The sequence below is a fragment of the Bombus pascuorum genome, unplaced genomic scaffold (genome assembly GCF_905332965.1).
Source record: "Bombus pascuorum unplaced genomic scaffold, iyBomPasc1.1, whole genome shotgun sequence".
Taxonomy (NCBI): domain Eukaryota; kingdom Metazoa; phylum Arthropoda; class Insecta; order Hymenoptera; family Apidae; genus Bombus; species Bombus pascuorum.
Genome location: NW_026869730.1, coordinates 903,307 through 975,395, shown reverse-complemented (window position 1 = coordinate 975,395; position 72,089 = coordinate 903,307). Strand labels below are relative to the sequence as shown.

Sequence of the window (72,089 nt, the reverse complement as noted above, 5' to 3'; positions counted from 1 at the left end):
AATTACGCCTAGAGCTCGGAAGTGTATCGAAAACAAGAAAACAAAATAAAGGTTTCTTTTTTTCTAAAATTTCTTTTTATTTACGTGACACTCTTTTGTTTTGGCGTCCGCCACGTGTTAATTATCTGAGTGTATCCGGTGTGTTCATATGGCTATACATGGTGGTGAAATACAGAATATAAAAACTGAATCTGTGTGAATCAATTAAATATCGAACTCCAAAACCTATTCAATGACAGTTCGTCCGAATACGCATATAACATACGCACACGTTATAAGATATAATGTTTGTATTAGTCAGTGCCGTTTCATTACGTATTTCATACGTAAGATGCCACGTATTGTACATACGACGAGTATTGTACATTCTCAAGCTTTTTATTAGCAATAAAATGACATAAAGTGACAAGAGGGCATTATATATGTTGTCCTCTTTCCACAATGAAAAGTTTGTTAACACGAAACGTCTTTATCGCACGCAAAAAATAATTAAAAGACCGAAGTGTGTTGTCGATTGTAATCGATTGATGAGAACTGTGGAGCGAATCGCGATACCAGTGCCAGATTTATGATATTGGCCTGTGTGTAACACCATGTTTCGAAAAATACCACACGCAATACCATTATTAAAAGCTATTCGTATCATACAATTATATTATATTATATTATTATATTCTATAATGTTATTTGTTTCCAAATTGTAATTAAAAGTGTGTGTGTTAAAAGGTTGTAAATACCCTGTTTTGAGGAAAGTTTTTTTCTTCGAAGAACACCACCACAGCAGCTTGGTTTGCAGTGAGGTGTAAACGTGGCCGCTGATGACCTTTCTCGCGCAGCTTGCACTGTTTTGGCGCGGTGGCTCGTTCAGTGGGAGTACCGCGCCGGAGAAGTCGTCCGTAGCGAAGGGGTTAGTACACTTTGCCAATGATCTTCCGGAAATGCTCGCGTTTGTAACACGCTCGACTATTGAGCACACGATAATGGATAATAAATATCATAAAATTTGTTCGAACCTTTTTTATTTTTTTATCTTTGTTATTTTTTATTTTTTATTTCTATCACACTTTACACAAATTAGAATTTATATACGATTACGTTAAGCTTCTTGAGAAGCATGTACCTATAGATATAACTATGATCTTCATATGTATGATATTTCAAGAAAAATACGACAAGTTAATAAATATAGTTAGCTAAGAGTAAATCAAAATAATCGAAAACAGAATAAGCAGGAACAGTTAATCTAACATGATTATATTGGTTATTGATTGTTATCCAAAATTCAAGTGTTATAAATGTATATTCTGTATATTTTTCCACTTAAGATTCTACACGTGTAAATGCATAAATATCCGCAATCGTTGAACAATTATAACGTAGTATTTCACCATTTTAATATTTTAGCAAATTTTCACGCGGCTATATTCAATTTCGATGAAATAGGAAAACTATATTTTCGAAACCATCTTAAGAAAATGCAAAGTTAATTTTTCTGCTAATACGAAAATATCCTTTTTACGTTATAGAACAGTATTGATATAAAATATTCATTTTACTTGTAAGAAGCAAAACACGTTACCAGATATCGGTTTACTGCGTTGCGATAACAAACCGGAGTAAGTAAGCATTCCTTTTCCTTGCATATTTGGCTCCTCCTGTGCCTACTATTGTATCATTCGTATTCAAACACGACTGTGAATGAAATGATTATCTTCGTAGCAATATCGAACGTACCTATAGTACGAGGGTGAATCAAATATAAACGAGACTTTTGTTTCTGAGCGCGTAAATTTAAAGGGAGCGAGCGGCCGCTTCTAGTGTGCATTGGTTGGGATGTCAGGAGTGGGGAGAGCAGGCCGTTGTCCAGTTCAGACACGTTTGGCGGTAGTATTCAAGATGTCAGAGCAACAAGTACACCTCTCAGTTGCGCAACGCATTATTATTAAATTTCTCACACATGAAGGCGTCAAACCAATAGAAATTCTGCAAAGATTGACTGCACAGTTCGGGGATCAGACACTGTCAAGGGCTCGCGTGTTTGCCTGGCATAAGAAGTTCAAGGAAGGACGTGAACTGGTTGAAAATGTGGAACATGATCGTCGTCCTCGAACCAGCATTACGGAGGAGAACATTCGCACAATAAATGCTGCTTATTACTGTGAGCTTTTGAGGGAGGCAAAGGTTGCTTATCGTTCGAAAAGGCGTAACCAACCGATTCGAGACGTCATTCTCCTCCACGACAACGCCAGGCCTCATACAGCAGCTCTAACCTGCACAACATTAGAGGAAATAAGGTGGACTCCACTTGATCATCCTCTCTACAGTCCTGACCTATCGCCCTGCGATTTCCATCTCTTCGGACCGCTTAAAGAAGCACTAGGAGGACAACGATTCCAAGACGACGCGGCGGTGGAGGCCTTTGTGCGCAATTGGCTTCTGACACAGCACTCTTCTTTTTACGATGCTGGGATCAAAAATCTCCCAATCCGCTGGGAAAAATGCATTTCCAAAGCAGGAGACTATGTTGAAAAATAATATGTGCTTGGCTATGTTATTTCACTGAATAAAATTATTTTAAAAATAAAGTCTCGTTTATATTTGAGTCACCCTCGTATATATTATATGTGCAAGCATATAGCATATGTAGCATACATAAACTCGCGTTTTGGAAGCAAATGATAACGAGTATGTCTTTATTACGATGGTCTCCTTACTCATAGAGGGACCGAAGAATTTATATGACTTTCATTACGAATGCCGAACAAAATTTACAAACTTTCTTTCTATCTAGGCTATTTACAATTCTAATGAAAGCAAACCTGCTAAAACTTTGGGAAGAAAGTTGTCATTAAAATATCGAATATTAGTCGAGAGTAAAATATATTATACCATAAGTTTTCATTTATCTCTAAATAATACGATTTTCATAATAATTTTTAGATAATAAATAGTGATTTAATACATGATTCAGTGTATTACAATACCATGTTAACTTGTTTTGCACAGTTAAGACCATTAATTTAAAAAAACATAAAATGGCACGCAAATACATCTAAAAAATTATCTAATGAAGTTGGAAAAAAATGTAAAAATCTTCGCTAACAAGATCGAAATTAAAAGAAAATTCCTTGACTGAAAGGATATCTATACGTGACATACATAAATGCATAATAACATAATATGTTTCCTTTATGATTAGAACTTCAGTAAACCTGTTTTGGCGCTCGAGAAGTTTATACCAGATAAATGAAAGGCTAACTAAGTATTTTTTATCAACACGGTAACATTTTTCAAGCTATTTTGGATACTGCTCTATTATATATTAGTTTATTACTGAAATAGAGAGAATTAAAAAAATTTGAATGAGTCAACCATTGAAAGTTATGAATTATATATCGTAGAATCACATTGTGAGAATTATGCTATAATTATAAGTTAAACGTATGATTCTCATTGAAAAATGGACAGTGAATAAATGCTTGTCTGTTACGAGTTACGGAATACGTAGGTAAATAAAACGGTTCCCGGAGAAACGCAAAAGAAATATTTAGAAATATTTTATCACACACACACTCACAAAACTCTGTCTTAATATAAGATTATGTTAAAGTATTGTTTTATTTTAATTATTAATTTAATTACTTACATTATTTGTTTTATAACGTCTGTAATTTGTATTTAATATAGATAGAAGTCCGTTTATTTGAACCTGCCGTGTTCTTATATAGTGATCTTTCTACATATAGTCTTTCTTATAGTCTATATAATAGATTTTATGTTCGGATAAATGAATTCAATGGCCTGAATTAAAGGTTATTTAATCCAGCGTCAACTAAAATTTTGCTATTATTCAAGCGGACTTATGACTAAAATCGTCCCGAGGGGGTGGTATAGATCGTAAAGAGCGTGAGAAGCATTCCGATTTTTCTCGAATTCGATATTTCAGAACATGACATACAAAGTCCCGCATAATGTCACGCCTATCCTATCGCGAATCAGTGCTACTGCTATACTGAATCGATAACATCGCGTGCGATACGAAAATGATATGAGGGGGGGGGCAAGTGACCATCAAAATGTGGAACACGAATGTTACATTCTATTTAGTCGCCGACGAGAAGGTAGCGTCAACTGACGTTTAATGCAACTGGCAATGAGCTCCACTTTTGACTAATTTGTCAAGTGCGGGAATACTGACACGGAAGAGGATTAAAGTTGTTCGAAAGTATATTATCAATATAAAATGATTTATTGAAATCTTACTCAATTTCGATATTGACAATTGACTGACGGATATGAAATTCTTCGGTTGACAAAATGGATGATTCTTCGGTTGACAACTGATGATTCTTCGATAGACAAAATGATAACTAACTCTTCGATAAACAAAACGAGAACTGACTCTTCGATAGAATAATTAATCGAATGAATAATTAATCTATAATATTCGATAGACGAACGGTAATTAATTTACTGACTTCTCTGAGTCGCTACATTTATTTATGTCCGTCGGAGATGAAAAAGCGTCGGGGTCTTTCTTTTGAAAATGTTTGGGACTCAACTTTTGTTTGTTTGTTTGTTTGCGTTTGTTCAACTGCCGACTTTGTTTACAATTTAAATTGTCTTAATATCGTTATAAAAACATAATTAGGTAAATATAAAACATAGTTAGATGAGTTTTCGCAAGATATAGCTTTTAGCGGCTTTAATCGCCTTTCACTTCAAATACTGTAAACACGGTTTCGAATAAACGTTTTAAATTACCTCGGTTTAGGAGAATGTATCAATTTTACTTTCGCGCCACGGATCGCGCGGGTCGCGAGACGTGACAACGAAAAAGCATTCGATATCATGTTTACTATATCTCGGTGTAGGCACCGATTATTCTCGATAGGTAATAATGAGAATAAACCGTGATGTAAAAAACAGTCGGTATTGTAAGGAAACGCACTAGCGTATGTACACATGTCATATTTATTCGTCAATCTTAACCACTTCTAACCATCTAGGAATTATAAAATCAGCAGTTATCAAAGTGTCTTTTATCATTATACAGGATATATTTTGTCACTGAATACTGTTATTGAAAGACAGGCCTCAATTTAGTTAGACTCATAGGACCTGAATCAATCTTGATGACACACATTTTGTGAGATACAGCTTTGCCATGGCATAAAGCTGTGACATAACTACCATACCTAAATTGTTATTGTTGAGATATGTATAATTTTCTATGCTGGACTGGGTTAAATGCGTAGTAGAGATACTTTATGCGAATATCAGTGTGTGGATATATGTGGGTGTGCGCAGCGTTTCGAAACAAAGGAATGTAAACTGTTCAGTCGGTTAACAGTCGGGTATAGAAGAAAGTACTGAGACGCGAGCAAGTGTGTATCGATGAATATATGAGAAATCGTCCATGAAATAAATATATTATTATTTTTATATTAATCCTCAGTATAAATTTAGTGTTCCTATAACATTATTTCGGCTTCAAAGATCCACAATTTTCAACAGTTATCATTCTCTATTCATATCATTTCATCAACGTATTATATTAATCAATGTTTTAGTAATACTGGAACGCTATGCTGTCACATTGCCACATCATGTACATTATTGTAATCGAACGAATGGAGTTGAATGGAGAAATTTGTACAAAGATAATCCACGGTAAATTTATTTAAAACTCTTAATTAATGTATGCAGATATATCCTATACGTGTTGTAAATTTATCGTGCAAAAGATAAAATATCCGAAACAATTTCGACCTCTTTATGCACATTAAAACGTAATTATCGTTATACGATCAAAGCGCGCAGGAGATAACTCTCTATTAACATCTGATTTACAGTTATATGTGATTATCTTATCTATATCATACTTCCAGCGATCGATTCAAGTAGTCATACAGTTCCAGTTAACATTGTGCCCGGAGGTGTGAGATAATAGGATTTACAATAGGTAAGCACCCCAAGGATCAAATCAAATCCTAGAGTAGTATTTCGAGATTGGTATAGTATCGAGATTTAACTGTACGGTGTATAATATTAGGCGATGCCAGTGCAAGGCACAGAGTTTAATTCTGATATTTAGGTCTTTCGTTTGGTTTCTACAAAAAGCTTTTTTTAATTAACAATTATCAAAAACGGTAGCCACTAATTAAGCGTAAAATAAAAAAAGGATTATCTACTTAGTGACAACTTAAAAATTAGCATAACATAGGTGTACTGGTATATAAATGATCCCTCAAACAAAAGAATGCTAGATGAGCAGAAAAGAATGAGATTTCGCGGACGTGAGAGGTTGCCTTGTAAGAAATGCATAGCCTAACATAACTGACAAAGAATATTTCAATGGCATAATTGCGTCGTAATTGTAACACTTTTGCTAAGGAACAATTTTAAACTGATTTCTCCCTGCGATATCAGGAAGTTAGATGAAATCGTGTTAAGTAGTTTTAATTACTTACAAAACTTGGATATCTCCGGTAAGTTTTCACGTCGTTCAATGATGGAATGGATGCGCCTGAGAATGTAAACGTTGTTCCATCTCTTATCGTTTTCTTTTCGGTGAAAGGATCTACCAGCGGCACGGATAGTAGCCTTTCACTATATCAACTCCCCTATCGTTAAGGCAACCAATTATTCGCTCATTTTAGTTAACTAAAATGGTTTTTCCAATTAAACAACTTTCTGCATATAATTCAATCTACATTATTTCTACATTTCTGAATAAAATGTTCACTGCCAGAAACCGATTAAACATTTGTATACCTTGTATACCTTGATTGGTTTATAATAGGATTAACATATAAGCAAAAATTATTTATGTATATATATTATACATACATAATATATATACACGAATTTCTACACGACTAATAATGCAATAAGTACAGTCGTAATCAATTTTACATTGAGAACGAAATGGCGAGCAAAGAATCATTTTAACTGCTCTTGGAGATACAGTCACGATGATGGATGCGAAGACTCGTTCGTGAGATGTTTATGTTGCTGTACGTACAATATATACGGTCATTTGTAAAATTCAGGAAAGTTAATATCAACTCGGGTAACCGTAACACCATAGATACTAATCTTCTAGGACGGTAAGAGAATTTCTGATTGAAATAAAGAGTTCATCGCACTTATTTGTTGCATCTATTCAGATGAGAATGAGAAACCGGCGCTCGTGTAAAGTGGAATTGAATCTAATACCGATTGTAAATTCCTTATAAGAATGCCGATACGGCTCAGTTGAATCCCAGTAGATCCCTCTTCTCGAACTCCCTTCGACGCATACACACGCGCCCGCGCTTTTCCCTTTACTCTCAGCAAAAAAAAAAAAAAAAAAAAAAAAAAAAAAAAAAAAAAAAAAATATCCACGAAAATATTTGAGTATTGTTTTACACTGATTGCAGTCTATTCATATTGAACACTGTCAGTGTCTTTACAGTTATGCAACTACGGACTATTTGATATTAAATACAGAACCTTAAGATTAATTACAGACGATTGTGCAAGATAGATTTACGCTTTTTTAGGCACGCATTTGATGCACAACCTGTTTGCTTCCTCGATACCACAGGCTTGTTTTCATAAGGAACTTCTGAAATATTATGACTGTTCCTGGATAAATCCGAGTTACTTAAATTTAAATTACATAAACATTGGCAAAGAGTATCGTAAATTCTTCTTCGTGAATGAACTCTCTGTCGCTACACTGCCATGTTTCAGCCATTTTGAGGCAAGAGTCTAGAACAGTTTTGGAAGGACAGAATCATTCCGACAGTCGATGAGAAACTTTCACAGACCTGAATATATAAAGTTAGAGTGTCACTTGGGTGTATTGTGTGTGCAGTGCGCGTAGTGAGTGTTGTATGCAGTGTAGCATTGCTATTTGTCGTTCATTATTTAAATCACCATATCTGTTACAAAATATCGTATACATTTCGAAAACATTCGGACATGCCGACGTCCGTGACGATTTCATCAGACATCATCAGATCCCCTGCCCACACAAATAGGACTATATACCTAACACAAAGATATTTTGCAAAATAGATTATCGATTTCAGGATGTAGGTACATTAAAACCTGGCGGACGAATTCAGCACGATCTGGATTTAGGAGACGGAATATTGCACCGTATTGAAAAAATTTCAGGTTAAGTATGACTGTTATTGCTGCTGAAGAAGGTGTCAGCAGCAGCACCGTATAGTCTGTATTGAAGGGGAAGAATCTACACTTGTATAGCTTCCAGAAAGTTCACGGGTGAAAAACAGAAGAAAAACTCTTTCAAATGGATGATTCGGAAAGTCCAACGCAATTCCAATTTCCCCGCGAGGATATTATTTACTAATGAGGCAACGTTTAATAAATGTGACACTGGAATAACAAATACACGTAACGAACATTTTTAAGCATGTGAAAATCCACGCGCATTAATGGGATGTCCCGAATTAGAATGTTCTAAAACAGCGCTTTTTTGTGATATTTTTTTAAAAGGGAAAGAAAGAAATGAAGGTATTGAATTTTGAAGTTATTGAATTATGGTTGTATATATATTTAACGAATACAAAAAAATTATTTAAAGTAAAAAAAAAAAACAAATTATAACAGATTTCTAAGCCTATTTTATGGGCTGCAGTTTTCAATCAGCGTGGAAGATCCACTTCGTAATTCTTGACTGAAACGAAAAACCAAAAAATGATTAAATTATTTATTAAATTATTTTTCTTCTCCATGAACTAAGAAAAGGACAGAAAATAGTGTGAAATTAAAAATTTTGGCGGGTTTAAAGAAAAAATGTGTTTTTTAAAAAGAAAAAATAAACTCTAAGGTGCTATAACAATTATTTAAATAAACTTTTTGACGAACTTTTTTAGTCTTAAAGGTTCCCAAAGCCTCGAGACGTGCGACAAACGTGTTTATTCTACGACTGTATTCTGTACTTCGTTCCGTCTGTGTGAATGGATCTCAGATGAGATTACATAGAAATATGTTGTCGGTAATTTACCGACCGCAAATATTGTAGGTCCATCGGATTTAGATAATCATTGCTTTAATCACATTTTAATTTCTTAAACAATAAGATTCTCATCCTTAACGCTAGAATATAAAACAGATATTTTGACAGATATTTTAACAACCAGTGGTATTTCATAAGCCTTTGACGGAGCCAACAGTAAGTACAAGTGTGTGGGTGCGCATGTGTATGTATGCACATATTTGCCATGTTCGTATACTCAAATTTAAGAATTCCATTAGATTGGGTAAGTCTCCTACGGGTCAGAAAATATTTCTCCAGTAAGGGACTTCAATCGATTTGTTAGACTTCGCCGTGTAGCGCTTCTTGTGTCTGCAGCACGATCGTGTTTATAACTAAATTCTATTGTATTATGTAAAACTACATCTATTTAGACAACATTCTTTTGCATCACATGAAATACTATATGTCTGCTTTAAGTATATTGATGAAAATGATGAAAAGCACTTTAGTTTATATTCTTTACCTTCAGTGATAATGTCGACAAAGATGTTAACAAATCGATGCCAGTGCTGCGACTAACGGCCGATTTGTAAAGCACATTTCCGAATATTAAAAGCATTATCCTCTCTACTGGAGTTTCCAAACTTGTGTATATGAATGCGACGATACTTACAATACTTATGATGCAGGAATAATCAGATATTCATTGACGTGTATTGGTGTTGCTTCTTAGATGCACAAATGTGCATACATATATAATGTGAGTTTTTATAGAAACGTTTTTTTTTTTAGTTTATTTTGGTTTTTACAATTTGTCCTGAAGGACATTTGGTAAAGTATTATATCTTATTGGTAAAAAAAAAATAAAAATAAAATATCGCATGTGTGTGGTTACCCCCAGCGGGGTGCGTATTGGACATAACGTGAAGTTAGTCAGAAAAACTACTTAGTAACATGCGTGCGCTGTAGCTCCACGAATCAGTTTTTGATTTACCGTTATGTGTGAACGTACTATATGATACTGTTTCGTAATTAAAATGCAATTTATAAAATGGATTAGGTAAAATTAGATGAAACTAATATTAAACTAATAAAATAATATTAAACTGTTGAAGAATGGTGCATTATAAATAATATAAGATTCTTTATTGTACACTTTCCCTCCATAAATATATTTTCAAGGTTACTACCTTACCGATAATGATCTGAACCTGTCTGAACTAAGCGGAATGTTTGTTACTAGTGGAGGATTCCATTTTAATGCCCGTAGTGCTGCTCATGGTGGTGTCCGAGTTCGGACGGTACTTTCTCTCTCTCTCTCTGTGCATGTTTATATGTGTATAAATAAAATTTACATTCTATTTTGACGCAAATTATTAACAAAGGAAAACATTTTCTGGATGCAAGTGAATAATAAGAGAGTGTAAATAACTGTTAGGATCATGTATGACAAGTTAACCTGAAATATCTTCCATTGTCTTCTGCTTTTCATTGATTTCATGACTTTTTATCAAATAATTACAGTTGTGTTAAATATATTTGATAACCGTATTTCATGCAATTTCTACATTTATTTACAAGTTGCTACTGTTATTGGGCAGTTATGACATATTTTAAGAAAAACGTGAATTATTCTTTGAGGATATTATTAAAGTCTACTACTTACTAATCATAGATTTTCTCTATGCACAGATAAACAGTTTGTTTAATAGTAGTAATAATTTCATAAAGCAAATGGCTCGAGTGTTAGTTTATGTAAGTCCTATTGATGTAGTCTTCATGGATATAAAATTGGACAGCAAAATAGACGTAAGTACCTCTTGAAACATCATTTGATAAGAGAACTTTAACAGTACTGAATAATATATTTTGGTTATTATAACATATTAAGCTAATGTTTATGTACCACTTTCTCTAACTATTTCAATATGACAGAGTAAGATTTGCTTCTTTGTCCATTATAACGCAAACTTGTGATTTGTAATAGAAATGAAATTTAATTGTTGAATTAGAAGGAATTTCCACCATGGTACATAGAATTTAGTATAATGTATCTGTCAATTGTAAGATTACTTTGGCCAACGCCCTATGATGTCTTGTGTCTATGTTTTGTATATTATGGCTCAATAATAATACATGGATTGAAAATACTAAAGTAATGCAGAAAATATAGTATCGATGCAGCCTTGCTTCTTATTATTATCAATATAATATTTAATTGCTCCGTTGTAGAGTAATGAGTTTATAAGAAAGTGATTATTTTAGAGTTAAATTTCATTTGCATATTTTATTTTATAAAAATGGAAATATTGAATTATAAATGACTTTCATTAATATGTTAATATTTAGTATACTGATTATGTTTACCATTTGTGTTATTATTATTTGTTATTAATTTTCCTTGGTTTGCAGAATATGAAATTGATATTTATACATATATAAATATGTTTTATGTAATATTAATGTAAATCACTGGTGTATCGTGAAATGTTATCTATTTATTAGTATGATATCAAGTGAATTAATAAAAAGGATGCATGTTACAGATAAGATTTTTATGATATTAATGCGTTGAAGCATACGAGCGTTGAAACAACGTGTGTTGTAAAAAATATATTGCAGTATAATAGATTAAAACTCGCACATGTACCAGGCACGTTCATCACTGGCAACGTGCGTTACCTTTTCACTCATGTATTGATGTTAGTACGGGCATTGGATTCGTCTGAGGCATGTTCTGTATTGTATAACCTTAAATAGAGCAGGTCATACGAACGTATCGTTAGTTATTCGTTATCAGTTGGACGAGTACGTATTTTTTATGTATGTCCAGCGATTATTCTATAGGAAATAGTTGGATCGGAATGGAAACTTTTCTATTTTGTTCTTTTTTTTTATTTATTTTGGTTTTTTACAATTTCCCCTGAAGGACATTTGGTAAAATGTTATATCTTATTGCTGAAAAAAAAATAAAATAAAAATAAATATAGCATGTGGGTGGCTACCTCCAGCGGGGTGCCAGCTTCGTTTTTTCTAAGTTATATCTTTTATGAGGTCTATTGGGTGTTTCCTTTTCAGTCTTCTTGCGATGTTTGTTGTGTTGCACGTTTCAGCTGCCAGCTGGTTCGGGTGTGTCTCTGTTCTTACTGTGTATCTTGTTGCGAGTCTGGTAATCTCCTCCTTGACCGTTGGTATTCCCAAGTCTTTCCGTATGTCCTCGGGTCTAACGTACCACAGGGCGTTTACTATTGTTCTAAGGATTTTGGCTTGTGTTGTTTCGATTTTGTTTATATGGCTCATTGCTGCTGTTCCCCATAGTGGAATTCCGTATGTCCAGATTGGTTTTATGATTATTTTGTATATTTTTAGTTTGTTTTCTGTGTTTAGTTTGGATTTTCGGATTATTAACCAGTGTATTTGTCTCCTTGCTGTCTGTATTTTGTCTATTATTGATTTGATATGTTGTTTCCATGTGAAGTGTGTATCTATGTGAAGTCCAAGGTATTTGACTTGCCGTGTTTGTGTTGTTTGCGTGCCGTTCAGGAAGATGTTTGGTGTTATTTGTTTTCTCAGTGTGAATGTGATATGGTTGCATCTGTTAGGGTTAGCTTTAATTTGTTTGTCTTGTAGCAATTTTTCTATTTTTGTGATGTGCTCTTGTAGTATTGCGGCTGCTGTTACAGGGTTAGTGTGCCTGACTAGCACAGCTGTGTCGTCCGCAAATGTCAGTATTTTGCTATTGGTAGTTGTTGGAATGTTGGCCGTGTATAGTGTGTATAGTATGCGTCCTAGGAAGCTTCCTTGCGGAACTCCTGCTTTAATGTCTTTGACTTCGGAGTGTGCGTCCTTGATTTTTATTGTGAAGGTTCTGTTGCTTATGTATGATTTTATTATTTGGTATATTTGTTCCGGGAATTGTTTCTTGATTGTTTGTATTAGGCTTTCGTGGTTTATTTTGTCGAATGCTTTCTCTATGTCCATGAATAGGATTTGTTCATAGGTTTTTCGTTTCTTAGGATGTTACATTAGGTTTGTAATTTTTTTTTTTTTGCAGCCTTCTGAACATGCATTAAGAATAAAGCCAATCGATCCAGAGATCTACGATGATTCGTTCTCAGTTGATACGAATACAGGGAATGAAAATGAAACAGCGACGTTTGAAGGTGAATCTTCGGATGGCGTTTATCGTATAAATGGAGAATCCGCGTGTCCTCAAGAAAATACTTATTTAGAAAATAACAAATCGGAACCTGATAAACGAACAAGTAAGCATAAATTACCTTCAGACAACAGAATAAGTTGCAATGTTTGTTTGTTAAGTTTTCAAACTAAACATTTATTGGAACTGCATAATGAATTATATAACGGTGACTCATTTAAGTGTAATAATTGCACTGCAATCTTCACTATGCGTATTTCGTTGATACGTCATTTGAAGAAGCAATGTCGTACGAAGAAATGGCATGGATATAGATGTAATTTTTGTAACCGAATGTTTTCCTATAAAAAACATGTCCAATCTCACTTATTCCATGCGCATGAGAATGCAATATGTTCTGGTGAAAGCAAAATTACGAAAACATCTCCTGAATCGTTAGAAAAGTCGAAGAATTCGAATGGTATAGTAATGGCAGAATCAAATACTTCACACAGTCCCTCCCCCAAACATGTAAATAGCTCAATAAATATATCTTTGAAACCACCTAATAGTTCAAACGATACACCCACCAAGGGTTCGAGCAGCAAGATCAAGTCTACGCATCCGAAACGGTTAAACGATTCGCATGGTACACTTTCGAAAAGGATGACGCAGACCGTCCTTACAGACTTAATATCGCTGGACAAAGACAAACCGAATGACGAATGGGTTAGCCGGAAAAAAGTTATCGATACGGAGAATATACCTGGTACTGCGACTATTATTCCAACTTCGACGCTCGAGACATTTAGTAACAAGACATCAACGGCTTCAGAAGTTATTCAGATGTCCACTTCTGTTAAGCGAATCGAATCTCCTGTTAGGAAAAGACTGTTTGTTCAAACTCATGTGAATTTAGAAACAATGACATCTTTATTAAGCAACGAAATAAAAGCTGAATCTGAAAGCTCCAATACCTCGCACAATATGTCTTACAACCTTAGGCCAGTGAAAAGATGTTCTTCTCCTTCATATGATTTTTACGATTTATTGGAGTTTAAGACCTCTGAAAGATCAAGACCATCTTGTACAAAAAACAAGTCTCACTACATCTTTAATCAAAGTACAAGATCTGCGCCTGAGTCTAAGCGTAAAGAATGTGTAGTCCTTTTGGAGAACTGCGACAAATTCTTGGAGCCTACTAGTTTTGTGTCAAACGAAAACGAAGACGAAAACGAAGACGAAAACGAAGACGAAAACGAAGACAAAAACGAAGACGAAAACGAAGACGAAAACGAAGACGAAAACGAAAAGGAAAACGAAAAAGAACACAATGAAGCTTTCAAACAAGCAGTATTGAAAAATGTGAATGAGGAATTTGAAGGTTTTCGTGAAACAAGCTCGGCAGATAACTTGCCTTTGACAGCTGACACGATTGCGTCAAAGCGATTCAATGAATTTGCAAAATCTTTCGCTCATAGATTAATCGTACCTCAACAAGAATCGGTCGAGTTTAAGAAGAACTTTAAGGTCAATCGGCAGAAAAGATTTCAATGTCATATTTGTAAAAAATCGTTTTCTTTGAAGGAGAACCTGTGCGAGCACATGAAATTGTTCCATACGATTTACATGTCGAGCATATGCAACGCGCGTTACACGTCCATGAATAAGTTACTATCTCACTATCTACGTCAGCATATTGTGTTTAAACGAAGGGAATGTTGCGTGTGTTATGAGAAGTTTGACACGTCGGCATTGTTGAAGCGACACATGATTTTGCATTGTGTGGAGACCATAAGATCAAAAAAAGACTCTCTACCGGTCGATGTTGAAATAAATTGCAATGTATTGAAAAAACAACACAGATGCAAAGGTTGTCGCAAACGATTTTGGCTATACTCGTGTTTGAAACAACATGAGAATGTATGTCGTCGAATGAAGGTCTTAATACATAAACAACGTGTACGTCTTGTAAACCATTTGTCTCGGTCCTTGAAAGAACCAAGAACGAAAGGTTACTTAATGGGATTGCATGCGTAGAGGGTTACCAAGCGGACAAGATGAACGGAACAAAGTTTCCTTGCACTACTTGTGGGAGACAATTCCGAACATTTCGAATTCTGTGCAGACACCAGCGCACCTATTGCCAAACAGCCACAGAAAAGTGTAACGTTTGTAAGACGATGTTTTGCACTAAAAGATTATTACAGCTTCACATGCTTGCTACTCATACGCCTTCGTGCTCGGCTACTAAAAATTACAAGTTCTTTTTAAGTTCTGTAATCAAGGATTTATGAGGAAATCGAATTGTAAAATTCACGAACGAGACTTGCATACTGGGTAGAATCCTAGACTGGTGCTGAATTCCGATTGCGCCTTCAAAGATAATCCAATCTGTAATATATGCCATTTGTTATTCGAATCCTACGAACGTTTAGTTGAGCGTGACATGTATTATTACAAGGGCAATGATTTTTTGTGCGCAATATGTGGTAAGTTGTTTCAAGGAATATACAAGTTTTATCATCACAACAAGTTGGAGCATTATCCGGGCGAGCCATGAAAATTGTACTTTTACAAATGCGATACTTGTAACGAAGGCTTTAGCTACGAATCACATTTCCACGCACATAAGCTACACACGTTCATTCGTACGATTCGGCCGCTGACGAGGCGCGCGATCGCGATACATCGGATCAGAATTTTCGCATGTGTTCATGATTCTTTGGATAAATTAAGATAATCATAAGATAATAAGCATAGAGAATATTTAATACTTTGATTTATAGGTCGTTTCAAAATCGATTTTCACGGTATTTTGTATGAAATATATTGATATTTTTTTAAATATACTTTACAAGTCAAATCAACGCTTCTGACCTAGTACAAACTTCGCTCGACTCAAACTTCGAGCACTGAGTGAAGTGTGGATGTGAGCCCTAGGCGCTTCCTATTCACTGTTTGCGATGGTCTCAGTTTCTTGAACCAGAAGGTGTCAAGTATTCTAGGCTAGACCACCCGAAAAACCAGTGAAGTATATATTCTATACTGTCTCTAACTTTATTTAATATACATCGTTTTGTTCAAATAAGAGATAAAGAGATGTAACCGCGTTATCGTGTCGTTTACTAAGTGGCATTTGAAACAGCTTAATGAAAATTATAATAGATATATATGCATTAGATAGAGTAATAAATTAGTCTGCTTTTCTTTGACCGCATTATATTTATGTACTTTTATGTACGTATATGTTTCTGTGTGTGTGTGTTTGCGCGTGTGTCACGTCGAAGGCACAAAAGATCGCGGAATTAACGGATCGCCGGTAATCTCCTCGCGTTGCGGTTCGAACGAAACGATTCTTTCACAAACAAGGTGAAGAAAATAGACTTTGTATACAACAATGTATTTATTGTAGAAATCTGACGGAATGACGGTTACAACAGTGTAGTTCGGAATATTAAGACAGACTGATTCGAGATGCTAGAGCGGAGTTCAGGAAGGTCCTTCTGCCGAGAGTGTAGTCCCTTTGGAGGGGGCTCGTTTAGTTATTGTTTCAACAGGCGCGATATGCGGGGTGTTCGGCCTATCTGGTTACTGAGCGGATGGTCCTTTTAGGTGTGTGACATTCCCCCCTTCTTAGATTCGCTTTGCTCCGCTGAAGCGTATGGCTCTGGTGGGTCGCCTGATTTGGATGATCCTGTTATCTTTATCAACTGCAACGTTTTAGTAAGTAACCGTCCTTGGTGCGGTTGATGTTTGATCGATTCTGTTTATGCGAGCGGTAGGACAGAGTATCCTGATACATACATTTTTGGGAAGTGATCGGCGTAGACATTCGAAAACTTTAAATTTGTACATTACATATATTGTTCCTAGTCCTAGGGCTACGATTCCTAATATTTGTAGTGCGTATATGCCATATCTCTTCAGGGAATTTATGCGTCGCTCAAATCGCAGGGTACTGATTTGCATTTGCAACATATCGAGGTCGGCTTTATATTGATTAAAATTGTGAGTTACTCTTGGAGCTCTCTCTAATATTTTCTCTAATATTGGAACGTCTGTTCCTTCGAAGCTGTATACACTATTCTTAAATCTGGTTTCGTAAGAGATATTTTTATGTGATCCCCCTATCTTCATAATATTGTGATCGTATGTGATTATGCACCCGGCTTTACTGCTAATTAAACTTGGCTGCCTAATTTCTAGGATTTTGTGTGTCTTACATAATACGTCGATTTGCACATTTTTTGTAGGAATAATAATGTAATGGTTTTCTGTCTGTAAAGGTACGAACGTCAATCCTTCCAATTTGAAGACAGCAGTCGGGCAAGTCCTGACTGTCTGTTGATTATTAATTAATTCTGACCTGCATTCAGGTGAGTTCATTCTATTATGACTTGGTTGAGTTCTTTTACAAATGTGGATGATTGCTGTTCGTTTACAATATTTATCTAAGTAGTGACTATCGACAAAGGTGTATTGTTCTGAGTTGGTTAATATCGAGTCAGTTTCTATTACAGGCGCAATGAATACAGAGTTTTGTTTGGAAGGTATCGGATAAATCTTAGTCATTTTCCACTCGTTGTTTTCTAAAACCGGCACAGTTATAGTATATATAAGTTTGTTATCTCTTATCCATAAATTTAATTTACTTAGATCTAGGAGTAGTTGGAAGTTTTGAACTGAAGGTTCGATACGGTTAGTCATGAAGCTTTGTCTCGTTAGTTGGTCAAGTGTTTTTAAGAATTGTTCAGGTTCTATAACTTGTGGATTTATGATTCCTTGTTTTCCTAACGTGATAGTATTAAAAATTTCATTGATGTTAACATGGAGTTCCGATATGGTAAATTCAGTTTGAATTACTAGGGAGACTAATATTTCGTTTCTGTCATTGTGGTTTTCAATTTTGTGTGTATCGTTGGCAAGGTTTTCAAGTTGATCGAGATCTGTTTTGGTGTCGTCTAGCACGCGTTTGATAAGTGCGGTTTGGTCACTAAGGATTGTTTTCATTTTGTTGTTGGAGTCAAATAATGTGTCGATGTTTTCGTTAACGAGTTTTAGGTCATTTTCGTCGAGAGTTCCGAATAAAGTTTTGGATGCTGAACCTATGACATTGAGTAATCCGCGTTTGTTTCTATAATGCAATAATAATTTGAGTTGCCGAGTCAGGTTTTGAAGATTTCTATACTTAGATTTTAGGCTGCTTATTTCTGGTGTGTGAGCGCAAGGTGGTTTACATTGACGGTCTATTAAATCTATTACGCGTTGTAATCTATTAACTTGATCAATTGGGTCGTTAAGCCCTACTATAAGGGTGATATCTATTTGTTCGTTGTACAGATAGCAATCGTCGATGTGTTCCAAGAAAATGTTGGCGTAATTTAGTGGTTTTACCACTAGATCGCTTTTAATGTATTCAAGTGTTATAATGATCCATGTTATGGTCTTCTTCCTGAAAAATATGGTTTTAGCCTGTTACCGTGGACTCTTTGCGTGTGGCCGTTGGAATATTCGATAAGATAGGTGGGTGGATTGGAGGAGAGGATTTCTGCAGGTCCTAGTCATTCGTGATCTAGTTTGTTGGTTTTGTGATCGTTATGTACCCACACTTTGTCTTTCACTCGGAATATTGTTTGTGTTTTAATAATTTTTCGAATCTGTTCCCTTTGATACCGCCTCTTGTTTGATTCAGTGATTTCTCTTGCTTTCGTTATATAAGCGTTATGTCGGTTTCTCCAGAGTTTAAATAATTGATCTTTAGTTAGGGTGGGGGTGTTTGATATTGAGGAAGGCATGTTAGCTTGTCGTCCAAATGTTAGTTCGAATGGGGTATGTCCGGTCGTTTCGTGTACTGAAGTATTGTATCCCATGCATATTAGTTTTAAATTTTCGTCCCAGTCGTTTTGTCGGTCGGTTGTACAAGTTCGAATGAGATCTTTTACCACAGCATGTGTTCGTTCAAGAGATCCGTTAGATTGCGGGTGGAAGGAAGTGGTTTTCACGTGTCGAATCTTGAAAGCCTCTTCAAATGTATCCATCAGTTTACATACGAAATTTCGTCCCATGTCCGTGAGGATACTTTTCGGTGCAGAGAATATATATACATAGTGATCCAGGAGTTCGTTAATGATCGAATTGGCTGTTTGGTCTTTTAAAGGTATGAGGACGAGATATTTGGTTAATTGATCTTGGATAGATAGGATAAGTTGGTTGCCTCGTCTGGTTTTGGTTAGGGGTCCGAATATGTCCATTGCGATGTTATCATTGGGGTTAACGGGTGTTTCAGTTATTACGGGTTGCTCTTTGGCCCTAATACGGTTTAATTTTTCTCATTGGCAGGTTTCGCAATTTTGTATAAATTCTGTGACGTCTTGCTCTAGGTTTGTCCAGTGATGGTGTTCTTGTATTCGTTTCACGGTGCGGTGTATACCTAAGTGCCCTACTATTTCGTTATGATTTTCGCGCAGTATAGTTTGTTTTTGTTCGTTATCGTAGTCTACCGGCGGATCTTGTCCAAATACCAATTTAATTTGAGGGAATCTAGTCGTTAGAAACCTTAACATGAGTTGAATGTTCACTTTTTCTAGTGTGCTAAAGCTATTGTCATTTATCCCTATATGCAAGTGTCCAGTCTGGTTAATAAAGTGTTTAGTTAATTGATGCAACCAGTGCTGTTCGTTAAAGTCTCCTAATTCGGTCTTTGTAATCTGTTTACAGTGTGGTCTGTTAGTCTTTTGAGTTATTGGAGCTGGGGTGATGTTTGTTTTCCAATCGACATATTCGTCGTAATAGTTCGGGTTTTCTAAATCGGATTGAATTTCGTCATTGGTGATAGGATACAGTCGGGACAGAGCATCTGCAGCTGTGTTTTCCCTTCCCTTTTTGTATTCTATTTCATAATCATACTCCTCGAGTCTCCAGCGCCATCGCATGAGTCTCGATGAGGGATCCTTAACATTTCTTAGCCATTTCAAAGCTTGATGATCACTTTGAATCTTAAATTTTCTACCAAGTAAATATTGTCTCAGTCTTTTGATCGACCATACTATCGCCAATAACTCTTTTTCGGTTGTGGAATAGTTTTTCTCAGGAGGGTTCAAGGTTCGGGATATGTAGCGGCATGGGTGTCCATCTTGGGAGAGTATTGCTCCTAATCCTTCGTTACTTGCGTCTGTTACTAACGTGAATGTCTTTTCAAAGTCCGGGTATTGCAGTACAGGAGCTTCACAGAGTTTTTGTTTCAGCGTGTCAAATGCAAGCTGTTGTTTATCAGTCCAGTGGAATGGAGTGTCTTTCTTTATAAGGTCGGTCAGTGGTTTCGCGATTTTGGAAAAATTGCGTATAAATTTTCTATAGTACCCGATGAGTCCTAAGAATGATTTTATGTGAGTCGCGGTTTTTGGTATTTTAAAATCCTTCACGACCTGGATCTTTTCGGGGTTAGGCTTTACTCCTTCTTTTGTTACTACGTATCCTAAATATTCTAATTCTGGTTTTAAAAATTCGCATTTATCCGACTGTATCTTTAACCCTAAATTTTTTAATCTGTCTAATACAATAGCTAGATTTCGATTGTGTTCTTGGATGGTGCTTCCGAACATTATGATATCGTCTAAGTATACGAAACAGTTATTTCCTACTAATGTCTGTAGCGCGGTATCCATCATGCGTTGGAACGTTGCCGATCCGTTTTTGAATCCGAAGGGCATGCGATTATAGTGGAAGTGACCTTGTGGAGTTGAAAATGCAGTATATTTGTTAAAGTTTTCTTCCATGGGTATCTGATGAGAGGTCCAGGGCTGAGAAAAATTTAGCTTCGCCTAAGTGATCGAGTATCTCGTCTGAATTCGGTAAAGGATACGCGTCTTGGTCTGTTTGTTCGTTTAATTTCCTAAAATCTATAACAATCCTCCACTTTTGTTTACCTGATGCGTCTAATTTCTTTGGAACTACCCAAATTGGTGCGTTATATGGACTGTCCGACGGTTCTATGATGCGTTTGTTTAGCATGTCGTTGATTTGAGTCTCAATTTCTTTTTTATGACATTCGGGCGGTCTATAAGATTTGATGTTTATAGGTTTGTCTGTCTTGAGTGTGATCGTATGTTCGGTTAAGTTAGTGCATGATAGTGAGTCTGTTTCCAAGTTAAAAACGTCCAAATAGTTGATTAGGATTTTCTCAAGAGGTTCTCGAAGTTCTGGATCAATATGTTTAGTGCGTATTACTCGCGCGAATTTATTAATTTGTGTTAGTCTATCGGGTTTTTCTATTTCGTTTGTAATATGACAAATGCGCTTACCAGTGTTGATAAAGCATACTGTGGTGGGCTTTCCTTCGATGTATTGGGTTGAAGTTAATGTTTCGCCTGGTCCTATCTCGTTATCGGTGTTCTGGAACGGTAATATGATCTCGTCTAAGATCAGTTTATCGTTAGTGACGTTATATCGGTACTTCGTAAGGAATGGGAGTCCGATTATTCCGTCTTCGATTAGGGGAAAGTCGTCAGGAACTACATGGAACTGATGATTCTTCTGGAACATGTTTAGGTTACAAATTTTTTTTGTGGTGTGTTTGTCGTTTCCCATTATGAAAGTCTTTGGGCTGGAGGTTTGGACGTTCAGTGAAGTAGTTTCTTTTATTAGATTTATTCCCGCTCCGGTATCGACGAGAAATCTGGCTCTTTTTCCGTCTTTTCGTTGCAGTACGATTGATAGTAATCTTCCGGCGGTGGTACAGTTGATTCTTGGAATGTTTCTTCTGGGTTCTCCTGGGTTGTCTGGTTTACTCGAGGTGGGATTTTTCCTTGCTTGGCAATTTGAAAATTTCGGGCGTAACACTCTCCGGCTGTATGTCCGATTCGTAGGCACTTGGGACACTTCGGTTTCACGTGGTCGTCTAATGGTCGGTTAAGTGACCGAGTAAGAGTTTGTGGTCGTGGTTCGGTAGTATTTTGCTTGGGTACTAACATGGTATTGTGAGACTGGTTTTTTTGGCGGTTGGTGACACGATTCGCTTCCCGTAGCCATTGTTCTCTATCGGCTGCTAGTTGTTGGGCAAGGTTCAGGTTCTTCGGGTCGCTAACTACTACCATCTGTCCTATTTCATATCGTAGGTTGAGTAAATATGTCTTAAGTGCCTCGCGTTCTTCGATATCTATAGCTATGCGTCGTTCGGTTGGTGTGCGATTTTCGTTTTGAACTGCGTAATTCAGTTCATTGAGCTGTTGTCGGAATCTAGAATTGAAAGATTGCACACTTTCTGTTGCTCCTTGTTTTAAATTCCTCAATTTGTCCCTACAATTACCGAGAGTTGTTGGTGTTAATACGTGTTGTCTCAAGCATGAATACAAGTCTTCGAACGAATCAATTTTTAAATATCGGATATTTCGTTTTGCATCATCGGTAATTCTTTGGATCAGTATAAGATCCAATAATAGCTCTCTATCACTTGCCTTACATCTGGCTCTTGCTTTGCGGACCGATGAGATGAAATCTTCAACGCCTACGTCATCTCGACCCCGTAGTGTTTCGATAGTTTGTATGGCTTTATCTGCATCGAGCCCCTGGTCTTCGTTGTGGTCGTTTCTTTGTCTGGTCGTAACGTAACTCGTTGTTTTCGTGAAATATTCGAAAAGTTCGTCGGTTTCGTCGTCTGTCATATGGTCAACGCCGGTTCCTAAAGGAGTGCTCGTGAGCGGCTGGTCAGTCTCGGAGTCGTACTTTATTTCCATAGCTTTCGCAAGGCCCCGTATTTCTTCGGCCCGATTTCTATCGCTAGTTTCCGTGAATCTTTTTATATTGCTAATATTCTGATCCGTGTTACTTTTAAAGTTTCTGAACTCGTGAGTTAGATTTTGAAGTTGTTCAAGGATGGTCACATTAAACTCACTCTGTTTTGCCGTACTCATGTCAGTTGAATTCATTTTGATAGATACGATACTTTCAGAAGAGTTACTATCTTCAGAACGTATTTCGGGTTTAGGGTTTTGATAATATTCGAAAGCCAGCTTACCGGGATTCTTTGTAGATCCTTCTTTTGATCAAGGAGGTGGCCGTGGTCCTTCACTGCAGAATCCGTAGAGTTCCCGTTGAAGTTTCTGCTGATAGTGGTAATTTTTCTTCTATTGCAATGTTTATTTGCCATGATTATTCGTTTAAACGTCCGCTCGATATAATATTTATAACATTCGTTAAAAAATGAACAAACCTATTAATGAATCTGATATTGAGATTATCAAAAAAATCATTTCGTTTGTCACACGTGGAATGATTATATGATAAGTTTCATGTTTGACAAATGACTAATTTAAGTATGGATCGTAATTACAATTTTCATTATGAAATGATATATTTACTTACCCAGCTATCGATTAATGACGTCGAATGATAATTGTACGGGAACCATAATGCTTTGTAATATGCAATTAAATTATTACGTTAAATATTCAGCGAATTAATATTACAATTTCCATCACCATCAACTGAATATTTCAATTTCCCGCTCGCACAGTTCGATAATCGGGAGGAATATGAGACCAAGAGCGGTATGTATCGCTATAAAAGCGCGAATGAAAATTGTTGTATTAGAATTTCTATAAAGAAATAGGTATTGATGTTTATATCACAGAATAGTTGCAGCGCGTAATCAAATAAATTGGTTGTTTCACAGCGGGAAAATGAACTATTTTCACGAGCTTTCACCGGTTTTGCCATACAACGAAACGAACAGTTGAGCAATTATGAAAGCTAACTTTTGTATTTTCTAAAAATTCGAAAGCTGGTAAACTTAAGAGATTGCTCGGTAAATTTATAGATTTTAGTCATACTGTTGAAGTGATCGTCACTTCTGAGAAAACTCTACATCTCGTCTTCGGTTTCTCAAGCGCTAAGGTCATCGATAGCGCGTAGACAAAAGAATGCGTCGAGGAAGACCATAAGCGGTACACGTGCGACGTTGATTTCGGCGGCTCTTTTAGTCTCAGGGTAACGTTGCTAGCGAAAGGATCTGGATCGGCTTCCATTGTATTTCACATTTTGTACTTTATTATTCACAATATACACCCTTCGACAAAAAGATAGCACATGTGTGCTATCATTAATTTCTCATAGATAGAGTCCGAATTTCCCAAGTTTGACGAATGGCATATAAACAGTACCTTGTAGTAATAAGGTATATGAGCTTGAAACTGTATCTTCGCTATTCCTCTTGTATTTATCAACAATGATTGTGAAATCCGGTCGGCGAAATGATAGCACACTTTCAAAAGTTGTAGTGTTTATTATCTACTAAATTGTACAAAAATAAAAAACCTTTTAAAATTTAATAATGTGTGGATCCTCCCTTATTCTCCACCACCTCCAGCATTCGTTTCGGCAAAGAACGATATAGTTTTCTAATATAATCCAGCGATATATTTCTCCATTCCTCTTCAAGGCACTTTTTTAACTGATTAATACTTTCAAATTGCCTATTTTCTCTATAAACGGCATTGCTTAATTTACTCCAACAGTTTTCGATTATGTTTAAATCGGGGGAGCATGCAGGCCAGTCCAAAACTGCAATATTTTCTGTTGAAAAATATTCTTTCACAACCTTAGCGGTGTGAACTGCAGCATTATCTTGCTGAAAAATAAAATCTTGTCTCGCAATATGTGTTGCGTACTTTGCAATTTGATTTTGTATCAAATTACGATAGGTTATAGCATTCATCTTGCTGCGAATTGATATTAAATCAGTCTTTCCGTTATACCCAATACCTGCCCAAAGCATAATGCTACCTCCACCCATTTGACGCCGTATTTGTGACAATTTTTTTTTTCTTACATCATGATAGTAAAAATTGAATCCATCTGGGCCATCTAAATTAAATCTTTTTTCATCTGTAAATATAACTTTCCTCCACTTCTTGTTCCACCGTATATGTTCTTTTGCAAAATATAATCGATGCTCCTTGTGAATCTGCTTTAGAGCTGGTCTTCGTTTTAATTTCATCCGCTTTATGTGCGCGGATTGTTGTAGTACACGTCTGACATTCCGAGGATTAGTTTTTACGCCAACTTTTTCTGCAATTTCACGTGACGTGAGAAGCGAATTTGACGCGGCACGTAAAATTGCACGTTTTTCACGAGTACTAATCGCGGAAGGTCTCCCACTGCTTTTTTTTGTTCCATAATTATTTACATCTTTCAGTAAATTATAAATGACTTTCCGACTTCTACTGAGAACTTTTGCAATTTTAGAAATAGTAAAGTTTTCTTTCTTTAATTTCAAAACTGTTTGAATCTCTTCACTATTTAGCTGTTTTCCACGTCCCATTGTTTGAATCGAAATTTGTAAGGTTTCTAATGAAATTCTTCTACTTTTCACTACGTCTACACCACTCAGAATACACAGAAATACTAAGGAATGGAAACAAAATGCTTGGTGTGCTATCATTTCGCCGACCGGATTTCACAATCATTGTTGATAAATACAAGAGGAATAGCGAAGATACAGTTTCAAGCTCATATACCTTATTACTACAAGGTACTGTTTATATGCCATTCGTCAAACTTGGGAAATTCGGACTCTATCTATGAGAAATTAATGATAGCACACATGTGCTATCTTTTTGTCGAAGGGTGTATATCTTTGTATACTCGGGATTCGAAATAGGGTGTACTGGTACCATCGTATACAGCATTTTGAGTCGAAACGTTTTGTACAAGCAACGTTAATTAGAAGATCGAAGCTACGTTTTTGTTGAACTATCAACTAGAAAGTAGCGACGTATTTGTCCGATTATGTTTTTCCATCCTGTTTTCGCCACGATGATCAATCAGTAGTGGTCTGATCAGTGTCTGATCAAAATTGTGGTGAGAGAGAGGCTAGGCATATTTATCAGGTTGACGGTTGTATAGCGTTTGAATTGCGGCACGGTAAGTTAACGAGAATTGAATTTCAACGGAGGAGTTGCGGAGTATGGGTGCCGGCGGCCCATTCCATGCATTACAAATCCCGCTCCGCTTTTGAACGCGTCTCCGTGTCGTGAAATGATGCGATATCGATATTGCGTTATACAGTTACCCATACTCTCTAAAATACTAGAAAAAGTAATACACGCCCGACTAAAACCAATAATAGAGAAGGAAAAATTAATACCAGATCATCAATTTGGATTCAGAAACAAACACTCCACCATGGAACAAATGCACAAGCTCGTCAACGAAATAATACACACAATAGAAAACAAACAATATTGTACAACGCTATTCATGGACATAGAGAAAGCATTCGTCAAAATAAACCACGAAAGCCTAATACAAACAATCAAGAAACAATTCCCGGAACAAATATACCAAATAATAAAATCATACATAAGCAACAGAACCTTCACAATAAAAATCAAGGACGCACACTCCGAAGTCAAGGACATCAAAGCAGGAGTTCCGCAAGGGAGCTTCCTAGGACGCATATTATACACACTATACACGGCCAACATTCCAACAACTACCAATAGCAAAATACTGACATTCGCGGACGACACAGCCGTGCTAGTCAGGCACACTAACCCTGTAACAGCAGCCACAATACTACAAGAGCACATCACAAAAATAGAAAAGTGGCTACAACAAATCAAAGCTAACCCTAACAAATGCAACCACATTACATTCACATTGAGAAAACAGATAACACCAAACATCTTCCTGAACGGCACGCAAATAACACAAACAAGGCAAGTCAAATACCTTGGACTTCACATAGATACACGCTTCACATGGAAACAGCACATCAAATCAATAATAGACAAGATACAGATAGCAAGGAGACAAATGCACTGGCTAACAAGCCGAAAATCCAAACTAAGCACAGAAAACAAACTGAAAATATACAAAATAATCATAAAACCAATCTGGACATACGGAATTCCACTATGGGGAACAGCAGCAATGAGCCATATAAACAAAATCGAAACAATCCAAGCCAAAATCCTTAGAACAATGGTAAACGCCCCGTGGTTCGTTAGAAACGAAGACATACGGAAAGACCTGGGAATACCAACGGTGAAGGAAGAGATTCCCAGATTCGCAACAAGATGCAGAATAAGAACAGAAACACACCCGAACCAGCTGGCAACTGAAACGTGCAACACAACAAACATCGCAAGAAGACTGAAAAGGAAACACCCAATAGATCTCATAAACGATATAACTTAGAAAACACGAAGCTGGCACCCCGCTGGGGGTAGCCACCCACATGCTATATTTATTTTTATTTTATTTTTTTTTTCACCAATAAGGTAGAACACTTTACCAAATGTCCTTCAGGACAAATTGTAAAAAAAACCAAAATAAAATAAAAAAAAAAAAAAATACTTAGGCAAAGCTAAATTTTTCTCAGCCCTAGACCTCTTGTCAGAATTTCACCAGATACCCAAGGAACAAAAATCTAAAAAATATACTGCCTTTTCGACTCCACAAGGTCACTTCCACTATAATCGCATGCCCTTCTGACTCAAAAACGGACCGACAACGTTCCAACGCATGATGGATACCGCCCTACGCGGATTAGTAAAAAATAACAGTGTCGTATACTTAGACGACATCATAATATTCGGAAGAACCATCCAAGAACACAACCGAAATCTAGTCACTGTATTAGACAGATTACAAAATTTATGATTAAAGATACTGTTGTGGAAAATTGTGAATCTTTGTAGCCGAAATAATATTATAGGAACACTGAATATATACTGAGAATTAATATTAAAATAATGATATATTTATTTCATGGACGATGTCTCCTATATTCATCGATACACACTTGCGCGCGTCTCAGCACTTTCTTCTATACCCGACTGTTAACCGACTGAAAAGTTTACTTTCCTTTTTTCGGACGCTGCACACACATACATACATCAACACACTGATATTCGCATAAAGTATCTCTACTACGCATTTAACCCAGTCCAGCACAGAAAATTATATATATCTCAACACACCTTCTTAATTTTTTGTGCTGCATATTCATTTCCTTTTATAAATCAATCAAACCATTCTTAAAAATAATCCAAAATTTTCAAATTTGTTTCTCCCTAGAGCCTTAGTTAAAATATCAGCTACATTATTTTTTGAATCTACTTTTATAATGTCAATCTCTTTGTTTTCGTAACTTTCATTCACAAAATGGAAGTGAACTTCAATGTACTTAGAATTTTTTGTTAAGTTTCCAAATTTCGATATCGCAATCGCTCCAGAATTATCTTCGTAAATTTTTATTGGTGCCTCGATCATTATTTTGAAATCTTTCAACAATTTTCTTACATATTTAATTTCGCTCACAGCTTCCGATAAAGCTACATACTCGGCGGCTGTTGATGATTTCGTCATGCTACTTCGCTTTCTCGATTTCCAGTAAATTGCGTTTCCGAAAAATCTCATGATAAAGCCCGTAGTGGATTTTCTATCTACTTTATCTCCAGTCCAATCAGCGTCAACAAAACAATCAATAACTTCAGCATTCAAATTTCTTTTATAAGTTAATTTTAATTTCCTAGTTAAATATAAGTATTTCAAAATTCTCAATGCATATTTATAGTGGGTCTGGTTGTAATTGTTTTGGAATCGACTTAAGTAGTTTACGCTATAGCTAACGTCTAATGTTGTTCTACTACTAGTAGTATTAGTACTAACATATAATAAAGCTCCTATGAGATTTCTATATCTTATATCATCTGAAGCTGATTGTGCGGGTTCTAAACTTAAGTTTTGTTCCATTAGTGTAAAATATAGTTTACTATTTTCAATAATACATTGTTTCGCTAATAACTCTATATAACTACTTTGATCTAATTTCATCTCACCCTTCTTATTATCGTATTCAATATTTATTCCTAAGTAAGTTTTTACTTCACTTAAGTCCTTCATCGCAAATTTGTTTGACAATTTGTTTTTAATTTCATCGATTTTTCTTTCGTTTTTTCCACATATTAATAAGTCGTCTACGAATAGAATAAATATATAACATCATCGCTCTCATACTTCATATACAGACAATAATAGCTCTTACTTCTTTGAAATCCTAATTTTCTCATATACTCGTCGAAACATTCATATCAAGCTCTTGAACTTTCACGCAATCCATATAATGATTTTGATAATTTACATACTTTCCCGCTTTTATCGTCGTAACTTATAGGTTGTTTTACAAATACTTCCGATTTTATAGTTCCGTTTCGGAATGCTGTTTCTACATCCATTTGCATGATCGTCATACCATATTGACAACAATAGGATAGTAATAACTTCAATGTTTGCATTTTTGCCACTGGAGAGTATAAATCTTCCAGTACTTCCTTTTGTTGGAAGCCTCGAACAACTAGTCGCGCTTTCTTACGATTATCAGATTTATTTGTATATACCCATTTCAAGTCTAATACTTTTTTGTCCTTTGGTTCCTCTACTAATTGCCAGGTCTTATATTCGATTAAACTATTCATTTCTCGATCCATTGCTACTTTCCATCAAACGCTGTTGTCACAGGTTAAATTCAAGCAGCTATATGATAAACTAAAATTCCGAGCGCCTTATCACGTGTGACCGTCCGGTCAGCATCCGTTCTCAGCCGCCTGGGTGGCATTCGGTCACTCTAGCCCTTCTCCGAAATACATGATAAGTACGACCAAAGACTTCTCCCACTCCAACGAATAAAAGAATATAAATGCTCCCTTCCAAATCATCCAGTTCAGTCTAAAAGAAAATTTCTTAACTAACTTAAGGACTAAAAAAAAAAATTGTATCATCGCGAACCGAAAACGGTATTGTATAAATTGAGGAAAAAAAAATAATAAAGAACTCGATCTCCTGTTCACAAAAAACAAGTTTCTTGTTTTTTTGTTAATTTTTACGTGGTATTTTAGCGATCCTACCAGGATCCATTCGCTTCAGTGTAAACGAAATAACGATTTCGGCGTACGCGCATCATTGAAGATCGAAGGATCAGCGGACCACTACGAATCTTTGGTACTACGAGGCCCTGCAGCAACTTTCAACGTTTCGCTACAACGAAACCAGACGAGAGGACTACGGTCAGCGCAGAGCAAGGGTGCGAATAAGATTCGGAATCCAGAAGCAACCAGAGAGGAAAAACCCCAGAGACTCCTCAACGGCTATAGCTACTACGGTAAGCTAGAAATCTGGATTCAATTGTACATTACCGTACGAGAAAACCAAGTTTCTCAAGCGTTTCGAGGCCAAGAAGTAACGATAGTTCAGACTCGTTAAGTTCTATTAAAATCATGTCTACATCGCGGAAAGACAAAACCGAGACCGTTTCCGCAACCGGAGTTACGGATAATTCGTTTTGTAGCATACTCGACGCGATACAAAAGCAAAGCGAGAACTTTACCAAACAAATTGAACTTCTTACGCGACGTATAGAAGAGACACAACGGATAGCCGACAGTGAAAATAAGAAGCGTACAGCGGAAATAGAACTATTAGGCAAAAATATCTCCAATATAAAAACAGGACACGACGTTACTACAGAGGTAGGATCCTTTATTACCATGGACGAATCTGTTGCCGCGAGAGATAGAATTTCCCCACCATGCGCTCCGATTCGAACAGAAGCAGACAATCATCCCGCTTACGAAGATCGTCAACCGCAATTCCCCTCTCCGAGCTTACGGGCCAAAGACGCGATAACATGCATTCCACAGTTAAACGGCGAAAACGATATCGGAGTAGAGGAATTCATACGCGAAGTGCGTGAAATACGAGTCATGTGTAGCGAACCAACGCTATTATTAAAAATGATCAAAATCGGGAAAATCACGGGTAAAGCCGCAATGGCCATAAACCGACAACGATATGCTTTATCAATGGTGGTGAGTGCCCAGCCAAAATAACCAATTTTATCGAAAATTCAAACACGTACGATCAAGTCTCCACATTCAAAGATTTAGTCAGACTTTCGCACATAGAGAAAACTCTTCGTGAACCAATCGAAAAGATATTGCTGTTTTACCTCGACGTATTCAATTTAGAGACCGACTTGTTACCATGCACTAACCTTGCCAAACACACAATAACGTTAAAAGAAAATAAAATCATTAACACAAAATCTTACCGACCGCCTGAATGCCACAAAGAAGAAATCAAACGACAAATTGACGAAATGCTACAAAAGAACATCATAGAACCATCCGATTCTCCTTACAATTCACCAGTCTGGGTAGTACCAAAAAAGGCAGACGCCTCAGGGAAACAGAAATGGCGAATTGTAATAGACTTTAGAAAAATAAACGAGCTAACTGACCAAGACGCATATCCATTACCTGACATAGACGACATACTATCCCAACTAGGCAACGCAAAATTCTTCTCAGCCCTTGATTTATCCTCCGGATTCCACCAAATCCCAATGAACACAGACTCCAAGAAATACACAGCATTCTCCACACCACAAGGACACTATCATTACAATAGAATGCCATTCGGTTTAAAGAATGCACCTGCAACATTTCAACGCATGATGGATACCGCGCTAAGAGGACTCATAAATAAACATTGCTTCGTACATTTAGACGACATTATAATATTCGGACAGTCTATTGAAGAGCACAATAGTGACCTCGCGATAGTATTGCAACGCTTACGCGAACTCGGACTCAAAATACAGCCTGACAAAAGCGAATTTCTTAAACCAGAATTAGAATATCTCGGACATATAGTAACCGCCGAAGGTGTAAAGCCAAATCCCAAAAAATTAGAAGCCGTTAGCAATTTCAAATAGCCACGTAATCCCACAGACATCAAATCTTTCCTAGGATTAGCAGGTTATTACCGCAAGTTCATCAGAAACTTTTCCAAAATCGCGAAACCATTGACCGAACTTACAGAAAAGGAGACACCTTTCATTGGACAGACAAAATCCAGGAAGCATTGCAGACATTAAAAGACAAACTCTGTTCATCACCCGTACTAAAATTCCCAGACTTTGCAAAACAATTCACATTAACGACTGACGCCAGTAACGAAGGTATAGGTGCGATCTTATCACAGGACGGACATCCATGTTGTTATATCTCGCGAACTCTAAACCCACCGGAACGAAATTATTCCACTACTGAAAAAGAACTTTTGGCAATAGTATGGGCCGTGAAACGCCTCCGACAATATCTGTTAGGCCGTAAATTCCTCATCCGAACCGATCACCAAGCGCTAAAATGGCTACAGAACTGCAAAGACCCTTCATCACGGTTGATGAGATGGCGATTAAAGTTAGAAGAATATGAATACGACATAGAATATACGAAAGGAAAAGATAACACTGCAGCTGACGCACTATCTAGAATACATGTTTTGACCAGATAACGCGAAGATTCAAACATAGAACTCGATAAAAAATATCACGATTGGGAAAAATCTACCGACGTGTTACCCAAAATCCTCAAAATGACTCTGAACCGTAAATCACCAAAACAGAGTTAGGAAATTACGACAGAATCGAGTGGTTAACTAAATTAAACGAAATTATTCGTACAAACGAGAAGATAGGTACAGGCGACGACAGTTTCACAGAGACCGAAAAGAACGAGATCAAACGAATTTTATTATTCCTGAACGACACCGTAAAAGAATTAAATTTTGCATGGGAATCAATCCAAACATATAGTAACGAGGAAATAGACGAATTATTAAAAGAAAATCACGATTTAGTAGGACACCCCGTTATACAAAAGACATACGACCGTATTCGCGAACGGCACAGAGTACCAGATTTGATGAAAAGCATACAACAACATATAGAATCATGTGACACCTGCCAAACGTCTAAAACTACACGTATCAGACCGCGCGAAGTACTTTGTATCACCGACACACCCTTCGAACCAAACGATAAAATTGCTATGGGCTTACTAGGCCCACTGAAAAAAAACGAAGAAAGGCAATCAGTACATTCTATCCATACATGACGAACTGACAAAATACTTAATACTCGTGCCACTAAAAACTCAGCAAACGGAAACAATTTGGAACGCACTTTTGAATCACTACATTTACATCTTTTCCGCTACAAAAAAGATACTAACCGACCGCGGACAAAATTTTATATCTAGTTTGATGCAACAGTACGAAGACGCGTTCAAAATCAAACATATCAAAACGACATCCTTCCACCCACAAAGTAACGGATCATTAGAGCGAACACACGCAGTAGTAACAGACATGTTAAAATCGATACAGCGAAATTCGGACGAAGAATGGCACGATCAACTTAACTTTGTATGCCTTGCATATAACACAATGATACACGACTCCACTGGTTACACGCCGTTCGAACTCACATTCGGACACCAAGCCAATCTTCCCTCCACGATATCCAAGAATCCCCAACGCACATACGCAGACGAAGTCACGTTCCGCAAAAAAGAATGGGACTCTAGACTCCAACACGTTCGCGAAACGTTGATCAAAAGTAAACAGCGATATCAGCGCGATCAAAAACGTAAAATTATAAAACCTCAATCAATTTTCAAAGAAGGAGACTCCGTCTTAATACATAACGATCATAAAGGGTATAAACTTGATGTGGAATGGTTAGGACCATACACGATTGATAAAGTATGTACTCCATACTATTTGATTCAAAACAACAAAATACACGGTATCGTTTAAAACCTTACTTTCCAGGTCGACGCTCCTCTTTGCCGGAATAGTATCCGCGCAAATAAATATTACCCAATTGGAAAGAAACTCTGTATTCGTAGAAAACATAGGAAAAGTATATTTGTACAGCGATATTGCCAATGTTATAGTAGGATTAGACACTAGCGACATATACGAGCAGATAAGCACAATAGAATCACATAAATTAACAATAGACGCACGTGCAACCAGCAAAGAATACGCTGAACAGTTAGACGGATTACAAAATCGTATCAATAATCTAAAACAACTCGCAAAACACTTAAAAGCGTTAACACATACCCGAAGCAAACGAGGTTTACTCAACATCACAGGTTCCGTATCGAAAAGTTTGTTCGGAACTCTCGACGATACCGATCTTACGCTCATAAACGAGAATATGGACAAACTATTCGATGACAATAATAAAATCAAAACCATAATAGCGAATCAAACAGCACTTAATAGAAAAATTGTAAACTCAGAAAACTTAAACCACTTAGAAAAATCACATAGCGATATATTAAAACAACAATGGCAGGCAAATATCGATAGATTTATACTTAAGATGATCATGAAACTCGACACCGCGATGCAAACTTTACACTTCCAATTAGATGAAATACTTAACGTCATGATATTAGGCAAACAAGGAATAATTAGTCCACAAATACCCGACTCGGATGAATTTCTAGAAAATTACGCCAAGACAATAGGTAACCAGATGTACAACACCGCGATCTCTGCCAAAACCGAACATTTTCAGTTTATACTCGACATCAGTGATCTTCAAATCTTCACAATAGGTGACAAAATATTCTTCAAAATCATAGTACCTTTAGTCTCTAACACAGAATGGAACATATTACAGATATATCCTATCCCGAGTAAGAGAAATGGAGTATTTTTGACTCCAGTAGTCGAACATCAGATATACTTAACCTCAAGTATTTTATTTATAAACACTGATATCGAATACCTCAACAAACTTTGTAAGAATCAAGCCGGAACCACTATATGCAAACAAACACTACCAATTCATGACAGAAACTCGAAAACCGATTGTCGCAGCTAAATAATAAACTTCAAACCTCACATTGAACATTGCCAAATAACTGTACTTAAGATCGAAGACATTAGCTTTATACAACTCAAAACTAGCAACTGTTACATTGCGATACCGGCAAGTCCGATAGAAATAGACACAATTTTCCAAACGAAACACACTTTGCAAAAACTTGACAAGCCTTCTATCATCTTGCGATATACTGTACAAAGACGAACACATGCGTATAGGCGAAACAAAAAACGAAGTCAAATACGAAATCAAAACAAAAACCCTAGCGCTCAAAACAAACGATAGTTTCACTCATCTGTTAGATAAACTCGAGCGAGCACCAAAGGTAATAGACAATTTACAAGGCTATAAAACCACGATCGATAAAATAGGCGACGAGATAGAAACCCTTAATTTCGAACACAGAATCAAAGATATACAGTATTGGGGACTAACCACGCTCCAGACATTAGGGTACATAGCATTATGCATACTAGGTATATATGGATTAAACAAAATAGGGGTATTCGAATGCATCAGGAAATGTATACCGAACAAATTATGTATCAATCTATTGCGCTGCCGAAATGAAACCGTAATCAACAGCCACAATGCGACAGCCCCGCCAGTACCAAGCACCCTGGCCTCGACACCCAACATCCATATTCCAACCGATACATAATTCCTCTTGAGGAAGAGGAGGAATCAGCTGTAATTTTCAAGCCACGTCAAGTCCGATTCAACGAAAGTCTTCTGAAGACAACTTGAGGGACCAAGTTCAATCTAGGAAGGGGGGAATGTCACAGGTGCAAATCAAGCAGCTATATGATAAACCAGCATCCGTTCTCAGGCGCCTGGACGGCATATATGTACGACCAAAGACTGCTCCCACTCCAACGAATAAAAGAATATAAATGCTTCGTTCCAAATCATCCAGTCAGTCTAAAAAAAAATTTCTTAACTAACTCAAGTATCAAAAAATTGTATCATGGCGAAACGAAAGCAGTATTGTACAAATTGAGGAAAAAAATAAAGAACTCGGTCTCCTGTTCACAAAAAAAAAACAAGTTTCAAGGTCAGGTAAAAAAACTCCAGGAAAGGATCAGCCGGAAGATAAGCTCGTTGTATTGGAAGTACCATTTACGGTGTGCTTGTGCGCGTCCACCCGTTCTTGCACATTATAATTTCCTGCTATATGACCCGTCTTGAATCAATTAAAATGCCGAATCTGGCCGGAAAAGGCCGAATATGTACAAAAGAGGATTCAGCCTATGCTCGTTGTAATGGAAGTACCATTTTTCGGGGATTGGCAGCGTGCAACGAGTTCTCACATATCATAATATCCTGCTATACGGCCCATTTTGAAACTATTAAAAAGCCGGAAATGTCCGGAATAGGCCGAAAGTGTACATAACAAGATTATCCATAATCTCGTTGTAATGGAAGTGCCATTCTTGTGGGTTTGGCAGCGCGCAACGAGTTCCTACACATCATAATATCCTGCTATTCGGCCAGTTTTGAAACAATTACAAAGCCGGAGAAGGCTAAAGAGGCCGTACATGTATAGTAGAGGATTCTCCGTATGCTCGTTGTATTGGCACTACCATTCTTCGAAGGGTTCCTGCGTGCAACCCGTTCTTGCACATCATAATTTCCTGCTATATGACCCGTTTTAAATCAATTAAAATGCCGGAAGTGGCCGGAAAAGGCCGAAAGTGTACAGAACAAGATTATCCGTAAGCTCGTTATAATGGAAGTGCCATTTTTGGGGGATTGGCAGCGAGCAACGATTCTTACACATCATAATATCCTTCTATACGGCCCATTTTGAAACAATTACAAAGCCGGAGAAGGCTAAAAAGGCCGTACATGTATAGTACATGATTCTCCGTATGCTCGTTTTATTGGCACTACCATTCTTCGAAGGGTTCCTGCGTGCAACCCGTTCTTGCACATCATAATTTCCAGCTATATGACCCGTTTTGAATCAATTAAAATGCTGGAATTGGCCGGAAAAGGCCGAATATGTACAAAACAGGATTCTCCGTATGCTCGTTGTAATGGAAGTACCATTTTTCGGGGATTGGCAGCGTGCAACGAGTTCTCACACATCATAATATCCTCCTATATGGCCCAGTTTGGAACAATTAAATGCCGGAAATGGCTAAAAAGGCCGTACATGTATACTACAGGATTCTACGTATGCTCGTTGTATTGGCACTACCATTCTTCGAAGGGTTCCTGCGTGCAACCCGTTCTTGCACATCATAATTTCCTGCTATATGACCCGTCTTGAATCAATTAAAACGCCGGAAGTGGCCGGAAAAGGCCGAATATGTACAAAACAGGATTCTCCGTATGCTCGTTGTAATGGAAGTACCATTATTCGGGGATTGGCAGTGTGCAACGAGTTCTCACTCATCATAATATCCTCCTATACGGCCCATTTTGAAACAATTCGGACAACCACGGCAAAACCATTCGGCATTCATCAGGGCTCTCCTTGTATTGGCCCGTGTTATTTCCTTCTCCGTGCTGCTCCTAGTCTAGTCCTTCCTTGGCCAGTTCAGCATGCTACGTTGTCGTCCTTCTGCGGCACGTGGCTGTCTTGCAGCTCCTCTTCCACTGCTCCGCGTAGTTGGCATATGACGGTCTTACAGAACAGGCTGAACTTGTTCCAGTTCTCGTCCTTGGCGGTCACCGTGGCCATAAAGTTGTCCACGTCTATCTTCTCGCCAAGACCGCTTCCCAGCTCGGTTCTTCTGTCAGTCCACTTGGGGCACGTAAAGAGGACGTGCTCCGCGTCGTCGTTGTGATCTCCGCAATCTAAACATTGGCTGTCAGTGTCCTTCCCGATTCTTCTCCTGTAGACACTGAAGATTCCATGCCAGGTTAGCAGCTGCATCGTATGGTGATCTATTTCTTTTTTCTCCTTGGCAAAAAGGAGCGCGTTCGGTATTAATTTCTTGGTGCTGTTATCCCTCCTATACGCTTCCCATTCCTTTTGCCATTCGTCCTTTGTCTCCTTCCGGATCATCTCCAGCTCGTCCTTCAGTGCGCTGTCCTTCAGTGCCGTCTCCTACGCAGATCCTGGTCTTGTGGATCCTGGTTCTATCATATGCTTCTTTTAGTTGCTTCACCTTGATGTAGATCGGTAGATTACCGGTCAAGACGCAAAGCGCTGCGTGAGAGACAGTACGGTATGACGTAGTTGTAATGCACAGGGCAGTTCTTTGCGCCCTTTTCAACATCCTCCTTATTTCGGCTGGGCCCGCCCACACTGCTGCACCACAGGTTACGATAGACTCCCATGCGTTGTAGTAGAGCCTACGAGCCAAGCAGAGCGGCCCGTTGATTTTCGGCAGGATGCCCCTGAGTGCTCTGACCATCTTGTCGGCGCTACTACAAACCGTTTCTATGTGCTTGTCGAAACTCCTGTGTGTGCCGATCGAGACACCGAGGTATTTATCCGCTCGAACGTTTCGATGTCCGAGGTACCTAATTTGATTCCGATCACTCTCGGCACCCGCATCCCAGTGATGAGCATTATTTCCGTCTTCTCTCTCGCCAGCGTGAGTATTATATGTATTAATAATAATTAAGTTATACTAATAACGCTGTTGATTATTAAGCCAAAATAGTATTTTAACTTTGTATAATTTATGCATTAATCAGAAATAAAAATATAAAAAAAAATTGACTGTTTCTTATTATTTATTATACCAATATAATTCAACAAAAATTACGGTGTCAATCTCTTTATATCCTCGGGACGAAAATCTATCCTCATAGAAGCAATACGTCGAACTTCAGCAGGTGTTAATCTCCATGCAATCGCATCTGCACCACAATAATTTACTAGTTCTTCTACTTTTTCAACGCTTAATATGGTAGCTATTTGCGTTAATCGTGCAAATTTATCACGTACAGACCATGAGGTAACAGCGGCTAAGTAACTTGCTAATGACCTTACTTCTTTATCAAGTATAAGATCTACCGCCTAAAAAATTATTGATTATGATGGAATAAATATTAAAATTATAATAAATTCATAAAATATACATACTCTGTTAAAAGTAGACTTTAATACAACTTTTTCTAAACGAGCTGTTACTTCAGCAGTAAGAAGACCAATTAAAGCATCATAATTAGGTGCTGTTAAACTTCCCTTAAAACTTTGAAGTAAAAATTCTAAATTCATAATTAAAGATTGTACGAAAGGTCCATCTGTTTCATTTCTTAATAAGTCATCCTACGGATATTGACGAATCGTTACGAGTTTTTTATTTCCTTAACTCATTTTAATCATTTCTTATGATTATATACTTTGTTTACCTCGTTCATATGATGATGCACTGATAAGAATGCATCGACCCAAAGTGTAACCCTCGGTTTGACAGCGCTTACTCGTAACTGTTCTAGAGCATAATCATTAACCGCTCGTAAAATCGACATAATTCTGGAAATAATACCACTAATACCAAATTTAAAGTTGGGAATGCCTGAATATTTAGTACAAGATGGAAATAGCTGCAGTTACGAATAACAAAGTTTGGAAGACAGTTCGCTAAATAAGATTGGTATAGAAGATACATCATCTAATACTCCTGATCATGATCAGCAACCTGACATTTTATTCGAGCAATCAGTCTACTTCAGATAGCTTGGATCTCAAACATCAAACAACTGATGTTGGTAAGATCTTTATTATTTTATTCTATTTTTAAAGCGTAGGGGGATATGTTGCATAATCTTGTTTGTTAACTAGGGCACTTGCGTTCGAAACCTAGTACTTCTGGAGAAAGATTAGCACAAGAAGCAGTGCAGGGTAAGTGTTTCCCTAATCAGTATTTACTTTACCTTACTATGACACACGATATAATCTTTTATTCCTCTAATCTTTTAATCTTTTAAAATAAATATTAACAATTACCAGAACTGTATTAAGAAGTTATTATCAATAAAGCGTACATAATATAATAGAATCTGTAATTCCTAGTGTTTTACTCGTATATGTACAACAATTTGAATCAGATATGATGATATTTGATATTTATATCGAAGATTTAATTAAGAGAAATGGCATTGTAAACTAACTTTAAGTTTTGCACCCATATATTGCTGATGCTAATGATTCCTAATTGTTAAGGTTATTCAGTGGATGGAATTAAAGAAATGCGCGAGCAAACTACAAGGTATTGAAAGTGTATATATTGTGAATAATAAATTACAAAATATGTAGTACTATGTAAGCCGATCCAGATCCTCTCGCTAGCAACGTTACCCTGAGACTGAAACAACTGCCTAAACCAACGTCGGACGTGTACCGCTTATGGTCTTTCCTCGACGCATTCTTTTGTCTATGCGCTTTCGAAGACCTTAGGCGGTTGAGAAACCGAAAACCAGATGTAGAGTTTTCTCAGAAGTGACGATCACTTCAACACCCTCCCTAAAACTCTACATCGGTCTATACAATTATCTCTTTGTAAATATTCGAAGCTTAATTTCGTCAATACCTTTCTCTTTATTATTCAAATTAATTTATTACTCAAAATACTACAAGAAGACTTAACAGATCATGTAGAGTTTTTCCTTTTTTTTTTTTCATGTAATAACCACTTCGATACCCTCCCTAAAAACTCTACATCTTTACAAAAATTACCTCTTAATATCTCTTTTATTTTTCAAACCTAATTTCTGTCTCAAATAGTCAAATCTTGGTTTTGGCAACGCCTTTGTATATATATATCTGCCAGTTGTTCTTCGCTTGTTACGTACGTTACATCAATTTCGCCTCTATTGTATAAATCTCGCAAGAAATGATATCTTACATCAATATGCTTACTTCTTTGATGGAATTCCGGATTCTTAATTAATTTCGCGGCACTAGTATTGTCTACATATAGCGTATACTTGAGGATATCTATTTTACATTCAAGAAATATTTTCTTCAGCCACATAATTTCTTTCGCTCCTGAGGCTGCACTGACATACTCAGCTTCTGTCGTAGATAAAGCTATACATTGTTGTCGCTTACATTGCCATGTAATGGCCACATTCGCATACTTACATACAACGCCTGATGTCGACTTTCTTGTGTCTTTGTCGCCTGCATAGTCAGCATCGCTGAAGGTTTCGAGACTACCTGCTTTTGTATATAAGAGTCCCATGTCCGCGGTCCCTTTTATGTAGCGTAAAATTCGTTTGACTAATTTCCACTGTTGCTTATTTGGATTTTCTAAATGTCTCGACGCTATATTTATTGCAAAGCTAATGTCTGGCCTACTTACGGTTTGTAGAAACATTAAGTTTCCTACAGCTTCTCTGTATGGTGCGTTACAATCATTATTGCCTATGTTACTTTCATTCCAATTAGTCTCAATAGGTGTAGAAACACTGTTTGTCTCATTCATATTAAATTTCTCTAATATGCTTTCGATATACCTACTCTGATGAATAAATATCGAACCATCTTCTAGTCTATTAATTTCAAGTCCAAGAAAACTCTTTACTTCTTTCGAACTCGTAATTTTGAATTCTTTATTTAAATTGCTAAAAAATTTATCGATTAGAGATTCGTCTGAGGCTGCTACCAGTCCATCGTCTACGTATATGGTCATCAACATTAATTTGTCATCTTCTCTATAAATATAAAAGCAATTATCTGCGTTACTCTGATAAAATTTTAAATCTGAGATAAATTTTGTGAAACGTTCCGTCCAACATCTTGGAGACTGCTTTAAGCCATATAGGCTTTTTAGCAATTTACAAACGCGATTTGGACCATCATCAAAACCTTTAGGTTGTTTCATATAAATGTCTTCTTTCAGACTTCCATATAAAAATGCGGTTTTAATGTCAAACTGTCCAAGGTGTAAATTATTTTTGGCAGCCATACTAAGCATTAATCTAATTGTGTCAAACCGAGCAACGGGACTATAGGTTTCCTTATAGTCTATGCCTTCTTTCTGTGAACACCCTTTAATCACAAGTCGCGCTTTATATCGTTCCGAATTGTCCGGATTTTGCTTTATCGTTAAAACCCACCAATTGCTAAGTATCTTTTGATCTTTTCGTTTTTCTACAAGGATCCACGTCTTATTTTCATGGTGCGATTTCATTTCATCACTCATAGCCGCTTTCCATAATTCTTTCTTTTCGGATCTCATCGCTTCGTTAAAATCCACCGGTAATTTTTCCGCTACGTACGTTACTGGACTACCATAAAAATCGGTTCGTTTTATTTTGTCTCTATCTCTCAATTGTCTCACATTCTCGTTGGTTACATGAGGTTGTTTTTCATGTTCACTCACTGCGCTTTCATACGTACATGCTCTATCGTTCTGCGTACACACATCTTCGCGCTCGACAATTTTCGGTAAATTTATACTAACGAATTTTGCAGTTTCTAGTTCGGGCTTAAATATTACGTCACGGCTTAATATTACATTTCTTACGGTCGGCACGTATATTCGATACCCTCGTCCGTCATCTAAATAGCCTACCCAATATCCTTTGTTAGCCTTTTTGTCAAGTTTACTTCTCTTTTCCGCAGGTATGTGTGCAAAGCATTCAGTACCGAAAACTCTAAACTTTTCTACATCTGGGGATTTCCCGTACCATAGTTCATATGGTGTTTTATTGTCTTGTCCTGTTGGCCCTGTCTTATTTATGACATGCACTGCTGTGTTCATGGCTTCGGCCCATAAAAACAACGGTAGGATTGGTTTCGAATGTAGCATTGACCGGCCTGCCTCTACTATTGTTCTATTTTCTCTTTCTGCAACGCCATTCTGTTCAGGAGTGTATGGGACGTTAACCGTGTGCCTAATTCCCTGACTTCTTAAAAATTCTTTAACCTCTTTATTTTTGAATTCTTTCCCTCCGTCACTATGAATTTCTTTGATCTTACTATTGAATTGGTTTTCGACTTCTAAACAAAAAGTTTTTAGCTTTTCGATTACTTCTGACTTATGTCGTAAGAAGTAAATCTTCGTGAATTTCGAAAAATCGTCTTTAAATATCAAAAAATACAGTTTCTTTCCTAATGACTCGACTTCCATAGGTCCACATACATCCGTATAAATAATTTCGCGAGGTTTAGTCGCACGCTTGATTTTCTCGTGAAAACTCGATCTATGATGTTTCCCGTATGCGCAACCTTCACAGAAAAAGCTACTATCCTCTACAACTTTTATATTTAAATTCTTTAAGAAATCCTTAACGTGTCTGATGTTTTGATGACATAGCCGTTCGTGCCATAATTGCAACGTATCCGCGTTTGATTCCGCTCTATTGCTAAGATTGCAAACTGACGGTACGATAACTCGCATATCGACCTTATATAAATTTCCGATAACCGAACCTCTTGCTATTACCTTCTTGTTTTGTAGAAATATACATTTTTCCCCATCCTTTAAAATACAAAAGTCTATACCCCTCCTTGCGACAGATCTAATGGAAAACAGATTTCTTTTCATACCTGGTACATATAATACATCCTTCATTGTACATGCTACCCATTTGTCATCCACAAAAGCCTCTACTTTGATTTTTCCTCTGCCGCATGCTTCCATGAATGTACCATCGCCGATCTCTATCTTCACCGTGTTATCGAATTTTTCGAAAACGCTGAACCATTCTTTTCGTCCTGTCATGTGATCCGTAGCTCCTGAGTCGATTATCCAAACATCGTGGTTTGCCGCATGTATCGTTGAGGTGCTTCCTAATAGGCTAATTCCGTTGTCATCACGATTTTGATTTCTGGGTTCCTGGTTGTCTCTACTGTTGTTTCCTTTATTATTTTTGAAGCAATTTTTGCTGATGTGGCCTTTCCTTTTACATATATAGCATCTAAAACAATCTCTTTTTAGATATCCAACTTTTCCACAGTTGAAACAGCTTCGTCCTTGTTTCTCGTATTCAATTTTATTTGATCGCTTCTGCTGTTCCCTTTTACAATTATTACTTTTTGTTACCAGCGCCACCGATGTTTCCTGGTCGTCTTTCTTCCATCTGCTTTCTTCTGTCATCAGTCTGGTACTAAGCCTGTCTAGGGTCATCTTTTCTTCTTCCATTGAATCCCATGCACTGTGAAAGTGATCAAATTTACTCGGTAACGCCGATAAAATGCGTGTTATCAGCATTTTCTCGGCAATTTCACTTCCAAGGGCTTTCATCTTCGCTGCTATTAGTTCCAACTTCGACAAGTTGTGGGACACATTTTCAGATTCCACCCATTTAAAATTGAAGAACTGCTTCTAGACCATATTTAGATTCTCATTCGACTTCATATCATATACTGCGTTTAATTTTTTCCACATTTCATGTGCTGTTGTGCAGCATAAAAAAAGATCCAACGGTTTTCTTCCTACCGAGGTCACAATTAATTTCCTCGCTAACCGATCTGCCTTCAAAAATCTTTCACGGGCGATTCCCTTTTCTGTACTGTTACCTGGATGACACAGATTCCCTTCACACACGTTGATCAGGTCGTCATCTTCCTCCAAAAGTGTACGCATAATAAAACGCCAATGGAGCCAATTTTCTTCGCCACGTAACATCTCGATCTTCGCACTTGCTGATTCCATTTTAGCACTATCACTTACTTTACTAAGCACAACACTTTAACACTTTATTCACTTCGCGTTGCTACCTTACAATTTACAGCCCTGGGCCCATAACCTGTTAAGGTTATTCAGTGGATGGAATTAAAGAAATGCGCGAGCAAACTACAAGGTATTGAAAGTGTATATATTGTGAATAATAAATTACAAAATATGTAGTACTATGTAAGCCGATCCAGATCCTCTCGCTAGCAACGTTACCCTGAGACTGAAACAACTGCCTAAACCAACGTCGGACGTGTACCGCTTATGGTCTTTCCTCGACGCATTCTTTTGTCTATGCGCTTTCGAAGACCTTAGGCGGTTGAGAAACCGAAAACCAGATGTAGAGTTTTCTCAGAAGTGACGATCACTTCAACACTAATTAATTTTAAAATGATACTTAATTATCGATAGATAGTGCATTTTATGTTTATAAACGTGAAAAAAACAATTTTCGTTTCACCGAACTATGGTTATCCCACAATATATGTATCATTAATATATTATAAGGAACTATTCGAATATACGTACAAAATCGTTTTTATGCGTATTTTTACATACAACTTTTATTTACTTTAAATTATTCCAAATTTGAGGATAAAATTATGCAGACTATATACACAGAAGAAAGGGGATTAATTTTACCATATACTTCATTTGAAAGAAAGTTGCGTGAACTTCTCATGACGTAAAGTGTAAAAATTTAATAGAATGTAGATACAGTTTTCTATTATCGTTACAGATAAGAAATTTGTTAAACACTGATAAAGTTAAAGCCATTAATAGTGGTTGCAGCAAAGATTTGTTATTAATTCAAGATGAATAGGTTTCAAACAAAAAATTCCAGTTACTACTTATAGATTTGATTTTATAAAAAAAACAAGAAATTAAAAATTTTATAAAAAAGTTTATTCGCATTAAAAATATTATATTTTATCGCATATCAGAATTTTAGATCTTACGTTTAAAATAGTTTTTTTTTACCTTTTTTTGCTTGTAAAGTTATTACATTAATAAAAATGTCAGGATCGGGTTAACTGAATTGATCGTGTAGTAAAATATCGATCCAAATATCTTGGAATCATTAAAAAAAATGCTTTTTTTATTGTGAAAAAATGGTACTTTATTACCGTTAATCATTTAACTGTAATATTGGCTATAATATTTAACAATAATATTTCTAGTACATCAACATTAATATACGTTCTAAATAATATGTGAAGAAATTTGAGGTTAGGTTGGAAGATATCTACACCGGAAATGACGCCTGCAAAATGGCGCACGTGATTGGTTAGAAATTAACCGCAGAACATCTTCATACGCTATTGATTATTTCCTGTAAATGAGGAATTTTAATATAATGTACAAAGTATATAAGATTTTGCATTAAAATTGTCGCAAATATTTTTAAAAATTAATTGGATTGTAGTATTTTTCAAAAATTATAATAATGTAAGATTCTATATGGAATTACTTTCTATCGTTCGCGCATAAGACCAGTACGTAACGACAAGCTTGAGGGTATATAAAGCCACCATCAGACGCGCAACGTAGGCATTTGTCGAGTCGTCTGCAAGCGGAGAGGATCTTATTTTGCTCGACAGTTTCAAACATTTTGTGTGTTGTGTGAACCTGTTCTATCTTGTTCTACAACAATCACGAGCCATATACAGGTTAGTGTACTTATTATTATAATTTATTCATTAATTAGGTGAAATAGTTTAGGAAACAATAAGAAAACGTGAATATCGTAACATCGACACTGTGTTAACCTCGAAAAAGAGGACATTTGCATTCCTGCAAATTAAGAAAACTACGAAGCCGTCGTCATGGCAAAGTCTAAGAAGAGAGTTTGTGATATTGACGCCAAGCCAAGTAGTACTAAACGATTAGCATCTTGGATCAGAAGAATCCGCAGTAAAAAATCAAGGTATTGCCGAAATCGCAGACGCGATTTACGGATTGAAGCAATGCTGACGTGTGCTCTCTTCAAAGCTGAAAATGAATTACGCATCAAGCAATCATCTAAAGCTTTAAAATTGCAGAAACTTAAAGAAAAATTATTGAAGAAGGAAAATTGTATAAATTACGAACGCTGCGATGATGAAGGCACGTCTCAGCAGAGCAATCCCTGGAAAGAGCCTGATTTGTGTCCTGAATTGAGAAGTTTAGACGATTTCATGTCTAAGCTATCAGAAGTAAAAGTACCAGTACGACGCTGAAGTAGTGGGAAAAATGCAAACCTTCAGGTTATGAAGACCGGCCAACGCCCAAGACGCGTTGAGTGCACTCGTTCCCGTCCGATCACGAAAGTTAAGCAACGCCGGGCACGGATAGTACTAAGATCGGTGACCGCTTGGGAACTCCGCGTGGTGTTGGTTTTTTTCAGAAGGAGATCAGCCCAGTATTTGAACTGTCTAAGAAGATGACGCGAGCAGTAACTGCCCGAAGAGGAAGATACAGCGGGGCATGAAAGGACAACCCTGATGACTGCCGCCTGGTATTACCGGGGTTGTCTGCCCTCAAAGCAGAGGAAGAAGGAGGAGTGGTTTTTTTAGTGGGTATGGCAACAACATCCGCGCGAGTCCCACATAACCCAGTGATTCGGGTCACTGGGCATGCGTAACAGCATTTTCCCCTCAGTCGACTGCGAACCTCCGAGCCAAACGGACCTCTCAGCCCTAAAAAAAAAAAAAGGGACAGCTGACCCAGACCCGAACAGTGCGCGCGCCAACTAGACAATCTTTCGCGTAGAGAAAGTCTAAGTGGAAAAAAAAAAAAAAAAAAGAGAAAAAAGTGACAGAAAGTGGAAAATTGATTAGTGACACCATCGCTATAAATAGGGAAAAAAAAATAATAACAACAAAATAAATAAAAAAATAGGCGACATCGATAATGAAGCAGAAAGCAAAAAAACGGAACCCTCCGTAATCCCAACAAAAAAAACAAGTAAAAGAAAAGCAATCTCGCCAAAAACGGACAAAGAAAACAACATTAGCATAAGACTTTCCGCGCAAAAAACGCGGAAACTCAACCCACAACCAAACCTAGTGGGAAGGTCCAAAAGACTACCAGACAACCCGGAAAACACAGAAGAAGATCTCGTTCTAATCCAAAAAGAAAACAATACACAAGATCCCACCATCAAAGAAAGCAAAACCATGAAAACTACAAGAAGCCCTCCCTCACCAGTGATACCAACAAAAAACAGATTTGAAGTGTTACAAACACAGGAAACCACCATACCGCAACAACAGAATCACACTCAAACAACGTCAACAAAAGAATCAACAATACAAAATGCGATCGTGGAAGCCATAAGAAAGAAGAACAATGAAATGCGAATCAAAGCAAACAGGAGGACTACGTCCACATTGGGAACACCACACACCCAAGAAAAATCAAACAACACACGAACAAACAGCCCCCTCGCCCCACCTAGGAGGCCGCCGACACCACAAAATCAACACACTCATCTGATCAAACCAAAAGAGCAACCCCCACCGACAAAGACACCGATGGAACAAGCACAACAGGAACAGCCCACCAACCACCCCACAGAGGAACAACAGGACGCCCCCTCACCCAAAAAAGGTAACAGGCCCCCGCCAATCAACATAACTCATCAAGACCCAAAAGACACCATTGCTCTCTTACAAGACGCTCTCAAAATCAAAAACTTTCACATTAACAGAATACACGCGAACAAACACGCTCTATACCTACATAATCTAAGCGACTACATTAAAGCAAAAGAATTACTGATAACAACAAACACAACGTTCTACACATACACACCAAAAGCACAAAAACATCACACGTTCCTATTAAAAGGACTAGACATTAACCTCACAGAGACAGAAATACTAGAAGACTTACAAGCATTAAAAATAGACGACATACAGTTTACGAAAGTATCGCGCTTCTCGACAAGAAAGTCAAGGGAAAGTAACAGACTGCTCCCAATATACATAGTACAGGTATCCCCCAATAGCAACGTCGTGAAATTACAAAAAATAAATAGACTAAGCTACTATAAAATAACATGGGAAAAAATAAGAAAAAATGACATTACCCAATGCCACAAATGCCAACGATTAGGCCACACAGCACAAAACTGCAACCTAATCTACCGCTGTGTAAAATGCACCGAGCCCCATGGCCCAGGCGAGTGCAAAATAAAAAAAGACGATACAATCACAAAGGATAAAATATTCTGCGTCAACTGCAAAAGCTACGGACACCCCGCGTCATACAAAGGGTGCCCCAAAATCATAGAGCTGCGACAAAAACTTTCAGAAAAAATTAAAAAAGACAAAGAAACAAAAAACAAACGACTAGAACAGATAAGCCGAAAATACACCCCAGAACTAAAGTTCTCGGACGCAGTGAAACAACAAGCAAGGCCAAAGCAGGAAATCGAAAACCCCCCTCACACAATAAACCCAAAACTAGATTCGCGGGCAAACCAAATCCCAATTACAACCGAGATCATCCCTCAACAAATAATATTAAACGCTTTCGAAGATTTTAAAAAATGTATCATCCAAGCACTAAATCAACAACAAATACAACTCAACGAATTAAAAAATGCAATATCATCGCACGAAGACAGGTTCAACACCATCTTCAACTCCTTAGATATCGCAGTCGACAATTAGCCAAAACACACCAAACCAACAAACACAACATAAAACATCCAAATTAGATTTAAAACACCTGAAAATAATTGCAATAAATGCAAACTCTCTAATCTCAAACCAAAAAAGATACAGTATGCTAACCCTAATAAACAAAGAAACCCCCGACATCGTACTCATCTCAGAAACAAAACTGAACAAAAGACACAAAGTATCCTTCAAAAACTACTCCATAATAAGACACGACAGACCAAACGCTATCCAAGGAGGAGGAACGGCAATCCTCATAAAAAACCCCTTCAAATTCAAAGAAATCCAAAACGACAAAATAACAAATTTTAAAACCCTGGAGACGACAACCATAAAAATAAAAATAAACAAAAAGGAAAACTTACTCATCACCGCAGCCTACGCATCCTACGGAAACGAAAAAGAATTTAACGACGAATTCAATAACCTCTTCGAACTTTTACAGCTCGACAAACAAGAAAACTTCCACATAATAGCCGGCGACCTTAACGCAAAACACACAAGCTGGAAAAACCCACTAAACAATACGAGAGGAAACTTCATCAGAAACTGGCTAGACAATAAAAGCATACACTACAAAACAAACCTTTACAGCTCCGAGCTACCCTCCTACCCAAAAGGAGGCTCATACCTCGACATATGCCTAACAGATGCACGACTAAAAATCCAAAACTTACGACCAAATAACACGCTCAAAACCCTAGACTACGACAGCGACCATAAAGCCATACTCTTACAGATAAACAAAAACACATCCGACTACCTAACACTTGAAACACAAACCGAAACCCCCAAGTACAACTACAAAAAGACAAACTGGAAAAAATTCCAAAAACTACTCGATCAGAAATGCGACCTAAATATCTACAACAACGTCAACCTAACAAACAGACAAATCGACACATACATAGACGAAATCGAAAAACACATACAAAGCGCACTCCAAAAATCCGTCCCAACCTACAAACAAAAAAACTCCTGCGATCTATATATCAACAACAAAATAAAAGAACTACAACGAGACAAAAGCTACATACTCTCCAAAATAAACAATATAAAACACAACTACTCTTACGACAAAAGAGAGGAATTAGAATACCTAAAATACCTACTACACAAAATAAAATTACAACAGAAACAAGAATTCGCAAACTCTATAAACCTCTACTGGTCAAACAAAATAAAAAATATCTCCAAAAACGACTCAGCCAACATGTTCCCACAAATAAATCAAATCTTCAGACCGAAAGAACAAAACCCCAGCACTCCGCTCAAATTGCCCCCAGAGAAAGCTCCCCTCATCCAAGAAGCAGGTATAGAGATACACAACACCAGCAAAGACACCGAGAATAACTTCATAATAACTAAAACAACAGAAAAACTAGACATCATAGGCACCCACTTCTCCAAAACACATACCCAAAACGAACACATGGGCCGAGAAGAATTAAACAGAATCATCATCGCAGAAACAAACAAACTCAAAAACGAAATAGAACAAGACATAACGCTAAACAAAACAGTCTGCACGTTCTCAAACGAAAACACCTCAGACAATCCCAAACAACCAGAAACAGAAATAAATTACTTTACAAATTATAACCAACTAAACAAAATCTTCGCCAAGCTAAATAATAAAAAATCCTCCGGCTTCGACGGCATCCCGAACATCTCACTTAAGCACCTACCAAACAAAATAAAATGGTACTACACAGTAATATTCAACAATGCGCTAAACAACGCATACTTCCCGAAAAAGTGGAAAAAAGCCAAAATAATAGCAATCACAAAAAAAAATAAAGACGGCTCATCACTCACAAACCTACGACCAATAAGTCTCCTCCCCAACATAAGCAAAGTATTTGAAGTAGTCATCAATAACCCCCTAACTACATTCTGCAAAAAAAAAAACATTATACCAGAAAACCAATTTGGCTTCCGACACAAACACTCCACACTACACGCGACAAACAAACTCACGTCAGACATCTGCTGGGCACTAAACGCAAAACAACGAGTAGCCGCCTGCTTAATATATCTCGAAAAAGCCTTCGACACAGTCTGGACCACAGGCCTCATTTATAAATTAATAAAAAAAAACTTCCCGAGATACTTAATCAAAATAATATGGGACATGATTACAAACAGAACATTCCTAATGACCGAGGACTCCCATACATCGAACAAAGAATTCACCATAAAAAACGGACTCCAACAAGGAACTGTAAACTCCCCGCTACTCTTCAACATATACAACAGTGACATATTAAACCTGTTCGACATGAACAAATCTACCCACAAACGCTCCATAGCCTTCGCAGACGACCTAATCATCTACGTAACAGGCCGCAAAACTAAAACAATAAACACAGACCTCCAAGAACTATTCGACAAAATCAATGATTACTACCACACATGGAAACTAAGAATTAACGCAAACAAATGCGAAAGCATACTGTTCAAACCCAAAACCAGCGAAATCGGCCCAGCAGAAAGAAAACACTGCAAAAATTTCCAATTAAAAGAAAAGTCATCCGAAGAGACAATCATACCACACAAAAACTGCGTAAAGTACCTAGGCATAAACATAGATGACAAACTAAATTACAAACAACACATAGAAACCCAACTCGCCAAGGCCAATAAAGCATTCTGGAGATCAAAGAGACTATTTTACTCGAAACAGCTCAAGAATAATGTAAAAACATTATGCTACCAAGCTCTAATTAGACCAATTATAACATACGGTTGCCCAATCTGGTACAACATACCAGCATCGCTAATGGAGAGAATCCGCGTTTTCGAAAGAAAATGCATTAGAGCTTGCCAAAATGCGTACAGATCCGAACAGAGCGGATACAAAAAATATATAAAAAACAAAAAAATCTACGACCTAGCCAACATTCACCGCATTGACTGTCACATACTAAAACTAGCAAGAAATCATTTCGCACAAGCGTCAAAAATAAAAGAAAACAGCCTAATCTTCAGCGGCTTATACCCAAACGTACAATATTACAAAAACACAATGAAAACAGGCTACATCCCCCCAGAAGCGTTCCTATACCTAGACGAAAAAAATTACCTCCAAGACCAAAACAATATCCCGATAATTTTCCACATAAAAAGAAAAATAGGGATAAAAACGATACTCTACGAGGAAAACCTAAACGGACTGACTGCAGACACCAGGTGGAGGTACAACATGGCCCTCCCCCAAAAAGACACTAAAGACAAACACAGAAGAAACACAAAAAAATATTGGTGGATTCCAAACCCATAAGAAAATATAAGTGAAAACTACCAATTTGACAAAAAAAAAAAAAACCATTACTACCACCGTATAACCTAGATGTAAGTACTGTAAATATGTAAATACTATAATCATTGTAAATAATATAATTTAACACCCCCCTCCCCTTCCCACTCATCCCCCCCTCAAAATCCCACAACGCATAAAAGTAATACACCGAGGAGTCCTGTTTTGCGGCCAAGTTTCAGGACAAAATACAACACACACAAGAATACACAAAAATCACGCACCAATGCGACTTAAACCCAAAAAAACAAAAAAATAAACGCAAAAACCTAAAACCCACGACACATATTAGACCATGGCTACGTCGTACCGACGCGTATCGGTACTTTTGCCTAATCCACCCTACAACCGAAATTCATTGTTTATTGTGAATAACATACACATGTAATACTCATCTTCTTGGACAATAAACGTTATAAAAAAAAAAAAAAAAAAAAACAGCATTTTCCCCTCCTCATGCAAAAAAAAAAAAGGTTATGAAGACCTGGAAGCTTATGTGACTACTTTTACAAGAGGATAATTTCTCGCAACGTTTTATCCACCAAATGCATAGAGATTTCAACAACAACTATATGCAATCTGGAGCGATTATGGAGCACCGTGTATCACGTCGGTGCTGCAGGAATAGAAATCGCATTACTATTCTGATGTATATAAGGATTTTTTTAATTTACAGCTTCACCGTTTGAGATGACATTTGGACAGACGGAGGGAGGGAGTTGGTGTTGTCAACGATGCTGAAGCGTACCACACGATTGGGGACCCCATGTTCTCTAGTCTCTGCACCTTTCATTGGTTTTGTTTGTAAACTGTATCGTGACCGATGCATTCGGGACCTTTACAATTTTTTGTGGTAATATAATTTTGTAGTAATATAATTTTGTAGTAATATAATTTTGTAGTAATATAATTTTGTAGTAATATAATTTTGTAGTAATATAATTTTGTAGTAATATAATTTTGTAGTAATATAATTTTGTAGTAATATAATTTTGTAGTAATATAATTTTGTAGTAAAATAATTTTGTAGTATTAATGAGCGTTCGAAATATATTTGAAGAATGTTTGATTCGATATTTTTTATTTTCAAAAGTATGGCAATTTACACAAAACATTACGTATTTTGTATGTCTTAGCGTTTAAAGAAAATTTGTATTGCATGGTAACTTATAGATTTAATAGTACCGTTTCGAATATTCTCTCCATTATTCTGAACGTCGAGATTTTGTATATATTTCCTTAATGTTAATTAACAGTTTTGTAGACTTTTGAATAAATAAAAAGGAATTGATAAAATTTGGAAAATGTCTACAATTTTCCTGCGATCTTCTAATTCGCCATATTAGTCCTTTTCAGTCCAGCATACTACACATAACAAAATTCTGTCGCAGGCAAGAGATCCGCACATGTGTCCAGGCTGTTGGCCGTCATCGGCGACATTATTTCGCCTGTCTGTGTATGAGATAAGGAGTGACGACAGACGATTGGTAGGGGATAAACAAAGGGGAAAATTGTTTGTTTTTAGCAAATCGTGCATGAAGTTTTCTGACTGACGATGAGTCGCACCATAATCACTTTGTACATAAACGTCTCATCACTCCGTGTTTCCGTATCTTGAACATCCAAGCATCAACTAATTCCAAAATCGTCTGACGCGCGATACACATAGGCTTATTGTGACAAGCTACAGCAAATTATAGCAAGTTTTATTTGGTGAGCTCTAATCTCTTTTGTTCGTTACCTGTACACATGTGTTTTCTCAGGTCCAGAAAAGTTTTTTCAACGCTTGTACCACCAAGTTGTATGTGAGTTACTCTGGCTTGTCAATATGCCTTGTTCAAAGTTGAGAGCTGGATACTGTCACAGCTCTCTATCTTCCCATGTAATTATGATAATAGGAGCTTTATGAGGTATGGAGTAAATTGAATGCGTCTTTGTTGAATCTAGATGATCCAGAATGGCGAATTGTTACAAATAGAACAACTAATCAAAGTAATAGACATACACATATATGAAATATGTTTCATATGGATAGGAAATTACTTTGAAATTTGACAAGCATTGCAATAAATATGTTGGTTCGGAAGTAATATTACTAGATACTTATTTTTACAGATTGCAATATTCTCTTCACTAATTCATAGATTGATCTTAGAACAAATGAAGAACTTTACATGTTATTGGATTAACAAATAAAATGTATTGTTCCTCACAAATGGTATGCAGAGGAGTAATGAAAATAAAAGACAGGTGTATATTACAGTTCAAGTGACGCGAGAGACTGAAATACTATTTATACAAATTGCGGATGGATGGATACTGTGAAAAATCTTTCACATACTGATTGTAGGAAAGCAGAGATGGAAAATGAAGCAACGTATTTTAAAATTGAATCCCTAAGTATAGCATGTAGATAATATTTTGAGTGTTGATGGAGGACAAAATTATGCACATTCCTTTTTCAATTCCAAGGAATTGCATCATCGATGAGTCGGTTGTCAAAACATGATGGAAATAGCTCATTGTTAATTGAACAAGTTTGATATACAGGGTGCGCCGTTAGAATCCGGACAAAAGAAGTTTTGTGCAGAAAGTTGTTTATTTAAGTCAATACACAAAAACACATGAAAATGTTGTTATATCTCATTTAAAGGGTCCTTGCTGAGAACTTTTATTCTATGTAACCACCCTCTGCCTCTATGACCTGCTCTATTCTTGCTCTAAAGCGCGAGCACGCTGACTTCAACTGGTCGCGTTTAATTGTCGCGAATTCTGACTCGATAGCAGCTCGTAGGGAGTTGACGTTGGGGTGCCTGCATTTATTAGTTTGTCTCTCGATAACGCCCCACACGTAATAGTCCAATGGGTTTAGGTCGGGACTGTTAGGAGGCCAGAAATCTTTCGACCAAAACATGTCCACATTGTCAGAGAGCCAATTTTGAACAAGATGACTTGTGTGAGCAGGTGCGCCATCTTGTTGAAATAAATACGGCCTTCCAGAAGCCGTAATTTCCATCCACGGCTTTATTACTGTCTTCAGGACCTCCAAATAAACCTCCTTTGTGATTCTTTCGCCTTTTTGGAAGAAGTGCGGAGGCATGACGTCGCCCTCACTTGAGACAACGCTCAAAACGTGAACACTTGCTGGAAATTTGGTTTTGCCCACAACAGGAACATCTTCGAGATTGTGGGCCAGCCAACGGTCGTTCCTCCGATTCACTTTGGCATCCACCCGGCGCGAAGACTTTCTATAATCGCCGCTCTTCTATCGTATTCCGGGTTTTGCTTAACGAGTTCTGTCATTTTGAGGTTATAGAAGACTTATTGACATATTTAACTAACTTCAGAGTCAATCAGCACAAACATCTGAATTCTAATATGGTGGGAACTACAAATTGAATTCTGTCCGAATTCTAACGGCGCACCCTGTAATTACACAACCTAAAGATTTAACTTGAAATTTGTTCGAAGAAATTTACTTTTACTTATACGTGATGTCAAGTGCGGTATTAAGTATCATGCTTTCATAACTATTGTTTTAAATATTTTTGTGTTGAAATATTGTCGTTTGGGTGTCTGTTCTGTACTACAGGAGTACCCGAAATAATTTTACTCGTCGTGTACAGTTAAACAACTACAGGCAGTTGATTCTATTCCTGGAACGCGTTGGATTCGTGTTTACGTGGTACGTTGATTAGAATGATTTAGAGGTGGTTTACTGATGCCAAGCAAGGTAGATATCATTTCCGAACTACCACTGGAGGTTTCGCACTTGTTACTTCGAAAATTGGATCCCTCCTCCCTGCAGAGCGCCGCGCTTGTCTCGCGCAAATGGTTGAACATATGCAGATCCGACAAGTGTCTTCGGCGGACAGCAAGAAGTCACATCCGGCGTACGAGAAAGGGGTTCAGGATGGGGTTTCTCGGAACCACAGCCGCTAAAGCTGCCGAACAACAATCAAGGAGTAGAGTACGAGGTGCGAGGAACCTACGACACGAAGTAGGCTTATCCACTGCTCGTACGACGGTCATCATTGGAAGGTTACGTGGTCCTCCGAAAATTTCGATGCGAAATCGTCCTATCGATGTTGAACCGCTAAAATGTATTAGACTGTAATTGATAGTATGTACCTTAATTCGACAGTTTGATTTTGCGAGAACATGAAACTGCCTTGTCCTACGAAAATGATTCAGAACTGTAGCGCAAAGCTTGAAATAAAATGGTGCCATTGAGACGGCAATTTGTTTCAGCCGCGGCAGTTTTCTACAGAAATATCGACAATGTAACTCACATTGACGCTCAGTCGTGTACCGCGTTACACTCTATCTGTGGACTAGAAAGGGTCTTGGCCGCCTTCGTGAGAAAGCCGTACCGTCTTTCGTGTTAACGGTGCACTCGCTCTGACAAGTGGGTTTCAGGACGGGCGGCGAAGTTTCCTTCGAAGAGCTTGCCCACTTCATTACATAAGAGCATCGGGCGATACGAGGACGACGAGAACGTCGGTCGTGCCGCCCTTCAGAAGCTGTACCAGCCTCACCATGCGCTTTATCCGACGAGAGGCTCCCTCCCACTGACACCGTGAAATAAGTGTCGTAGCTTGGGGGCAATTATCCGCGTCCTCTCCGCTCATACCCGTCCGGAGATACCGTCCGTACCAGGCGCTACGTCACGGGAGGCTATCCTCGTCGTCCTGCATCTCCCCGCATGTTTATAGACTGACGGAGCGTCATACTCGATTTTGTGATGGCGTGAACGTTATTCAAATATGTAATAACGTTACCAAACCCACTATAACTATAAATTACTTTCCCACAGAACTTCGACTCATTCTATATCTTGGATAGTTCACAAGTACGTATGCGCGAGATATATATTTCATTATAGAAGCCCTGAATCAAGTATTGAACTTAAGAGGTAATGGTTTGTAGCCTTAAGTACTGAAACTTATTCTATAATGGGAGCAACTGCCACAAATAGGAATCTAATCATTCTAACTAAAGACAAATTCTATCGACGAAATATTTAGTATGTAATTATAATATAAATTATACAATCATATAGTATAGTTTAATGTCATCATTAATTTCTATATTCATACAATACCGCATATCATTTGCAAATGTATATTTTATACCAAGTAGTTTATACACTCGGAAGACAAACTTATTAATTCCATCTTCCGATATTACCTGTACTTATATAGAAATATAATACTAAATACTAAAATATATCATAAGTATTTCATATTTGAAACAACAGTAAACCGAACGGAATTAATCTGTTTGACTTCTATGCGGCTCAAGTCACGTATCAATATATGTACATTATTCTGTAGTTTTAATATTTTAAGCGTGCATTGTGCACAGGACAATTGTCTTCAATAAATTTTGCAAATCTGTTTATAGTAAGTGAGGGATCATTAGGCCAAAGAAAAATAAGGCGACTTTTAAAAGATGCAATGAAACTTGCTTCTGCTGAACATGGACTATGAAGGTCGAACATCTTCCCGTTTATTTTGCAATTAAATACATACGTAATTGAATGTGGTTTACTGGCATACCGATTCCAAGGATTTACCGTGCTTCTTAGAAATATTACACTTTGTGGTATGAAATATAATTTGTCCTTGTTATAACCATTAACATCTAGAGCCTTTTCTGGAATTTCTTATACTAAGGCATCGCAATTATTTTTCATTTTACGCTGTGTTGCTCGCAAGTTCTCATATATATATATGAACCAACTGGAAATAATTCTTTGGCACGTATTCGAGTACAATTGTTTCCTTCTGGTTCCCACAAAGCTTCGCAGAAAAACTTCGTATCCTCGTTCCTTTAAAAAAAAGTCACACGTTAGTATTACATAAAAGTACCCCTTCAAAAGACATTTCATTTCTGGAAATCTATACGTTTATTATTGAATTCAATAAGATTCACTTGCTTACCTGCTCCTCGAATATTTTGTACTATTGTCACCTCCTCCTCCTAAATAGGATGCATCTATAATATGCAATGCAGGTACTTTTTGCTGATGTATAAACTCCTTAGTCATACCATATACAACTTCTGCGTATACATGTGTATTTGGTGGTAATTTTATGCCAATGTCATCGTCTCGAACCCAAGAATTCTTTATATATCTATATACGTTATTCCTTCCCATGCCCATATAAAATGTAGCGTTATTCTTGTCATCATGGGGCCTTGGCTTTGTACAACATGGAATACAAAACCAGTCATTTGGTGAACAATAATGCATTTTGAATGTTAAATTCCATCAATTGTGCTTGACTAATAGTAAGGAATGAAGTATCTTTCAAAAGAGTATTCTATTTATCTTTTGGTTTCATGTGTCTTGGGGTTGTTCTAGTTTCATCAGGAAGTTTCCAATACTCCTGACATTGTTTGCGCACATCAGCTTGTTTTGTCTCAACAAGAGTATTATCCTCGCAAAATGCAGCCTGTTATCTGTTTTCTGCTCAAATCTTTGTTAGAAGCACGTAGATATTGAACAAATTGTTTCTCGCTTTTTAATTCATTATATGATACTAATTGTAAAACGTTGTCATTTCCACCACCTTTTAAAAGCAGACGATTAACATGCTTCAGATATTCCACAACATCTTGTGTCCCACTTCGTTTCGTCTAACATATTAAGTAACGTTCTGAACTTGCTGGACCAGAAGAGTTTGGTGTAAAAATACAAACTTCTTCAAAGCAGCGATACATTAAATTAACTAAACCAGCACTAAAGGGTGTAAGATGGTCAAATAATTTTGTCACAAAATAACCACCCTCTACAATCATCAATGCTATTACACATTGACAAAGATACAGTTGTTTTGAAAGAATTTCTTGTACATTATCTTGTCCTTCTACAGAAAATCCCCCATCAGACATCATAAAATGTACTCCTTTGCCATGGGTATGCGCTTTATAAGATTCGTAAATGCCTCTTGATTATCTGGGTCAAAAACATCACCATTTTCTTTTAGTCCATATTATGGATGAAATGTTTCACAAGGACCCGCATTAAAATCTGCTAATTTGAAATCATTTTCATTCTTTAAAGTAAGACCAAATCCTTTAGCACGTCGTTTCTTTCGCCATAGAACATATTCAATAAAACCACCTGGTCCAGCACAAACATCTGCAAACTATAGCAGCTCATTCTCCCCCAAACCTTCTGGTTTAATAAACATAAAGTTACATGCCCTATATATATTCGCCATTTTAACAGCAGCACGACTTAAGAATAATGCACCACGAATTGATTCATAAGAATTACAACGTGTCCTTGCTCGACGCACTTCAACGTTATCCAAATGACCGAGTACTGTTTTTGCATTGATAATATTTTGCACTCTATCTTCACAACGGAAATCAATTTCATCATCTATGATCAACTTTTTAGGTCCCTGATGTAACCAGTCCTGCATTTCTTCCAACGTAGGCGTATTGGAATTTGGATTCCTTACTCATTTCACGACTTCCACACACATTATTACTTCCTCTTCAGGATTCCATTTATGACCTGAAGCTTCATGTCCAGAAACAGGTTGCTGTCTACGACCATGCTGTTTAGGTGCTTGAACTGGCTCTGAACGGCCTTGTTTATCTTTTCCAAGACCGTAGCCTTCTTTATTTTTTTACTGCCCCGTCATCTATATTAACCCGACAGCACAGGATAATACTTGAATTCGTTCTTCCCCAAATGTAGAATTTATGTACGTCAACAATATATATATAATGTACAACAATTTATTATAATTTATAATACAGTTTATATTAACATGTAAATTACATTAATTTTCTGACGAACGGAATTTGAGAAAGGTAAAGATGGCGACCAGTGCCGCCGATGCGGTAATAACCCTACATCCGGTTGACGGCAACACGCAAAGGCGTCCCCACACAATGACGCCCACGTTTCAAATACTTTGTAGAAATTTTAACGTTTCAGTGGAAAACTTGTCGTTCTTATAATATCCATCTGACAGAGATGTACAATTTATGATAGAATAACACATGTAAATTTCGTAGCTGAGAATTATTGGAAGTTTCTCATTTAATTCATAATAGCAATAATCTTTTCTAACGATATAAGCCATTTATTTATCGTCCTGGTTTGTACTATGACATTTATATTGTAATAGCAATGTGAATATAAGGCAATCTGAACGCAGAAATACTATTTCAAATCATTTCGCCCATATTCCTTAAGTTGTTTATAAATGATTCGTGTATGACGTGTGTTCTTTCTGTCCATACTCCGGCGAAAACATAACTTTTATTTAAACGAAATCAACTGTGTCATAGAATCAATCGCGTAGAGACGATATCGCGACATAGCGCTTCAGCGAGAGTCGTAAATTCCCGTTACGGTATTTATATACTTATATATATTTAATTTAGTCCAAATATATTTGACTGGTTACAGCAGGAATCGGTCTTGTTATTTTATGATATTGATCGTCACACAGTCCGCCATATTGGTGACTCCGACGTGATCTGAAACGAAGCATGACAAACGCTAACGACGGTATAAAAGGCACGCATAGTGTTTCGATGACTTCGCCTCCGTTGCAACCCGCGAACATTACCGTACGGTTCGCCTTATCAGAGACGCAAATCGACGCTGCGTATATCACGTACGACAAGCTAATATTCGCGACCTTCGCTAAATGTCTCGGCGATCAACTCCTCAAGCAAATTGGGGGCGACACGACGGACCCTCCTGCCACCGGGCTGTACGCGAAACTAAATGCCGGAATCATCCGCGTTCTTACGGACTCCGATAGCAATAGGGTATAGAAGTTGGTTGAAAGCGTAGAGATGGGCGATATGAAGCTGCCTCAATTCTATCAGCACTTAAGAGAACTCGCTGGCCCCTCCACGTCAGATAATTTCGTCCTCTCGTTGTGGAGGAATGGACTCTCTGTCCTCATCAGACGCATCCTGGCCGCCGTCGACGACTCAAATCCAGACAAATGGGGGCTCAGGTGAGTGCCGTGAGTGTTAATCATCGCCCACGTCGGCGATGGCGATCGAGAGGTAGAAGTAGCTCGAGGTCGTGAGAGAGAACGTACAACTCCGGCCAGTGCTATTACCGTCAAACATTTCGGGATTGCGGGCAAAAATGCCGATCCCCGTGCATTTGGAAACAGGGAAACAAGAACAGCCGTCCGTAAACGCGGCACAGGTCCTTCCACTAGCTGAAAATATTCCGTGACGATGTATCGACATCTGGCAAACATCTTGTCCGAAGAATAGGATCTTTGTGTAGCCAACCACGGGACAGAAACCGTAGGTAAGGTTACTGTCGAGTGCCGCACCAATTTTAACCGGATTTATTTTGCATAATCTTGTGGAAATATTAAAAGGAAGTATCTACCTTGCTATTTGATATAAAGCGAAACCTCGATGCGCGATATTCTCCCTATTTGCGCAGCCTACAGCGCACATCTGTCGGTTTATACAATATGAACACTGGTTCCATTCAACTCAACGTATGTCTGCTGCTATTGGAGGTATATCGAAAGGTATGTAAGCCACGCAACAGGAGGAGGTACGTAGGTAAGTGAGGGCAATAGATGTTGCTTATAATTGGATAATAAGAAGATTGGTGGACTAAAAAGGGTCTTAGCCGCCGTCGAGAGAAAGCCGTACCGGCTTTCGTGCCAACCGTGCACTCGCTCTGACAAGTGAGTCTCCGGACGGGCGACAATGACTCTATCGAAGAGCTTGCCTACTTCAGGAGGCGACCCATAATGGGCCTTCCGGCAAAGCCACATCGTCCCGGAATTCTCGGGGGTTACCTCCAGCCCCAAGCCTTTCATCGCGGCGTCCGCGCAGGACACCGCCATTTACGCCAGACGGGCGATCGTCATACCAGTGGCAACGTCTCGGCTGCGTAGCATGTCAGCACCGAGTCCGGGGGCATCGGTGCGCGATGTACCGTGTCGTACGCGATGTCCCACAGCAACGGGCCCAGTACCGAACCCAGCGGGACACCACGGCACACCACCCTCCCCATCATCCTTCCGCCCCACTCGGTGTGGACGATGCTACTGACCCGGAGGAAGGCCCAGACTACAACCTGCAGGTAAGCGGGCACCCGATAGAACTCGAGGCCTATCCTGTACCAGGGGTTGCAGTTGATGGCGTTAACCACATCTAGAGACACAGCCAACGCTACGTAACCCTGCCGCACGGCCCCCTCGACGAAGTTGCGGACACGGACTAAGGCATCGGCCGTAGACCGCCCCTCGGGAAGCCAAACTGGCTGTCGTGCAGCCCCGGAGCACGTCGATACAGATGTGACTCGAGTCGGGCAGCCACAATCCTCTCCAACAGCTTGCCAGCCTGATCCAGCAGGCACACAGGCCAGAATGCGGAAGGCGAGTCCCGGCGAGCGGCAAAAGGACCATCCGTCCCTCCTTCCATAGGACAGGGTACTCGCCCCGTGACAGGCATCTGTCAAACAGGGTTCTCAGCCTTGGGGCCAAGACTCCGGTGACCTCCTTCCATACGCGGGCCGGAATCCCGTCGGGAACCGAGGTCTTGCGCTCTCCGATCTTCCCGACAGCTCCGGCCAGCTCATCCTCAGTGATCGCGGATTCCGGGCTACAGCCACTTGCGGTGTCCCGTGGTTCCTTCCCCGGCAGCGGTAGCTCCCGCTCTTCGTTTGTCCTGCCCTCCTCCCCGTTCTCCGCACCCGGGAACAAGGCCCCGACGACTTCCTCCAGGAACTGAGTGTTCATGTTCTCCGTCATAGGGGGCAACCAAGGACGGAGCTTGTTCAGCACTATTCTATACGGGCGTCCCCAGGGATCGGAGTCGAGGGTGACCAGAATCTCATCCCAGGCTCGTCTCTTCGCCTCTTTGATGGCTTGCTGCAGAGTCCTCCGCGCTTCAAGGTAGGTGTCGTACAAAGAAGCCACCGAAGACTCATTCTCTCGTCGCCTACGCCGAGATCTGGCATACCGGTGCAGGGCGCGGATGGAATTCCGGCATCTTCCGCGGTACGGTCACCTTGGCGGGGAAGCCTCGAAGTGCATCCGCCATCTTTTGGGCCAGTCGCGACGCTTTGCTGCTACCGTCCTGGCCCGCGATCTCGAATGTGAGGGCATCCCTAACCGCTCTCCTCTGTATCATCTTTGCGATGCGAAGGTCGGAGAGATTGATCTCCCTCCTGACCATCGATATTGTGTTTCTATATGTAAAACCGCAGCCATCCCTCACGGTGAGCGCAACCCCGGCGTCCTGGGGGAGGGGGCGACGGGAACGGCCACGCATATTTCTTTTACGCGCGTCCCGCTCGCAAGCGTTTCGCCCCTTTTCGCTCCTGTCGTTGTTCTTTACTCCCGTTCCCTACGCGGTTTCTTTCCCCGTGCCTAGGGGGGCTGGAGGCAGGGTGGCCACCTCGGCGAACGTCCTCCCCTTTAGTCACTTACAATTATTGTTGTTGCAATCCACAGTTCCGAATGCCGACATCCCTGTTTGCCGCGATGGCGACTTCCGTTCCACGAATCTCACGTTACTCGATGGCGCGAGGATCGCCTGAAGGAATTGCGCTTCTGGCCTTCTGCCCTTTCGTCTTATTCCTGCCATTCCTCTTCTCGCGTCAGTGATGTAGCCTTCTGTCTCGTGGCTCGACGACTCGGCAGTTGAGCGCGAGGTGACACTCGCAGGCCGCAGACCGGATGACACGCTTCGTGGCAGTGTCAGCAGCCGGGGGGATCGCATGCTTACGTGCTATCTCACGCCACTATTCCTCTGAATTGCGGAGGAATATAGCGTTGAGGTCCTCGAGAAGATCTCCGAGTTCTATCGGTCCCTTTCCTATTGCTGTTTCATCGCTCCCCGTCCGAACGGAACGGCAGAGACGGCGTGACTCCAGCCGCGAGTGCGGCGGAGGTAGGTGTGGGGGTCCCATAGTCCCCCTCGCTGGGAACTTTCCTTTTGCCTCCCTCGTTGTGACGATCGCTCCCGCTCGCCCCACCCCCTTGCACCACCGCGGTCAGTCGTACCATCGTCTTCTGGAGACGACTGATCTCACTCTCCAGAGAGCGCACCCTATCCTCAATATACGCAGCATCCGCGTGTTCGTGACCGTTGTTCGATCTCACGTCCTTGTCGCTGGTCTCGGTTCCCACGGATACATCCATATACATGTCGTCATCGCCAACACCGCCGTCGCGGTTGCGGAGGCGGCAGAGACCGTCCACCGTCGTGGCGGCAGCGGAGGTGTCCACTGTACGCTGCTGGAGATCAGCGCCTGACGATTTCGTCCTCCGTGAGGCCTACCTTAACCGCCTCACGAATGCGCCCCTCGTGTTACTGGAGAGGGAGGCGATCCTTTCGACCACTTCCATCACATTCATAATCCCGGCCGCCGCGGGATCTTGGTCGGAGTATCCGTTTTCGTGCATGAGTGTATCAGATGATAAATTATTACATTTTATCAGATTAAATTATTTGATATAGGAAAATCGATCATTTTATTGTATCATAAAATACAGCTTAGCACGCGACAAAACTAGGGTAAAGTTCTGTTTTTGTCATCAGTATCGCAACGGATGAATTCCTTAATTAAACAGAGGCATTACGGTTATTATTGTCGTACGTATACCGTCTTCTATTTGTAACACGGTTAACACTGTACCGACCGATAACCGATTAATCGGTTTATTGTCGCCGACGCTTACCGACCGGTAGTCCATTAATCGATATCTTGTCTGCGATACTTACCCACTTTTTGTCGCCGACAATCTTTCTCATTATTCGAGCAGTAATTTGCTATTTAACACTAAGATACCTTGCTCGGTTCCTTCAGTTTCGTTACTTCGTAAGTTCCCATCGTTTTATACCGATGTGAAAAACTTACCGTTCGCGATGATCGAAAAGAATGGTATTGGAGAGTCTAAACCGAAACAGAGCCGGCGCCAGGGAGGATCTGTACCTGAGCTGCCAATAAAGCGTATTTTTCTTCGGTACAATCTCGTTAAAAAAGAATTTTATCATTTGTTTGGAAATGTTTATGGTCTCCACTTTCATTCGTACAACTTTGACATATAAAAAAAGCAATAAAGATAAAGATAAACAAACACAAAAACGAAAACAGAGACGACAGCAGAAGCTTAACGAAAGAATAATAGGATTAATAACAATAATTTAGTAAAACATTGCCCGATTTATTTTTTCCTTCACGTAATATAACATATACAGGCGCACGTGTATCTCAATGTAAACGACAAAACTGAATTTGTAATAATTCAATCATGAAAAAATTATACAATAGATTTTGATAACATTAGTTAAAATGTAATAGTCCGTTTCTATATATTATAATGTTTCTCAGTTTAATGTCATTGTTAATTTATATTATTTGAATCATAATAAATCATAATTATATCGGATTCTTTTTCGAATACATGTCAAGTCATGGATATTGAATGATCCAAAATAAAGAGCGAAATTTAATACTCAGAAACGTGTAATGCATTTATCGCAAATATAAAATTGTATACTTTATATTTCATATAATTGATCGTATTTGATCGTATGAGATAATAACAGAAAATAAAAGAGGACACACACACACATCATTACGATAAATCGAATTGAAAATATCGTTTTCAGTATCAATATCTGTTAATGTCTGTTAATGTTTGAGTACTTTGTTCGATTCTGATCTGCCGTGGTATGTTCTAATTTTCCTATCAGAGTTATATCTGTCATTATTAATCAAATCTGAACACGTTGTATATTGTACAAATATTTTATTTCTTTCTGTAATATTCGAATTAAATGTGTCGTTACGGAGAGTGTTATTCGTTATCAAAAATATAAAACTATTACAAAGAACGCTTATTCATAGAAGATTTCAATCCTCACGAAAGGTTTGGAATTATATCTAAGCACGATTTTATTTTTTATTACTTTTCTATTATTGCATAAGATTTGTTACGTGGGCCGACTCTCTACCTGAATCGAGCCTCACATCGCTGACGGGATGGGAGCCAGATGTCCGCACATCTTTATTGCATACCCTTAAGATTTTCAACGACCGAACATAAATCTTAGAAAACTCTAGCTAAAGTCTTTCAGTTCAAACAAAATTCTTTCTATGAGAGCGTTTTCTAAGGTTTACGGTTTCTGTCTGGAAAACACGTGAAAGTTAGTTTTGCACATGTGCGATGCTTCCTACTGTCAACTCTCCATCGACGGCGGCTAAGACCCTTCCTAGTCCATCGACAGTCTTAGTAACCAATAGAAACAATGTCTATTACCCTCACTTTCCGGCCAAAAACTGTCATCAACAAATCCGATGATTCCGTGCGTTAGACGCACCCCTCTTTAGGTCTCCTCCGACACAGCATCGTCACTTTCAAGTGAGTTCGTGGTCGTCGTCAGAGCAGTCAACCAGTCTATAACGGTACCACTCTAAAATCATTCCGTGTGACTGCATACATCGAGAGCTCTGACGAATAAGGTCGATTAATCCAACGAATTCATCGAGAGACATCGAAAAGTCGGGTAGAACTTCTCTGTGACACATTAACTGTACGTATCGCCAAATACATTGTGACGCTCATATTATTGTATGATTGATTGTTGAATATAGACGATATGTTAACCTGTCAACACAGTGTTATCTTCATTGAACCACCACTGTTATCTTAATCGAAACAAGGAGAACGACTACTTCGCGGCGTCGATTAGACGAATCGTAGCGAGAAGTTGCGCCTCTCGCTGACGCGTTTTCCTCGCGACCGCGTCTCTCCGCGAACGATCGTAACGTTTCGTCCTTCGAGCCGGATACAGTGGTAAGTGAAAAATGCATACCAGTGACACCCACTATCATACAGCGCCACGTGGATCCAACATAATCAGCAGCGGAAGCGTTACCACTCCAGGGAAGTCAGTAACGTCAAGGGCCGTCACCTGGAAGAGGCATAATTCGATGGATGAAGAACGCAACCACGCAGCCTCTCGTCGCAACTGGACAATCGTCAACAAAACGATATTCAACAACTTCGATCTCACGACAAAACGCGCCAATTTCGCGAAGGAATACCTTCCTCACGAAACGTACGTCACCGACATTCCGCTGCACAGGGACAAGCGACAACCTGTAGTCGGAACAACTCCAGTTTCACTACAACACGAGTGATCTTCGGGAAAAATGCCTTCTTCGCGAACATCACCATATTCCGCTGCACAGTGACTAGCAACAGTTGAACTCACAGCTACAAGGTAAGCTCGTTCATTGCATTATCTTTACAAACCGCTATACAAATGGAAAAGAAAGACAGAATTATCTCCTTGCATCGGAGACAAGGTTTGCAAATTAGTCGATTTGCTTGCACATCCAAACGACTCGACGAATACTAACGATGCAGTCAAAAGAACAAGTCCATTTTACGGGGCTACCAGGCATGGATCGAAGACAAGTGGAAACAGTGCCGACTGTTGCAAAAGGAACTAGAACATTTAGGCGAGGAAACTAAGGAAACTTTGTTCCGTTCATCTTGTCCGCTTGGTAACCCTCTACGCATGCAATCCCATTAAGTAACCTTTCGTCCTTTACAGCTGTATCGAATGACGAAGAGAAAATATCACCCGTAATAAGCGTACTAGGAGCCGAATAATTTTTCAAAGACCTCGTCGTCCTACCCGGAACATCCAACATTTGTTTCAAATCAGGTGACTGTAATATGTCGAGTTCCATGTCACTTGGTTCTTTCAAGGACCGAGACAAATGGTTTACACGACGTACACGTTGTTTATGTATTAAGACCTTCATTCGACGACATACATTCTCATGTTGTTTCAAACACGAGTATAGCCAAAATCGTTTGCGACAACCTTTGCATTTGTGTTGTTTTTTCGATACATTGCAATTTATTTCAACATCGACCGGTAGAGAGTCTTTTTTTGATCTTATGGTCTTCACACAATGCAAAATCATGTGTCGCTTCAACAATGCCGACGTGTCAAACTTCTCATAACACACGCAACATTCCCTTCGTTTAAACACAATATGCTGACGTAGATAGTGAGATAGTAACTTATTCATGGACGTGTAACGCGCGTTGCATATGCTCGACATGTAAATCGTATGGAACAATTTCATGTGCTCGCACAGGTTCTCCTTCAAAGAAAACGATTTTTTACAAATATGACATTGAAATCTTTTCTGCCGATTGACCTTAAAGTTCTTCTTAAACTCGACCGATTCTTGTTGAGGTACGATTAATCTATGAGCGAAAGATTTTGCAAATTCATTGAATCGCTTTGACGCAAACGTGTCAGCTGTCAAAGGCAAGTTATCTGCCGAGCTTGTTTCACGAAAACCTTCAAATTCCTCATTCACATTTTGCAATACTGCTTGTTTGAAAGCTTCATTGTGTTCTTTTTCGTTTTCCTTTTCGTTTTCGTCTTCGTTTTCGTCTTCGTTTTCGTTTGACACAAAACTAGTAGGCTCCAAGAATTTGTCGCAGTTCTCCAAAAGGACCACACATTCTTTACGCTTAGACTCAGGCGCAGATCTTGTACTTTGATTAAAGATGTAGTGAGACTTGTTTTTTGTACAAGATGGTCTTGATCTTTCAGAGGTCTTAAACTCCAATAAATCGTAAAAATCATATGAAGGAGAAGAACATCTTTTCACTGGCCTAAGGTTGTAAGACATATTGTGCGAGGTATTGGAGCTTTCAGATTCAGCTTTTATTTCGTTGCTTAATAAAGATGTCATTGTTTCTAAATTCACATGAGTTTGAACAAACAGTCTTTTCCTAACAGGAGATTCGATTCGCTTAACAGAAGTGGACATCTGAATAACTTCTGAAGCCGTTGATGTCTTGTTACTAAATGTCTCGAGCGTCGAAGTTGGAATAATAGTCGCAGTACCAGGTATATTCTCCGTATCGATAACTTTTTTCCGGCTAACCCATTCGTCATTCGGTTTGTCTTTGTCCAGCGATATTAAGTCTGTAAGGACGGTCTGCGTCATCCTTTTCGAAAGTGTACCATGCGAATCGTTTAACCGTTTCGGATGCGTAGACTTGATCTTGCTGCTCGAACCCTTGGTGGGTGTATCGTTTGAACTATTAGGTGGTTTCAAAGATATATTTATTGAGCTATTTACATGTTTGGGGGAGGGACTGTGTGATGTATTTGATTCTGCCTTTACTATACCATTCGAATGCTTCGACTTTTCTAACGATTCAGGAGATGTTTTCGTAATTTTGCTTTCACCAGAACATATTGCATTCTCATGCACATGGAATAAGTGAGATTGGACATGTTTTCTATAGGAAAACATTCGGTTACAAAAATTACATCTATATCCATGCGATTTTTTCGTGTAACATCGCGTCTTCAAATGACGTATCAACGAAATATGCGTAGTGAAGATCGCAGTGCAATTATTACACTTAAGTATGTTACAGCTATATAATTTATTATGCAGTTCCAATAAATTTTTAGTTTGAAAAGTTAACAAACAAACGTTGCAACTTATTCCGTTGTTTGAAGGTACTTTATGCTTACTTGTTCGTTTATCAGGTTCCGATTTGTTATTTTCTAAATAAGTACTTTCTTGAGGACACGCGGATTCTCCATTTCTACGATAAACGTCATCCGAAGATTCACCTTCAAACGTCGCTGTTTCATTTTCATTTCCTGTATTCGTATCAACTGGCGACGAGTCATCGCAAACCTCTGGATAGATTGGCTCTTCCTTTATGGTTATTGCATATTCAGAAGGCTGCAAAAAAAAAAATACAAACCTAATGTAACATCCTAAGAAACGAAAAACCTATGAAACCATTCTAGTCTAGTAATCGAAGTCAATCGTGCCATAAATATTACGAGTAGAACAGAATGCTACGTATAGAGCTACTGAATTAGATACTAGAATGAACGGTTTATGACGCCATATTTATGAGTCAGCCAGACTCCACCATTAAAAGCATGAAATACGTAACTGCACAAATCCAGAATACTACATACATAACAAGAGAGGTGTAAATTTTATATAAATTTACGGTTCCATTAGAATTGTTAAGAAACATTTCCTCAACTCCTAACATTTACCATAGGGCAGGGCCGGTCGATATTTTCAAACTGTTATGTAGTGAATTCGACTATATTCAACTCTCAACTACATTCAAACGTAAGAAAAATCAGATTCGCAAACAATTCTTTTAGCATGGTTGTTTAACGTTATTTCATGAATGTATTCTTCCAGGTAACAAATTAGTACAAAGCAACGAGCAGTCCTTCTACATGTTTAGCAAATTGTATATTATAAATGATAAATAAAATGTACGACAGAGTAACAAACACTATGCAAAACTCTAAAAATTCCATATAATATGAGAATATAAAAAAACAGCTCAAAGTATTTACAAAAGTCACCATGAATTGTCTAAAATAGAAATATTTGTATCCAATTGGGTGGAAAATATTGTAGAATCAATTGCGATCAGTAACCGGTGTAAGACACAGTTAATGGTAGTATTTGGTCAAACAGAACAGTTTTCTGTTCTTTTATGAAGTATGTTGGCTTGCATCAATACAGAAAGTAATATATTTTCTTAATTGGTAAGCAAAGCCATTGGATATATATTAGGTATATACTGGTATACTGATGTCACTTCATGAGACTTTGGAGTCGATGCGTAGCGTCATTACAATACGTTTCAGCTTGTACAGGCTGCTCAAGGAATTTTCTACGCTAGGCTATATTAGAACTGCTGTTCCAATGCTGTTCGGGCAGTTAGGGATATATGCAAAAAAGAATATATATACACGTGGGCGAATGTAAACGTGTATCTGTGCCTCGTCATAATAAAATGTGTGCGGAAAAATTTTGTATATGAACTCATAGCAGCAATATTTTTCATAACGCATGCGCAAATTTAAACCTGGGCATCAGGATACACGACGTTAAAACGGGCATACGTTTCACAGTCATTTCGTACGTAGAAGTACGTAGAAGTCACAGCATACGAGCGTTGCCTGTTTTGCAGAGTTGGCGGAAGAATTACTCACGTACTATCAGAGCGCTGGCACGCAGATGGTCGAAGCGTTAAATTTCTATTTCTCAAAAGTAGCGATTGTTCTGGACTGTGACGTAAACCATGCTTAATGGAACCTTCGGGACATTGTGTTGTAAAACTCAAAGAATATTTCTTTTTAATCTGAATCAACATCGAAGTGCGTTAAAAACTGTAAATAATTTGATTTATACAAATATACAACAATGGAACTTTTTTGCAATAACAAATGATTTATAATAAACAAATCGAAAAATCTTTCCACAAAATAGAAAAGTTTTCATTCCGATCCAACTATTCACTATAGAATAGTCGCTGGACATACATAAAAAAATACATACTCATCGAACTGATAACGAATATCTAACGATACGTTCGTGTGACCTGCTCTATTTAAGGTTATACAATACAAAAAATGCCTCAGCCGAATTCAATGCCCGTACTAACATAAATACATCAGTGAAAAGGTAACGTACGTTGTTAGTGATGAACGTTCCTGGTACATGTGTGAGTTTTAATCTATTATACGGCAATATATTTTTTACAACATACGTTGTTT

The 72,089-nt window shown here is 38.2% G+C and overlaps 2 protein-coding genes and 2 pseudogenes across 2 annotated transcripts; 2 read left to right on the top strand and 2 right to left on the bottom strand.

Annotated features, from left to right (window-relative positions):
- The first annotated feature begins 12,580 nt into the window (after positions 1 to 12,580).
- LOC132915630 (DNA-binding protein Ikaros-like) lies at positions 12,581 to 15,430 on the top strand. The gene is made up of 4 exons (XM_060975468.1): positions 12,581 to 12,598; positions 13,050 to 14,403; positions 14,488 to 15,056; positions 15,344 to 15,430. Exons 1-4 carry the CDS (start codon positions 12,581 to 12,583, stop codon positions 15,428 to 15,430), a joined length of 2,028 nt encoding a protein of 675 aa, XP_060831451.1.
- A 23,139-nt stretch (positions 15,431 to 38,569) lies between these two features.
- LOC132915614 (conserved oligomeric Golgi complex subunit 4-like) lies at positions 38,570 to 39,066 on the bottom strand. The gene is made up of 2 exons (XM_060975448.1): positions 38,930 to 39,066; positions 38,570 to 38,863 (listed from the first exon to the last, which is right to left on the bottom strand). The coding sequence occupies exons 1-2, from the start codon at positions 39,062 to 39,064 to the stop codon at positions 38,606 to 38,608; spliced, it is 393 nt and encodes a 130-aa protein (XP_060831431.1). The 5' UTR covers positions 39,065 to 39,066; the 3' UTR covers positions 38,570 to 38,605.
- Positions 39,067 to 46,733: 7,667 nt separating this feature from the next.
- Positions 46,734 to 46,852, top strand: LOC132915643 (5S ribosomal RNA; annotated as a pseudogene).
- A 10,946-nt stretch (positions 46,853 to 57,798) lies between these two features.
- Positions 57,799 to 63,617, bottom strand: LOC132915629 (cap-specific mRNA (nucleoside-2'-O-)-methyltransferase 1-like; annotated as a pseudogene).
- Between the last annotated feature and the right edge of the window lie 8,472 nt (positions 63,618 to 72,089).

Coding starts and splice junctions, on each gene's coding strand:
- LOC132915614 (XM_060975448.1), bottom strand. CDS start 39,064: ATGAATTTAGAATTTTTACTTCAAAGTTTTAAGGGAAGTTTAACAGCA. Junction 38,864..38,929: donor TAAAGTCTACTTTTAACAGA/GTATGTATATTT, acceptor ATAATTTTTTAG/GCGGTAGATCTTATACTTGA.
- LOC132915630 (XM_060975468.1), top strand. Junction 14,404..14,487: donor AGACGAAAACGAAGACAAAA/ACGAAGACGAAA, acceptor TCAAACAAGCAG/TATTGAAAAATGTGAATGAG. Junction 15,057..15,343: donor GTTTGAAACAACATGAGAAT/GTATGTCGTCGA, acceptor AGATTATTACAG/CTTCACATGCTTGCTACTCA.